The 72,089-nt window shown below is 38.2% G+C and overlaps 1 protein-coding gene and 1 pseudogene across 1 annotated transcript; both read left to right on the top strand.

The window, feature by feature from the left end:
* Window positions 1-20,402: 20,402 nt before the first annotated feature.
* Window positions 20,403-22,352, top strand: LOC120292587. The gene has a single exon (XM_039310854.1). The coding sequence runs from the start codon at window positions 20,403-20,405 to the stop codon at window positions 22,350-22,352; it is 1,950 nt and encodes a 649-aa protein (XP_039166788.1).
* A 15,415-nt stretch (window positions 22,353-37,767) lies between these two features.
* LOC104443006 lies at window positions 37,768-65,857 on the top strand (annotated as a pseudogene).
* The last annotated feature ends 6,232 nt before the right edge of the window (window positions 65,858-72,089 follow it).

Here is a 72,089-nt window from a genome sequence, read left to right as displayed (position 1 = left end):
AATTTATTGGTTAATCAAGTTGAGCTCAAACTCGTTGGGAAGTTATTTGAGTCAGAAATGAGCTTGAAAGATCAAAGCTTAATCAAGCTCAAGTTGAGTACTTCGAGCCTTGCATATCCACATCGATTCGAGCTCTAGACCTACATTGGCTCGACTCTGTTACTCCCTTATCATAGAGTATGGCTCGATTTATGCCTATCTCTTGTAAAGCAACTTTTTGAATTTCTCTTTTGAAGAAAAATCGTAATCAATGCACTTTGGAGATTTCAACTTTCAAAAGTTGCAATAAAAGAATAAGAAATTATAAATTCACTACAAAACCTATCTATATACTAAGTCAATAATTTGCATGAAATAACGAAACCGACATTGAGACTTATATTGCATTGTTTACTACATTGTGTCTGCAGTACATGCATGATGTGAACAGTGTACTACACTACAGTGAAGGCCACCTTGTATAGTGCCATCACCGGTATAGTGTTGTTACAGTGCCTTCCAAAGGGATAGTTACCAAAACAAAGTCATAAATATATCATGCGAATGCCGATTGAATCATAAACTTTTCAATCTTGCCATTTGAGTTACAAATCTTTTGATGATTTCGTAATGTAGTCAATTCGGCCAATTTGGACTAGCAATCGCTGATGTTGATGCTGGCTATCTTACGTAGGATAACCAGTGCTGACATGGACAATTTTTACTCTTTTTTGTTTATTATTTTTTCATAACTTTTTCTTCTTTTTTTCATAACTTCTTTTTTTCTTTCACAACACTAATACCGAGATATACTATCGCAATGTCACCACAAATTGACAATGAAATAGATCATATTTTCCATGTTCCATAATCTCGTGTTGGTAGAATCATGTATGCTATGATTTCATTGATTTGTACTCGTCCTGATTTTGCACATGCTATTAGTGTTGTGAGTCACCATATTGTAAACCCTAGAAAGTAGCATTTCAGAAGACCATTGATACCTTCATTCATAGCAATGAGCGAATACAAGTGAGTAAGCATGCTAACTCTTCCCAAATTTCCTTTGCACATTCACAAGTACAGATTCAATTGAATTTGCATCTAAAGCACAGTGTAGCAAATTCATAGCCTTAGCATTTGATTGGACTTGCTTAGTATCATTTGTATTCTACCCTTCTTCACATTTTGGCATCTTTACCCCATTTACATTCTTAGTTGGTGCATGCAGACCATTCCTATTAACATGCCGCAAATCATTATCTCGAGAATCAAAAAAGCTTCTCATCCTACCTTTCCATAATTTGTACTTTGTAGTTGTTGATACCTAAAAATTTTGGTTAAACATTCAGTGATAAATTGCATAGAAAATTAGGGATTAAAATTCTGCCTCTAAAAAGATAGTATAATTAAATTGCATAGCATATAGACATTAGGAGCATTTGCATTGATAGTGATAGAATTTATTGAAACGTATTTCCTTAAAGAGGAAGGAGGAGGAGGAGAAGGAGGAGGAGAAGCAGGGGCGAGCAGGGCCGGGCCGACCCGGCCCCTCCTTCCTTTCCTCCCCACCTGGGCCGGGCCCCTTCTTTCTCTTTCCCTTTCTCTACGGCCCAGCCCTTTCTTTTTTCCTCTCCTTCTTGGCGCAGGCCCCTCCCCACGTCTCTCTCTCTCTCTCTCTCCCGCGCGAACAGAAGCAACAAAGCAGAAGAAGGATCTGCAACGCGGGGGGCGGCAGCCCCGATTTCAGAAAGCTCCAGTCTCCCTGCAACGTCCTCAGGCGACGTCCAGCACTAGCCCCTGCCCGGCGTTGAAGAAGTCTCACCGCCATTTCCAGCAATTGTTGGTGTCGGTGGTCAGCAGCCTCAGTCTAGATCCAACGTCATCCATACACGTAAGAGAAAAAGGACTGTTCATCATTCTTGGGGTTCTCCGGTACCGCCCGAGATTGCTTGTCCTTGTTTACTGGTGTGGTTTAACTTCTTGGCGCTGTTGCTGCTCTCGTCCAGCGGTCTGGTTTGCTTTCTCGTTGATATTCTCGAGGCCTTATGGCCGGTGTTGATCTCTGGCTACTGTCCTTCTACGAACCCCATCGCTGCCACCCTCACCAGTCCCTACGCTTGCTGCCGGCTTGTCCATTGCGCGCCCCTACCTCACTTTGCACAGCCCGTCACTTCACGTCACTACCCATCACCAATGACTTGCCGCTGCCCCTCATTGTCTGGCGGTCGCGCTCATGGCCAACCCAGCAAAAACAGCCGTGGTCAGTCCTCCGCATTCTTAGCATCCCTGGAGCAGTATCCAGCACTCCCAGCAATCCCGGCAATCCCGGCAATCTCCGGCCCTCTTTGTGTCATTGCCGCTGCCTGAAGTTCCCAGTTCAGCACTACCGTCGTCTCTTTCCACCATAATCATTATCATATTTCCAGTTGTCGGCGTCCAGCACTCATAAGTAGAGTTCTTCATCCATGGCACGAGAGGTGCCAATCGGTGGCCCAAAAGAAGCAATTGGTCAGAAGGACAAGAAGACCAAAGTGAGCGTGATTGGACCAAGTGGAAGATTCAGCGTGCCGCCGGTTCCTTGGGATCTTGTGTAGCACGATCGACAAAGCGGGATTCAACGTAGAGAGTAGAGAACATTCCAACGTGAAGCGGGAAGCGACGGAACAAAAAACAAGAGAAGACTGACTCGGTGAAAGAGGGATCGGTCCAGCGGAGAGCACAAGTTCTCACCTGAACTACTTGCCGTGACGTTGTCCCTCACCGACGGTCACACCAAGAACTTGCAGCCATGACCCATTGACAACGCCTAGATCTATCAAATAGATGAAGTTTGGGTCGGGTCATAAATGGTTCGACCCAAATTGACTCATGAACCTTTTTACGACATATTTATCATTAATATAAATTTATTGACCCATACCCAATCCATATTGCTAAAATACTTCCATATTTAACTAAATATAGAAAAAATTATTTCTTATGATTTAAAAAAATATATTGTTAAAACACTCCCATACAATTACAAAATTAATGGATTAATTTTAAAATTGAGGCTTCATTTATTTCACAAAAAAAATGAGGTATTTCTAGAAATGATAATATTTTTTAGTGTTTAGTTGAAATTTGAAAATAAATTAAAAATATTTTCCAATTGGTATAGAAAATCTTATTTAATTTTCTGTGCACTCATTTTAAGTATTTTTATTTTTATTTATTTTTTAAAATGGAATTTTTTCAATATTTTTATTTTTCTTCTTCTTTTTCCTCCTTCACCCAATCACCGCCATGACAGACATGGCTAGAAACAGGCAAGCTCTAGCCTCATCACAGGGATGGTGATGCTTGAGCTCACCGGTTCTCGACAAGTTAAGCCTCGCTAGCGTTGGGCAAGGCTCCACCTGACCAAATTCAGAGAGGTCGAGTCTCACCTTGATGTCGGCGAGCTTGAGTCTTGCTAGATCGGTGAGGCTCGAGCCTTAGCCTCGCCTCATCAAGCAAGCTCTCAAGCCTCATCGATTTAGTGAGACTCAGGCTTGCCCTAGGCTAGCAAGCTTGGCTCACCAAATCTGGCAAGCTTGAGCTCACCTCAGGTTGACGTGGCATTGACCTTGCCCGATTGAGCTTGCTGGTGCGATTGGGTGGGGGCCACAAAGCCCTCACCAACCGGCGAGGGTTGGCTGTTGGACTTCTTAGGAAAAAAAGTAGAAGAAAGAAAGAAAGAAAATAAATAAAAAAATCGAAAATTAAAAAAATAAAAATGATTAAAACTATTCAAAGAGGATGATATATCCTTAATGGGTTATAAATGGGTTTAAAGACAAATCCATTTATAATCCATTTATCATTACACTTACATACAACCCAAATTCATTAACAACCCATTTATTAAAACTTAACTAACCTATATATGACCCATCTTATTGAATATTGGTTCAACCCATTTTGACACCTCTAATGATGCCCGCTTGCCCCAACCTCCTTGTTTTGCCCTGCCATCTCAATTTTGTAGGTTCTCCAGCAAGGCATCACCGGCAGTCACTCGCAAAACCATCACCACCGTGTCGTCACGGTCTAGCAACCATTGGCCGAGACACTACCAAGCACCACTGTGAGCCCCCTCGTCCACAATTCAACCCAATTCCATCCCAGATAACGTGCATCCATATTAGGTAACGATGTAATCCGAGCTGATTTGAATATCTAATTGCTAATTTAGGAATGATTTTGTTATCTAATTGTGATATTTAAGATTTTAGGGATTATCCAATTAGGGCGTTATTGATAATAGTCAATTTAATTACTAATTTGATCTATTAAGATTTCGGATAATTTTTAATTACTTTGACTTAATATTGGATATGTTTTGCCTAGAGATTGTGATAATATTTAATTTAACTACATTGGATTATTTTTAGATTATCATAATCTTTAATTTGAAATCTTTGTGGATTGTGCTTGCGTATTAGGTAAGTCTTTATCTTTAATATAGATAACTGTCATATTTTGAAAATATCAAAAACCCAAAAATTGCATTGCATATCATGTAGATTATAATCGATTTCTATATAAGATTGTGCGATAGGGTAATTTAGATATTTTCCTAATTGAATTAAAATTGCATTTTTAGATAATATCTACGTTAGATCAAGTATCTAGATAGAATTGCATGCTACAATGGGTTTATAATATAAGATAGGATTTAGGTTAGTTTATTCCCCAACTTAAATTAGATAACATTTCACTTTAGATAGATTTTTATTTTTATTACTTTTCAATTACAAATTCTAATTGAAAATCCCAAAAATATCATTTGCATGTCATATAAATTAGTTGCATTACACTCATGTCATATGCCATATCAGTTTAGGTCATGTCATTAACTCATGTCATATATGTACGTCGTTTAATGTTTGATTTTAGGTTAATTTAATTAAAATCACATGCCATGTTAAGGTAGTCGCCTGTTAAATTTTTCTGTCATTAGAATTAGGATATGTATATCCTCATTTTTCTACGTCATTACATTTAGAATCATTGCATTGCATGCATTGCATAAAATGTAGTTTCCATTGAACAAGAGAAAAACAAAAAATAGTTGGTTGGAATCGTGTGTTAATTAGAAATCACATAGAGTTTGAATATGCATTTTCTCAAATTAATCTTGCAGATGCATATGTTGCTTTGAGGTAAGTACTATTCCCTTTCCTTGTAATTTACTTACTATTTTAATTATTGGGTGTTTCATTAATGTTTACACACTCGTATGATCACATCACATATGAGTGAATATGTTAAAATGAATTCGATCTATCTACTCAATATTTTTTTTATAAGAAAAAGGGTAACGAAACAGCATTAGAGAAATTTATTATAACCAAATACTTGTACACACAATTTCTCGTTCGTAGAAGTAAAGTAATTCTCTCGTTACTTTATTGGGTTTCTAATTGGCCCACCGAAAAATAGATTAATGATGACTCCATTTAAGAACACTCATAATGTCAATTTGACTTAATATCGAATACCTAACGTTGCGCATAGAGTTTAGGAGAGCCCATGCCTAATCGAGTGCCTTAAGCATTTTAGGCAATGCCTTTAAACCTATGTCTTTTCCCCTTCGGACAAAAAATGTAAGTTGTGACAATAGTCCAAATTAAAGGAGGCCTAACAATCAATTGACCCTCACCTAGGGCAGTACTGACAAGTAGCCACGATCTTTAACACGAAAAATTCAATCATTCCCAAGCAAATCACACAAGAATCTTTCAAGGCTCTAATACAAAATGTCTGCCCAAAAACCACATAAAGAAGCACAATTGATAAGTATTCATAGAATGCGTGTCGTGTGTAAAAAAAGGGGGTAAGTACTAATAAAAGTCCTAAATATATTGTATCCGTGTCAATTCAGCCATAAACCTTTTAATTATATCAATTAAGTTTTAAACATTTTCACTCTTTGCCAATTGAATTCATTCAGCCAAATTTGGCTGGAAATCGCTAATATGGATGTTGACTTTTTTATGTGGCACGGCCAATGCAAACTTTTGAACACTTTTAATTTTTTAATTTTTCTTTTCTTTTCCTTTTTTCTTCTTCCAAACCCGGCGAGAGCCACTGACCAACCTTTGTTGGTCATAAGGAAGGGCTAGTCGACCCTCGCCTAGATTTGGCAATGGCTATGAAGCCCTCATTATTCACAAGGAAGCGTTGCAGCCCTCACTAGTTGACACCAATGGTTCACGAGAGTCGGCCGACCCTCGTTAGACTTGATAGAAAAAAAAAGGAAAAGAAAGAAAAAATATAATATATGAAAAATCAATTTATTAAAATTAAAATAGTATATAAAAAATTTGTCCATGTAAGGTCAACCGTCCTATGTGACACTACCAGAGTCCATGTTAGTAACATATGGGCAAAATCAATTAGAAAGACTACATTGGCAAATCATTAAAAAATCACAAGTGTAACAAATTTAGGACTTTTCCGGTAATTTTCTCAAGATAAAAGAGTTAAGCCATAGAAAAATATTTCTCCAATGGTGGTACGGTTCCAAATTGTTGCCTACTCCATTCTTTAAATCTTTTTTGGCGTTGTGTGCCCAATGCACTGGTTGAAAGCCGGATTACAACTATTGGAAGATTTGGAGACCAACTTTACGTACACTCTCAATGCTACAAAGATACTTTATCTCAACTATATCTCTCTAATACAATGTTTTTCACTCTAATAATTTATTGCAAAGTTATTACAAGAGGCTAGCGTCGTGCTTTGCTTCGGATGTGTGCATTGGACACTTTTACTAAAGTACGAGTGTCTTATTTGTGATAATTAAGCTCAATAAACGGCTATATTTTTCTACCATTATTCCTTCCGGGTGCCTGCTCAAGCTTCTTTGGTCATACGAACAATGGCTAGAATGGATTGATCTTTTCAGGAAAAATATTCGACTGCCCGAACTCTGGTTGCAGTGCTTCTATTACCTTCAGAATTGCAGACATCTACTTGTAACTAGGGGTGAGCAACAGTCCAATTCCCACCCAAGAATTGGATTGAACTAGTCAGTTTTACGTGATTCCCATCAGTATTATTCGGTTTGATTCCCAATAGTCGATGTGGGATCTCACATTTAGGCTCTATTTATCTTAAAAAGTAAAAGGCAACATGTTTCCTTCCTTATAGATAGAGATGGAATCTCAAGTTTGGCTTGATTTTGTTTTTTTTGTTTTTTTTTTTTTCACTTTTAGTCGTCCTCAAAAGATGTTTAACATCGATTTGCAAGGAAAAAGACATACTACCTATTTTGCTTTTAAACCATTAGAGAACAAAAGGTAGATAGTTGTGCTTAGTCCTTGTTCTTGAGAACTGGATCGGACTGATCGGTTCTAGAACAATTCTAAAATTTTGGAATCAGGAGCCATAGGTTTCCAGTTAAGCCAAGGACCGATCCACCCATAAACCGATCACCACTACCTATAATACTTGAAATAGATAAAAAAAAAATAGTATATCATAATTAAAATCTTCAAAACTAATTTGGCGTCAACAGAGCGTCACCCATGCCTCGATGTTTGTGAGGAAGAAGGTGAGGCATTGATCGTCCGCGGGTCTTAAGAATTGATGGTTCAAAAACTAATGAATAGCGCGGGGCAGAGATAGTCTTAGAAAGCCACGATTCGAAAATACTAGCAATCAAGCAAGAATAAGGCCTTGAAAATTTCATGACGTTTTCCTAAGATATGTCCCTCGAAATGAATATCATGAGGCATATCAAGTTGCTTGACTAGCATCGACTATGTTCATGTTAGGCTTAGAGCGGCAAGTAATTGAGAAATTCCTACCTTCTTGAAACCTATTGGGAGCGGAACATATTGTGGCCAATGATGATGAAATAGATTATGAAACTTTGGCGTGAATAATCTCATTCATTCCCATAATTTTCATCTCTTGGTGTCAGTGTTAGAGAGTAACAATACGTTTATTGTCTTAATAATATTGTTTGTTCAGCGTGTCACATTGTCACGGGTGTTCATCCTCAGCCACTAGGATATGTAAATAGGTTAATCTATTCCAAAAACATTCCAAGTTGAGAGGAATGGGATTTGCTTGCTTGTACTTTCAAAGAAATTATTTTTTTTTTGTCAGTCCTGCTTTATGCCTACTCTACACTCACTTTCAGACTTTTGCCATGCCTCTTGCAGGGCGTGGGAGTCGAAACCCACTCCTGAAATTTACTCATACCCACCCCATCCCCCTGAGAATGTGGGGATTTGAACCCCTCACCTCTCCCTTTCATGTTGGAAGGGTGGCCTAATCCTTTTATTTCACTTGAAAACAGCTTATCCACAAATTATTAAATGCTGGCCATCGCAAGCAAAAGTAATCTATGCTGAAACAGCATTTCAAGAGTAAAATTATTGAAGAATACGGATGTAGCAAGCGAAATGTCTTGCTAATTATTGAGAATAGTTTAAAACTTTTAATCTTGCATCTAGTTGATCGTATGGGATAATTCATGCACTAAAGTCCATAGCCTTCGTAGTTTGCATCCCTTTCCTCTGCCTTATTTTCAGGTGATTTTCTGAATTTGTTGTACACTCTCCGAATTAAGAAACAGTTGCAACGTGGATTGGCAAAACATGTCATTCGAGTGGACGAAATTTAAGCAAAAAAGATGCTTTTTGAAACATGCAAAATCAAATTGTTGAAGGTATAGCTTATATCATTGAATATATAGGCCAATTTTTTTTTTTATCTCTATGGGCAAAAATCTTGAATTGTTCCTAAATGATGGATATTATTTTTGCATTTGACACAATAAATTCTTCATTCTAAATTTATCGTCCTTATGGAAATAAATCTTGAATTATTTTTAAACGAAAGAAATTATTCACACGCTAATTACGATATATTATTCATTCTAGTTCCTTTTACATTTTAACCTATAATACACAAAAAATTAGATGGACCCTAACCCCTCGGGTCCCACAGGCCACAGGTTTTCTATTTTTCCTTTAATCGTTAGTAGGTCTTCCAAGCCCAGAATAGAAAAACTTCAAAATGAAAAGGCTTTTCCCGCACACTGTATTACAAAATGTTCAGATCTACAAACCCACCCATGAAACTATGAATAAAACGTAATTATTAATTTATTTTGATGCCTTTCCTAGAAAATGGTATCGTCACGTCTGGTTTTCAAACCGACGATTTTGAAGAGAGCAAAAGTATCTTTTGAATTTGTTATAAAAAGAAAAAAAAAAAAAGAAGAGCAACAGAAAAAAGGGCAGAAAAGAGGAACAGGATTCCATTGGTAGTACTTTCAGACAATTGATTCATTTCCCTTTTCAATAGAAATAACTTATTAAATTATGTGTCAAGTTGGAACTGAAGCCTCGATCTAATTAAAAGATGGATAGTATAAAAAGTGATGGTCCAGCAATTAAGAGTAGTATATTGAAAGAAACCCATAAAATTGTGTCGAGTTGAAACCAAAAACTTGATTTAGTTGCCAGATATATGGTGCAAAAAGTGGTGGTCCAGTAGTTCAAGATTAGGATTGTCACAGCAAACCATTAAATTATGTATGGTAATGGTGCAAAAAAGTAAGAGCTTATTAAATATCGTAGCTGAAACGCCGAGTAGGATTATCGAACTTGTTTATTATGCGTCGAGTTGGAACCGAGATATCACAGCCTCAAAGGCATGAGAGGCTCGACACCCTTGGCACGCATTGCTTTGGGGCTCCGACAGGCCTCGCCCGCAAAATGCGGGCGAGGGTACACAGTCCCAGATAACATCAATATGTCCCACCGCATTGATGCCGCTACCGGGGTTGCAAGCTCGCATTATAAAGTGGATTTATTCTGAGCTACGATTAAGTGTAAGACTTCTATGCACGGGATGGTGTTCAATGTTTCCCTTCATCACACTTCCCGTCTCTCTGCGCGCAATTCTGAACTCAGCGGACTTCCAATTTTTCATCAGCGTCCGCTAATCTTTTCGATAGAGAAGTGGCCGACCAATTGCAGAAAGCCAGATACCGAGCTGAAAATCTTCCTACGGAAACGTTTCAAGTCGAAAGGAACAGGATTCGCTTGCCAGCCCTTTCGGAGAATCGACTTATCCTTTTTTTCCACTAGAAACTGCTTGTTCGCAAATTATTAAATGTGGGCCGTCCTGATTGGAAGTAACCGTAGGCTGAAACAGCATTTCAAGAGTTGAATTTATTGACCAAACCAGATGTAGAAAGCGAAAATAAAAACCAAATAGTAGCATCGGAATCCTTGCTAATTATTGAGTATATAGTTTAGCATTTTGCATTTAGTTGATTGTATGATAGGATAATTCACACGCTAAAGTTGAAAGTTCATAGTCTTTGAAATTTGCAAATCTTTTTTTTTTGGCCTTTTATTTTCAGGTGATGTTCTGAAATTGGTGTCGACTCGCCGGGTTATGAAGCAATTGTAACATGTATAGGGACAATGCCCCTAAGGAAGGTTACCGGTGGATGCGGAGTCAACGAATTCAGTCAAATAGTGTAAGGAGTCTCTAAGGTTATAGAAGCGTCGTGTGGACAAAACTTAATAGCAAGTAAATAAAGCTGTTGTTTTGCACATGCAAAATCAATGCAACAGTATATCTCCAAAAATATTATCATCTCTTGGGGATGAATCTCGATTTGTTCTTATACGAGATTCATCCCCAATAGAGGAGGAGGAGGAGGAGAAGGAGGGTGCTGCTAAGGTTTTGAGAAGAAAACTAAAAGAATAAAAAGAGATTTGGCGTGTTGGAGAGAAGGGAAGTAACAAGAGGGAGGGAAGTGACAGGCACATGTGGGGAGGGAAAGAAAGTGAAAAAAATTGGGGTGGGGGGAAAGAGACGAGGGAAAAAAAGGGGGAGGGAAAGAAAAGTGAAAAAATTTGGGGGTGGGGGAAAGAGATGAGGAAAAAGAGGGAGGGGGTGTTGCGAGGGGACTTTTTATTTAATCGAAAAAATAATTAAATAAAATTAAAAATAATTTCGAAAAATAAAAGTATTAAATGTTGAATGCTTAGTGTAAATTCATTGCAGGTTCTTTTTTTTAATTAATTAATTATTTATAAATTTGAATCAAATTAATTAAAATATAAAAATATTTATTTTATATACAACGTGTCTCAATGTGTCCAAATTTCTATTTTTGAGAAATGACTTTGTCGACGTGTTATGTTGTGTGTCGGTGCTACTTAGATGCCTACTAGATGAATGAGCCTCCTCCTTCATTTTTTTTATATCATTTACTTCCTTGTGAGTACTACAACAATCTCACCTAGATGTTTTTTTTTTTTTTCGTAACCCGGGAACCCCGTAAGCCGACGCCGGCGAGCAAACCCTGGGAGCGACTATAGGACCCACCACCACAGTATTCCAAGTGAGAATACCTAACGACGCATCTGGGATTTGAACTTCTCCCCTTCATGAGGGGGAGAGAGCTCAAGGCAACTACGCCACTGCGGGCGATGGTCAATCTCACCTAGATGTTTCTAAGCTACACCTTCTGAAAATTCTCCTATAGAAACATTTCAAGTTGGAAGGAGGAAGATTGGCTTGCTAGGGGTGAGTATGGTTCGGTTTCACCCGTTAGTCCTAAGACCAACCCGCACAATGTTAGTTCTCAATTTTTGGGATCGAGGACCGACCTTATTGAGCTTAGGACTGAGGATCAAACCAACCCAATAAGTTCGGTTTGGTTCCAGGGTCAACTCAGGACCAATCAATAATTTCTTTTGTTTCATTTTTTGTACTCCTTGAAAAGGCAAATCTGCCATTTCAAATTACATATATATTCGACAATGCAGCATTGTGCAATCAAGCTATAAATATTAGTACGCATTCAACAAATTTAAGATAAAACAACAATAGAAATTTTACATCTGCTAAAAGTAAAAAACCATAAAAACGATTAAAACCACTCACAAAGATATGTGATAAAATGGAAAATTGAATGGCGAGCAGGGAAGTTATTTCTTTCGATTTTGGCAAATTGAAGACTAAAAGAACAAAAAAACAGGATAGAACGAGTATTGGAGGAAGATGCCGTGAGGAGCCATTTAATGCTATTTACGCCATTTTGGACCCCGTGAGAAGCCATTTAATGTTGTTTACCCCGTTTGACATAGGGTTTTCTCTTTAGAATATACAAAAAAAATTACAAATAATATATTAGATATATAATATATATTATATATATTATATATAATATATATTATATATATTATATATAATATATATAATATATTGGTTCGGGTTGGATCGACCCTCAACTCTCAAGATCGAGGACTAACCCACACAGTGTTGGTCAAGGAATTCCAATACCAAAGACCGACCAAGTCCCATTGGGAACTAGACCAGGACTGATAGGATTGGGTCCAATGTTGATCTAGGGTTAACCCTAGACCAATGCTCACCCCTATGGCTTGCTAGTACTTTCAGAGAATCGATTAATCCTTTTTTCACTTGAAAGTTATTGTTGCAAATTATTATATGCCAGCCATCGCTAGTGAAGTAATCTATGATGGAACAACATTTTTGAGAGTAGAATTAACGAAGAAATCGATACAGCAAGCGGAAAAAAAAAAATAGTAGCACTGAAATGTCTTGCTGATTGTTGAGTGTAGTTTTGAGCTTTGGATTTAGTTGATTGTATGATAAAATAATTCATACAGCCTTCGCAATTCGCATCCTTTTTTTTTCTGCCTTATTTCTAGGTGGTTTTTTGAAATTGTTGTCGACTCTTTGATTAAGAAGCAGTTGAATGTGTATTGGCACAGCATGCCACTCGTGTGACGAAACTTAAAAACAAGAAAAGATGCTTTTTGAAACATGCAACATCAAAATGACGAAGGTACAACTTATCCCATTGACTAATATGCAAAAGATATTATTATCCTTATTGGAATAAATCTCGAGTTATTCCCAAATGAAAGATGTTATTCCTGCGCTCGTTACACTATATTCTTTATTCTAGTTAAATCATCTTTATGGGAATAAACCTCAAATATTCCTAAACAAAAGAAATTATTCTTTCATTAATCACACTACATTCTTCATTCTTTTTCTTTTTTGCCCTTTTTACTTATAAAACAAAAAGCCCTAAGGTAAAGACAAAGGGAAAAAGAAAAAGAAAAAGGTTGCATCTACACACTAAAGTAAGGAAGACTCATGAAAAAAGGATAAAAAATGGTGGTACAGAGAATTCAGTCCATTGGGCCATGGTGAACCTGAGCGGCACCAGGCCATTATCCTTGCACTACTAGGAGCCGGAGGTTTTTGTTCGGGGTGTCAAATAGTTTGGTTTCGAATTTTCAAGAAATCCGAACCAAACCATTTGTGGTGTACATTAGCTTTGAAGCAAATCGCGACCCAAATCGGAGATGCGCTTTGGTTCGGTTTTTCAGTTTTCTTTTTTGTAATATTAAGAAGAAGTTTAGTGAAAATGAAAAAAAATTGGAATAAATCTCAAATTATTCCTAAACAAAAGAAATTATTCTCTCGTTAATCACACTACGTTCTTCGTAGTTAAATAATCTTTATGGGAATAAATCTCAAATTATTCCTAAAAAAGAAATTATTCTCTCGTTAATCACACTACGTTCTTCGTTCTTTTTCTTTTTGCCTTTTTTACTTATAAAAAAAAAACCCCTAAGGTAATGACAAAGGGAAAAAAGAAAAAGAAAAAGGTTGCGTCTACGCACTAAGGTAAGGAAGACTCACGAAAAAGGGAAAAAAATGGTGCTACAGAAAATTCAGTCCATTGGGTCATTACGAACCTGAGCGGCGCCAGGCCATTATTCTTGCACTACTAGGAGCCGGAGGTTTTTGTTAAGGATGTCAAATAGTTTGGTTTCGAATTTTCAAGAAATCCAAACCAAACCATTTTTGGTGTACATTGGCTTTGAAACAAATCACGACCCAAATTGGAGATGCACTTTGGTTCGGTTTTTCAGTTTTCTTTTTTGTAATATTAAGAAGAAGTTTAGTGAAAAGGAAAATAATTGGAATAAATCTCAAATTACTACTAAAAAAAGAAATTATTTTCTGGTTAATCACACTACGTTCTTCGTTCTTTTTCTTTATTCCTTTTTTACTTATAAAACAAAAACCCCTAAGGTAAAGATAAAGGGAAAATAGAAAAAGAAAGAGGTTGCGTCTACGTACTAAGGTAAGGAGGACTCACAAAAAGGATAAAAAATGATGGTACAGAGAATTCAGTCCATTGGGCCATGGCGAACCCGAGCGACGCCAGGCCATTATCCTTGCACTACTAGGAGCCGGAGGTTTTTGTTCGGGGTGTCAAATAGTTTGGTTTCAAATTTTCAAGAAATCCAAACCAAACCACTTTTTGTGTACATTAGCTTTGAAACAAATCGCGACCCAAATCGAAGATGCACTTTGGTTCGGTTTTAAGTTTTCTTTTTTGTAATATTAAGAAGAAGTTTAGTGAAGAGGAAAAATATTGGAATAAATCTCAAATTATTCCTAAACAAAAGAAATTATTCTCTCATTAATCACACTACGTTCTTCGTAGTTAAATAATCTTTATGGGAATAAATCTCAAATTATTCCTAAACAAAAGAAATTATTCTTTCGTTAATCACACTACGCTCTTCGTTCTTTTTCCTTTTGCATTTTTTACTTATAAAACAAAAAGCCCTAAGGTAAAGACAAAGGGAAAAAGAAAAAGAAAAAGAAAAAGGTTGCGTCTACGCACTAAGGTAAGGAAGACTCACTAAAAAAGGATCAAAAAATGGTGGTACAAAGAATTCAGTCCATTGGGCCATGGCGAACCCGACCGGCGAGAGGCCGTTATCCTTGCACTACTAGGAGCCGAAGGTTTTGTTAGGGTGTCAAATAGTTTGGTTTCAAATTTTCAAGAAATCCAAACCAAACCATTTTTGGTGTACATTAGCTTTGAAACAAATCGCGACCCAAATCGGAGATGCACTTTGTTTCGGTTTTTTCAGTTTTCTTTTTTTGTAATATTAAGAAGAAGTTTAGTGGAAAGGAAAAAATTGGAATAAATCTCAAATTATTCCTAAACAAAAGAAATTATTCTCTCGTTAATCACACTACGCTCTTCGTTCATTTTCTTTTTGCATCTTTTACTTATAAAACAAAAACCCCTAAGGTAAAGACAAAGGGAAAAAAAAGAAAAGAAAAGGGTTGCGTCTACACACTAAGGTAAGGAAGACTCACGAAAAAGGATCAAAAAATGGTGGTACAGAGAATTCAGTCCATTGGGCCATGGCGAACCTTAGCAGCCAGGCCATTATCCTTACACTACTAGGAGCTAGAGGTTTTTGTTAGGGGTGTGAAATAGTTTGGTTTCAAATTTTCAAGAAATCCAAACCAAACCATTTTTGGTGTACATTAGCTTTGAAACAAATCGCGACCCAAATCAGAGATGCACTTTGGTTTGGTTTTTTCAGTTTTCTTTTTTGTAATATTAAGAAGAAGTTTAGTGGAAAGGAAAAAAATTGGAATAAATCTCAAATTATTCCTAAACAAAAGAAATTATTCTCTCGTTAATCACACTAGCTCTTCGTTCATTTTCTTTTTGCATCTTTTACTTATAAAACAAAAACCCCTAAGGTAAAGCCAAAGGGAAAAAAGAAAAGAAAAGGGTTGCGTCTACACACTAAGGTAAGGAAGACTCACGAAAAAAGGATCAAAAAATGGTGGTACAGAGAATTCAGTCCATTGGGCCATGGCGAACCTTAGCAGCGCCAGGCCATTATCCTTACACTACTAGGAGCTAGAGGTTTTTGTTAGGGGTGTGAAATAGTTTGGTTTCAAATTTTCAAGAAATCCAAACCAAACCATTTTTGGTGTACATTAGCTTTGAAACAAATTGCGACCCAAATTGGAGATGCACTTTGGTTTGGTTTTTCAGTTTTCTTTTTTGTAATATTAATAAGAAGTTTAGTGGAAAGGAAAAAAATTGGAATAAATCTCAAATTATTCCTAAACAAAAGAAATTATTCTCTCGTTAATCACACTAAGTTCTTCGTTCATTTTCTTTTTTGCAATTTTTACTTATAAAACAAAAACTCCTAAGGTAAAGACAAAGGGAAAAAAGAAAAAGAAAAGGGTTGCGTCTATGCACTAAAGTAAGGAAGACTCACGAAAAAAAGGATCAAAAAATGGTGGTATAGAGAATTCAGTCCATTGGGCCATGGCGAACCTGAGCAACGCCAGGCCATTATCCTTGCACTACTGGGAGCTGGAAGTTTTTGTTAGGGGTGTGAAATAGTTTGGTTTCGAATTTTCAAGAAATACAAACCAAACCATTTTTGGTGTACATTAGCTTTGAAACAAATCGCGACCCAAATCGGAGATGCACTTTGGTTCGGTTTTTTAGTTTTCTTTTTTGTAATATTAAGAAGAAGTTTAGTGGAAAGGAAAAAAATTGGAATAAATCTCAAATTATTCCTAAACAAAAGAAATTATTCTCTTGTTTATCACACTACGTTCTTCGTAGTTAAATCATCTTTATGGGAATAAATCTCAAATTATTCCTAAAAAAAGAAATTATTCTCTCGTTAATCACACTATGTTCTTCGTTCTTTTTCTTTTTGCCTTTTTTACTTATAAAACAAAAACCCCTAAGGTAAAGAAAAAGGGAAAGAAAAAGGTTGTGTGCACTAAGGTAAGGAAGACTCATGAAAAAAAGGATAAAAAAAGTGGTAGTATAGAGAATTCAGTCCATTGGGCCATGGCAAACCTGAGTGGCGCCAGGCCATTATTCTTGCACTACTCGAAGCCGGAGGTTTTTGTTAGGGGTGTCAAATAGTTTGGTTTTGAATTTTCAAGTAATCCAAACCAAACCATTTTGGTGTACATTAGCTTTGAAACAAATTGCGACCCAAACTAAAGATGCGCTTTGGTTCGGTTTTTCAGTTTTCTTTTTTGTAATATTAAGAAGAAGTTTAGTGGAAAAGAAAAAAAAAATACGTAAATTATAATATTAAGAATTCGTTTTTATTAACTAAACTGAATCGAAATTATCCAGACTGGGAAAAAAAATTATTATCCAAACTGAACTAGAATTTTCGGTCCACTTTTTGATACCCTAGTTTTCGCAGCTCAGTGAAGCTAGCCTCACGCTAACCCCTGACCCTAGCCTTCGCTCAGCCTGTGCATTGAGCAATCGGGAGAAGATGAGAGCCACATGGGCCAATCCGCAAGAATTGAACCCATGTCCCACCACATCCATGCCCCACACCTGGGTTACAAGTCCGCACAACTAAACTCGGCGGATGGCATTGGCAGCTATGCCTCCAATAAAGTGTGTATCGCCCTGATGAATGCCCAATGTGGGACTTCTATGCACATTGCATTGTTCTCTTTGTCACACTTCATATTTCTCTACGTACAATTCAGAATTCAATGGATTTCGAATTTTCTTCAATGTCCACTGTTCTTTGGATCGAGAAGCGGCCAATCCACAGCAGAAAGCGAAATCTCAACTAAAATCATGATAAAAAGGCACCACAAAAGATGGACCGAGCATGCTTTTCTTAAAAGAACTTATTTATCAACCAAAGGAGAAGAATTTGGACATATCAATCAAAATGACAAGCGGATTCTTGAAGATATTAAAATCAAAGGATTGGCAGCTCTAATAATATAATGATCTTTTTATTTGTTATTTCTATTATTGTATTATTTTCTTATGAAGTATAACACTTTTTAACATCCTTATATAATGGACATCATCCCAATAAATTATACGGTGAGATCAACAATCAAACACTTTTGTTCTTTTTACGGTATCAGAGGAAGAGTCATAAGTTCAAAAAATTTCAGGTCCCTATTTACATCCCCAATTACATTTCCATGCCTTAGGCATAGGACAAAGTTGAGCTTACGCGTGAGTGAGAGTTTTAGAGTAGATAAATATTATACCACGTTTTCATTTATAGCTTAAGTTTTTTGAGTAGTTCATAGTGGTCTCATAAAATCTACCAGAATGATATCAAAAAAACCAATACGAAATTCAATTTGATAGTTTAAAAGTAAAGATAGTGAATGCATCTTAATTATATTTCCCCTAGTAAATGACTAGAGAAAAGCAAAAAGACAAATGGGAAAAAATTGATGTAAATACTCCGAAAATCATGTAAAAATATAAGAATTTTGAAAAAAAAAAAAGTCATGGATAAGAGATCGCTATTCTTTGTCTCTATTTGATTATTCCCAAATGAAAGGTATTATTCTTGTGTCTATTTCACTATAGTCTTTACGGGAATAATCTTGAATTGTTCCTAAAGGAAAGAATTATTCTCGCATTAATTACACCATATTCTTCATTCTAGTGCTTTTTTACCTTTTTACTTATAAACATAAATAGTTTAATGGACTCAAAAGCCCCTCCTTCTCGCATGGTCATGAATCAACCCTCAGGCTTGGAACGGGCGGGCCAGGTGAGAGCCACAACAAGCCCGACCTGCAAGAATTGAACCCATGTGCGACCACATTGATGCCCCAACCTGGGCTACAAGCCTTCACAACTGAGCTTGGGAAACGGCAGTGATAAATGTGCCTCTTTACAAGGTGTGTATTTTTTTGAAACATGCCCAATGTGGGACTTCTATGCACACGGTTGCTTGCATTGTTCCTCTTCGTCACACTTCATATCTCTCTATGCACGATTAAAAAATCAATGGATATTTTATTCAATGTCCACTATATTTTGGATTGAGAAGTGAGCAATCCATGGCAGAAAGCAAAATCCCAAGTAAAATCAAAATCGATAAGCATTGATCTCAAAGGCAGTGATTTATCAATTAAGGGAAAAGAAGATGAATATATCAATCAAAATCACAAGCAGACTTTTGAAGATACTAAAATAAAATAAAAAATTGAAAGGATCTTTTCTTTTATTATTTCCATTATTGCATTGTTTCCTTATGAAGCGCAACACTTTATAATAACTTTACATAGTGGGTATGATCTCAACAAATTGTACGTTTAGATTAACATTCAAACACTGCTGTTCTTTTATAGTATTAGAGAATGAGTCCTGAGTTCGAATCTTTTAAGATTCCTATTTACCTCCCAATTACATGTACACACTTTAGGCTTAAGCTAAAGTTAATTTGCATGTGAAGGGAAGTGTTAGAGTAATTAAATATTACCATGCTTTCATTTTAATGGCTGGAGTTTTTTTATATTTTCCCTACTAAATGAATAGAGAAAAGCAAGAAGAGAAATGGGAGAAGAGATTGCTGCATATCCTCCAAAAATCATGGAAAAGTGCAAGAATTTTGGAAAATAAAAATAAAAGGTCAACAAGAAGAGATCGCAAGAGAAAAGAGAGAAGAAGAAAACTCAAACTGGGCCGGATGCCACCTTCTCCAATCATTTAATAACCAAGTTTTTTTTTTTTTTTTTGCAGGCATTTGATAACCAAGTTGAGTGCTCTCTTTTTGACCTCTTTTTGCGAAATGTCTTGTTGAAGAAAGAATAGGGCAATATAGTCAAAATAAGTTCTTTTTTAGAGCTGGTGCCATAAAAATCATAAACCAGTGGCCCATGATATATTTAACCAAAATTAATTTTCCTGTCGTTAAAAATAATTCAAACCGATAAATATAGCACATTTATCTTAAAGTAATTTTCATTTAATGAAAAGCCTCAAATTAGTACCCTTAACCACAAGCTATCCCCCGTTAACAGTTTAGGATTTAACATGGAGGCTGAATTTAGGTGAGAGGCACTACTTTGAGAGCTTTTGTGAGACGAAACTTAGTTTGGTATATATGTCATTGGTTTGAGACTTTTGTAGAAGCAAAATTAATTTTGAATAAATATGTCATCGTACCAATTTAAGATTTTTAACAAAATTAACTTTATCGATTGCTACTTTAGTTACCGAGGTAAGTAAGGAATGCCCTTTTGCCCAAAGGACGGATGGAAAGACAATTCCTTACGTGGGTAGCAAGTATAAACCCCTTTGAACGATAATTGGACGTTGCTAACTAAATAAACGAACTCGTGTCGCGCGGGGGAAATCAAAATTAAAGCCTGGACCGACTCCGGACATCAGAGTTGATATCAATAAAGGCAGGTTTCCTCTTTGGTCTCCGCACACACAGTAAACGAACTCTCAAAGCTCTTAAACTTCTTGGCTCTCTCTAACACTCACCAAGAACACAATCTGTCTTTATTCACCAAAATAATAAAAATAAAAACATGGGGGACTTGCAAGGTAGCCAAATGGCGTCGGGGAACCAAACCATCACCGAGGCCAGCGCTGTCGTGAAGAGGCTCCAAACCCCGGAGGGCATGCTCGCGCTAATAGAGCTCTACGTGGCTCAGTCGCCTTCCTGCTCCTCTTCCTTGTGGCTTTCGGTTCATTGAGGCGTCGGAACAACAATCCGATGCTCAATGTTGTCCTGTGGGCCGCGTACACTCTCTCGGGCTACTTGATAACGTACACGCTCGGGCTAATGCGCGAATCCCCGTTCCACAACCCACTGTTCCCGCTGTGGGCGACTTTCTTGATGATCTTTCTTGGAAGCTCAAACTCTTTCTCTGCACATAGTCTTGAGGACAACGAGCAGTGGAAGAATTATGCTTGTCAACACGTGGTCACGTTCATAGGGTTACTAACATTGTGGACACTCTATCTGACCACCTTGCCGTCAAGGCTGGCGGTTTTCCTGCTCTATTTCGTCATCCTAGCGCTTAAGACCACAGAGAGAGCACTATCGCTCGTGTCAGTAAGCGCATTTGGCCGGGATCGAATGACAAAATGGGTCGCGGATCATATGTCAGTAAGCTCCAAGCATCGTTGCCTGGATCCCCGCGCCGATCCCGAAACTATGAAAGGATACAAATATGTGGTGAAAGTGAGTCGGACCGTACTCGAGAAAGTCTTTGGTGAAGTCGCAGCACCAAAGGCAAATTTTGAAACGGTCTCAGGAAATTATGAGGAGGAAGTCATCACCATAGAAAGGGTGTGGGAGTGCAAAGGGGCTCTTTTGAGCTCAAGCGGGGGAGACGGGGATGGCAAGTTCAAGGATATTTGTCTCTCTTACGCGTTCTACCTGCTTCTCCGTTTGAAATTTTTGAGCTACTCATTGCCGGAAGAAGCTCATCAGAAGGCGTGGCACTTGATTCGAGATGGAATTCTTCAGAAAGAAAATGGGTATGAGAGAGCATTTCGAATCGCTGAAGTCGAGCTTACCTTTTTTCACGATTTTTTCTACACCAATTACCCCATCATTTTCCAAGCGCGCCTTTGGCAGCTGAAAGTGGTGGAGCTTTTGTGTTTGATCACAGGCACCATGGTAACAGTTGTATTCCTGATGCCCAAAACCACAAAGCCCCAAGATGTTGTTGTCCAATTGGTGACATCCAGTGGGTGGAGGGTCGACGTTCTCGTGACTGCGGTCGTTCTCATGGTATTCATATGTGTTGAGCTTGTTCAGCTCTTTCTGATGGCTATCTCCGACTGGGCGAAAGTTGAATGGCTTTGCAACTACGTGCAAAAGCAGTCGTGGCAAGGGAGCAAGCGCATCGAGAAGCTGATAGGACTAATATGCGGGGTACATTTGAAGCCTTGGGAAAGGAAACTTCGCCAATACTCTTTTCTCGAATCGTACAATCAGGTCCCTTCCAGATTTCTCTACCATTTCTGCAAAATCAATTTCGTCGATGTCCATGGGAGAGGTCAAAAACAAAGCGCTCCCGTTAGATTGTCCGCTGATGTGAAGAAGGCTGTGTTTGATTCTCTGATGAAGAGCAACAGGAAATTGGCGAATGGACAAACTTCTTTGATGCTAAACAACATGTCGGATGAGCTATCTTGGGCGTGTAGGCTCGAGACACAAACTGAAGTTATAATGGTTTGGCATATAACTACGAGCTTTCTTGAGTATAAGCGGCCGTTGAATCACGATCCAAACTTCAACATAGCGACTAACTTGTCCAAATATCTTGCCTATTTGGTGGCATTCGCCCCGAGATTGTTACCTGATCACCTTTATGACACGGAGAACATCTTCAACCAAGTCATCCTTGAATCGCGGGAAGAGCTTAAGATGTGCAAGACATATGGAGAAAGAATCCACAGACTGAAGGACATCGGGGAAATACCAGAAGATACGGAAACACCAGAAAATATGGTTATACATCGGGGCGCCCGGTTGGGGGTTCAATTGCTGAAAGAGAACCAGCGGCGCATTTGGAAGATCCTGGCCGAGTTTTGGGCCGAACTAATATTGTATGTGGCTCCATCAGACAAAGCAAAAGCGCACGTCGAGCACTTAGCAAAGGGAGGGGAGTTTGTGACTCATTTGTGGGCTTTGGTCTCTCATGCCGAATAGAGCGAGAGCCTTCTTATAAGTGGCAAACTCTCAGACGAAGCCAAAGCTGGCCCCAGCGATGCATATGTGGTATAGCTAGGAAGCTCATTCACGGCAGCTACCTTCTCCACCCTCGTTAGTCCCCCATCTCTGTCCGCTCACACTATTTGCTCAGTCATCACATGCTTGCGGCAACCATGGCCATGGCCAGTTAGAGCTTTGTGCTTGCTGCGGCCAGGAACTTGGAGATTGAGCAACCATAGCCGCAAGAAGCTCAGAGCTTGAGGGGTCATTCCCCTCCCCCTCTCTCTCTTAGTTCTTCATTTCCTTTTCATTACTTTCCCTATCCGTCTCTCAATTTTTATTTTCACTTTCATTTATGTTGTCTGATGTAAGTTGAAGACTTATTTAAGACAAAAAAAAGTTCAAGATTGTTAGGGAATTAGACTTTCTATTTTCATCTATGTCGCATTTTGTACTTCTAACTTCATGCTTAAGTAGAAACATAAACCAGGTTTGGTTTTGATTGATCGAGCAGTGAGTAGGGCACCTAATCAACTAAGAATACACCAGCTCCTCCGCACTGTCGAGGTCACGCGTCAAATTTCATGATTTGATCCATATCTAGTACTGAATTAGAGGGTTCTTAGTATCCGCTTGGCTAATGAATATGCACTTAAAGTAATGGATTTATGGTTCCCAAAACTAGGAACCAGGGAGCCAATCCAATCCAATTTTGGTTTGATCTAATAGAACTGATCACTTTTTTTTTTCCCACTAAAGAGTGTCCATGCACAACGAGAGAGTGACAAATCTTAAAATATTGACGAAAGCGACGATGAATGAAGAGTCATTATGCTGTAACTTGTGGTTCCTCTAGACGAGATAGTGCATAGTTCACATTTTACTATTTTTTTTTTAAAAAAATTAAAAAAAAAAAGGATATGTTGTTGTTCCGGACCGGACCAATTAGGTACCGGTTCCAATTTTAGGAATCAAGAATCAAATCAATACTTTGAATAACTAGACCCAACCGACTAGTTCGATCCAAGATGGGCAACTCCCGATTTGGGCAATCTATTCAGCACACCCCTAATATGCACAACCATTTGTTCGAAAATTTTTAAGTTAGTAGATTTTCTTTTTGTTAGGATTTAAGGTAGTATATTGAGGCATGTTTAATGTTTACAACTTTTTGATTTTGTGAAATATATTTTTTTCTTTTGTAAAATTCTATCTGGGGTGAATGATTTCTCTTGGGTATGATTGACTCGTTTCGAGTATGATTTTAACCTTAGTTGGCCTCACCCAAGTTTTGACAGCAAAGGGTGGTTTCTTTGCAACTAAGTTTAGGACATCTGAAAAGAGAAACCGGGTTAATTGAAATTATGCATGCGCTCTAATTTACATAACAAAAATTAAAGGATGGTATCGACTTTTTTTATTGAGTGGCTAGGTAATTTCTATTTAAGGGTACTTTTGGAAAATATAGGCTTCATTTATTTTGTAAAAAATTTTTGAGAAAATATTTTCCTCACTTTTTGGAGTCTAGATCACTTAGGAAAATGAATTAATAGAAAATGTTTTCCTGATTAATAGAAAATTTATACTTAAATTCAGAAAAATAATTTTCTATTTAAAAATCAAAAATCTTTTTTTTTTTTCAAAATATGATTAAATATTGGCGTGAAGAGCGGAAACTATACGCTTAGGCAGGGGAACCCTAATGCTCATTCTAGGTCTCGGCATCTATGACGGGGTCCATTAAGGCTGAATCCTCAGCACTTATGCCTAAGTTCATCAAGACTAACCTCGAGATCCTAATATAAATGCTCAAGTTACAACACCCACGCCTAGTTCCATCAAGGGCGAGCTCAATGCCTTGACACTAGGATTGGGTCCACAAAGGTCGAGTGTAAGATCCTGGTACCCATGCTTGGATCCCCCACACCTAGACGTTGGGTCCACAAAGGCAGTGTACGAGTCCTCGGTGATTGAACCCAAGTCCATTGAGGTTGAGGCCTGGACCCTAGTGCCCATACTTAGGTCTTCGACACATGTGCTCTAATCCATCAAGGTTGGGCTTGCGCTTGTGCCTGGATCCCCACGTTTGAGCCCCATTCCAATGAGTCCAAGTCTTTAGATCCTAGTGTCTATACTTTGGTCCACAAAGGCTAGGCTCAAGATTTTTGTGCTTGTGCCTAGATCCCCCCTGCTCAAGCCTGTGTCCATCGAGGCCTAGGCTAGGGACATTGGTGAAAGTGATAATTATCACCTAGAGGGGGTGAATAGGTATAAAAATAAATTACGCTAATAAAAGTAGTAAAGGTTATTTTCTTCAAACAAAGTCTGATTGACACCAGACTTTTGATATAAATTCAGACTCAAATAAGATGTTTTGGAAATTAGCAGAACTCAGAAAAATATTGCAACAAAAAAATCAAAAGAGTTAAGGGAAGAGAAAATTAGACACAAGATTTATAGTGGTTCGACTCAAATCAAGCTTACGTCCATTCTCCCACGCTGACAGCCTTCTAGCTGAATTTCACTAAGGAATCAATAGAGAATTATAATGATTTGAGTACGATCACTTAGTGAAGAGTTTCTTTTTCTCTCACTAAGTCACTCCTTTTGTGTTTTTCTCTCTTGATTACAACTTGTAAGCATTATCGATGAAGAACAAGAGATTGGAAAGGCCTTAGAGTTGGAATTTTTAATTCTCACGCACTATCTTAAATGGATCAAATGACCTCCTTAAATACTCCTCTACGCATTTCTAACTGTTGGCACTTTCCAAATGAATTTCTTCCAATCAACCTGTTGGACAGAATCGATTAAGGAAATCTTGTAACTGTTTGAAGATTGATATGAAAATCCGATGATCCTAGTTGCACATACAATCAGAATCTAGGTTTCCATAAGTAGATACTTCACAAAAAGGAACTTGTCTTCGAAATTGATTTTATCAATCCGTGATTGATTTCATCAATATATTTAGAAAATGTAAGTGAGATTCTCCACCAGAAAGCCATATATTAAGGATAGATCTTACAAGTACTAAATCTTTGTTGAAAGATTAATAATTCTAGGTCTAATTATATCTCCATTCTTGTCTTGAGTTCAATCTGGATCTTCGTCAGAGTGGGAAAGATTTCTGAAGTAAAATAGACTTTGACATCATTCCACGATATAACACAGAGGTCTTGTATCCTTCAGAATAAGAGTAGGAATAAGTGAAGGAAAGTTTTGTCAACTTTAAAACCTGATAGGAGTTTTCTCAACAATCTTCCCATTTTTAAAAGGTGACAAAACTTTCATGTAGATTTAGTTATAATATGAAAATTATATCCTGCAAAACAACACTTTAGTAGCACATAAAAATTTATAAAGAGAATAGACAGTAATTGTAATAAATACACACAATAGTAGTCTGCATCAATAAAAACATCAGTCTTATTAGTTCTACAAAACAAACCAATAAAGGTTCCAACACAAATTCAAACACTACAAGTTTAAAACACAACCATAACCACAAATAAAAAATAAGATTCAAAATATTCAATCTGCATAGTCTCTCCCCCTTTTTGTCAGCAGCAAAAAGATAAAATCACGTAGGCATAAAAAGAGGTCAAGTTGAAAAACGATTAGGGTTGTTCGGAAACACGAACAAGTCGGAAATCCTCCAAGGACTGCATGGTCTCCTCAAGCTTATTTAGGCACTGATGATAAACATTCTCCACTTTCACCAAATTCTGTGAAGCTTGCTGATTCAAGGTCTGAACCTTAGTATCAAGAGATTGTACATTGCCTGTAAGGAGTTCTAAGGTAGTACCAAGAGCAACATGCAACTTCTGAATTTCAAGCTCCATTGCATATTGTTGTGCCTTAATCTTCGAGAGTTCTACTATCGAGGATAGTTTGATTCTGATTTTGTTTGGGTGCTAGCTTTAGCAAATTGTACTTGTGGAGTATCCAGAAGTGAAGGAACATCAATCTGAACGTGTGTAGTTATTTGCTCCCCTTGAACATTAGTTTCTTTTTGTAGACCTTCAGTGAGACTTTAGGGAAATGGAATGCAAAAATATCTTTAGCATCTGGAGGAGATCGACTGATGCCATCACTAATAGTAGGTTCAATAATGGGAGTTTTCTCACCTACTCCACTTGTTTTGGTGCCTTCAGTTTGAGAAGTAACTTCTTCCTCTTGAACCTTTTCTTTTCTAGCACGGGTTTGTTTATCAGTTCCCGTCTCCTCAACATCCGAGGAATCAATTTCCCTAGTATCTTCTCCATATGAGTCATCATCCTCAGTTTCTTTCACTTTAGTTTCTTCACCATCACTGCCTTCTTCCGGTTCTTTCTCGCTTTCATCTTCTTCTTCCTCCTCAGAATCAGTGAAACCTTGAAAATTACGCAAGGTAATAGCAGAGATTGTCTCATCATCATCTTCATCTTCATCTTCATCATCCTAGAGAAGAATATGTCTATTCCTTTTTGGTGTTTTCGAGAAAACACTCTTCCCTTTGCATTTCTTCTTAGCAGCAGATCTTGGCTTGACTTTGTTAATAGATTCTTTCTTTAGAAGATCTAGGGCTCCAGAGAGATCTTTCAATCGCATATTTGAAATCATTTTCAATCCAATCGCATATTTGACTGCCCGAACTCCCGTTGCAGTGCTTCTATTACCTTCAGAATTGCAGACATCTACTTGTAATTAGGGGTGAGCAATAGTCCAATTCCCACCCAACAACCAGATCGAATGGTCAGTTCTACTTGGTTCCAATCAGTATTATTTGGTCTGATTCTCATTAGTCGATGTGGGATCTCACATTTAGGCTCTATTTATCTTAAAAAGTAAAAAGGCAACATGTTTCCTTCCTTATAGATAGAGATGGAATCTCAAGTTGGGCCCGATTTTGTTTTTTTTTTTTTTTTTTTTTTCACTTTTAGTCATCCTCAAAAGACGTTCCACATTGATCTGTAGGGAAAAATACATCCTACCTATTTTTCTTTTAAACCATTAGAGAACAAAAGGTAGATAGTTGTGTTTAGTCATTGTTCTTGAGAACTAGACCAAACTGATCGGTTCTAGAACGGTTCCAAAATTTTGGAATTGGGAGCCATAGGTTCCCGGTTCAAGCCGAGGACCAATCTTCCCATAAACCGATCACCCTAGCTATAATACTTGAAACAAATAACGAATATAGTATATCATAATTAAGGGTGATTTTGGAATCTTCAAAACTAATTTGGCGTCAAAAAAGCGTCACCCATGCCTCGATGTTTGTGAGGAAGAAGGTGAGGCATTGATCGTCCGCGGGTCTTAAGAATTGATGGTTCAAAAAATAATGAATAGCGCGGGGGCAGAGGTAGTCTTAGAAAGCCACGGTTCAAAAATACTAACAATCAAGCAAGAGTAAAGCCTCGAACATTTCATGACGTTTTCCTAGGATATGTCCCTCGAAATGAATATCACGAGGCAAATTGAGTTGCTCGACTAGCATCGACTATGTTCACATTAGGCTTAAAGCGGCAAGTAATTGAGAAATTCCCACCTTCTCGGAACCTATTGGAACGGAACATGTTGTGGCCATCGAGGATGAAATAGATTATGAAACATTGGTGTGAATAATCTCATTCGTTCCCCTAATTTTCACCTCTTGGTGTTAGTGTTAGAGAGTAACAATACGTTTATTGTCTTAATAATATTGTTTGTTCAGCATGTCACATTGTCACGGGTGTTCATCCTGAGCCACTAGGATATGTAAATAGGTTAATCTATTCCAAAAACATTCCAAGTTGAGAGGAATGGGATATGCTTACTTGTACTTTCAGAGAATTGATTAATCCATTTTTTTTTTCACTCGAAAACAGCTTGTCCGCAAATTATTAAATGCTGGCCATCGCAAGCAAAAGTAATCTTTGCTGAAACAGCATTTCAAGAGTAAAATTATTGAAGAAAACGGATGTGGCAAGCGAAATGTCTTGCTAATTATTGAGAATAGTTTAAAATTTTTAATCTTGCATCTAGTTGATTGTATAGGATAATTCATACACTAAAGTCCATAGCCTTCGTAGTTTGCATCCCTTTCCTCTGCCTTATTTTCAGGTGATTTTCTGAATTTGTTGTACACTCTCCGAATTAAGAAACAGTTGCAACGTGGATTGGCAAAACATGTCATTCGAGTGGACGAAATTTAAGCAAAAAAGATGCTTTTTGAAACATGCAAAATCAAATTGTTGAAGGTATAGCTTATATCATTGAATATATAGGCCAATTTTTTTTTTTTTATCTCTATGGGCAAAAATCTTGAATTGTTCCTAAATGATGGATATTATTTTTGCATTTGACACAATAAATTCTTCATTCTAAATTTATCGTCCTTATGGAAATAAATCTTGAATTATTTCTAAACGAAAGAAATTATTCACACGCTAATTACGATATATTATTCATTCTAGTTCCTTTTACATTTTAACCTATAATACACAAAAAATTAGATGGACCCTAACCCCTCGGGTCCCACAGGCCACAGGTTTTCGATTTTTCCTTTAATCGTTAGTAGGTCTTCCAAGCCCAGAATAGAAAAACTTCAAAAATGAAAAGGCTTTTCCCGCACACTGTATTACAAAATGTTCAGATCTACAAACCCACCCATGAAACTATGAATAAAACGTAATTATTAATTTATTTTGATGCCTTTCCTAGAAAATGGTATCGTCACGTCTGGTTTTCAAATCGACGATTTTGAAGAGAGCAAAAGTATCTTTTGAATTTGTTATAAAAAGAAAAAAAAAGAAGAGGAACAGAAAAGAAAAAAAAAGGGCAGAAAAGAGGAACAGGATTCCATTGCTAGTACTTTCAGACAATTGATTTATTTCCCTTTTCAATAGAAATAACTTATTAAATTATGTGTCAAGTTGGAACTGAAGCCTCGATCTAATTAAAAGATGTATAGTATAAAAAGTGATGGTCCAACAATTAAGAGTAGTATATTGAAAGAAACCCGTAAAATTGTGTCAAGTTGAAACCAAAAACTTGATTTAGTTGCCAGATATATGGTGCAAAAAGTGGTTGTCTAGTAGTTTAAGATTAGGATTGTCACAGTAAACCATTAAATTATGTATGGTAATGGTGCAAAAAAGTAAGAGCTTATTAAATATTGTAGCTGAAACGCCGAGTAGGATTATCGAACTTGTTTAATTATGGGTCGAGTTGGAACCGAGATGTTACAGCCTCAAAGGCATGAGAGGCTCGACACCCTTGGCACGCAATCCTTTGGGGCTCCGACAGGCTCGCCCCGCAAAATGCGGGCGAGGGTACACAGTCCCAGATAACATCAATATGTCCCACCGCATTGATGCCGCTACCGGGGTTGCAAGCTCGCATTATAAAGTGGATTTATTCTGAGCTACGATTAAGTGTAAGACTTCTATGCACGGGATGGTGTTCAATGTTTCCCTTCATCACACTTCCCGTCTCTCCGCGCGCAATTCTGAACTCAACGGACTTCCAATTTTTCACCAGCGTCCGCTATTCTTTTCGATAGAGAAGTGGCCGACCAATGACAGGAAGCCAGATACCCAGCTGAAAATCTTCCTACAGAAACGTTTCAAGTCGAAAGGAACAGGATTCGCTTGCCAGCCCTTTCGGAGAATCGACTTATCCTTTTTTCCACTAGAAACTGCTTGTTCGCAAATTATTAAATGTGGGCCGTCCTGATTGGAAGTAACCGTAGGCTGAAAGAGCATTTCAAGAGTTGGATTTATTGACCAAACCAGATGTAGAAAGCGAAAATAAAAACCAAATAGTAGCAACGGAATCCTTGCTAATTATTGAGTATATAGTTTAGCATTTTGCATTTAGTTGATTGTATGATAGGATAAGTCACACGCTAAAGTTGAAAGTTCATAGCCTTTGAAATTCGCAAATCTTTTTTTTTTTTTTGGCCTTTTATTTTCAGGTGATGTTCTGAAATTGGTGTGGAATCGCTGGGTTATGAAGCAATTGTAACATGTATAGGGACAATGCCCCTAAGGAAAGTTACCGGTGGATGCGGAGTCAACGAATTCAGTCAAATAGTGTAAGGAGTCTAAGGTTATAGAAGCGTCGCGTGGACAAAACTTAACAGCAAGTAAATAAACCTGCTGTTTTGCACATGCAAAATCAATGCAACAGTATATCTCCAAAAATATTATCATCTCTTGGGGATGAATCTTGATTTGTTCCTATACGAAAGAAATTATTCTTCTCAACTTTATTATTGTATACTCTTTACTCTAGTTTAATCATCTCCGTGGGAATAAACCTTGAATTATTCCTAACTGAAAAGAAATTTTTCTTGTCATTATTACACTATATTTTTCATTCTTTTCTTACCTTCTCTATGGGAATAATTCTTGAACTATTCCTAAATGAAAAGAAAAAAATTCTCATGTTTTTACACTCTATCTCTTCATTCTAGTTCCTTTTTCGGCCTTTTCACTTATGAAATCCAAGGAATTAAGGCTGCGCATAACAATGTTTTTTGTTTGGGGAAGAGTTTTTTTTTTTTTCTTTCAGAAATAGTTCTTTTCTATTTCTATTCCAGGGAACAATTCTTGAGTAAAAGAATGCATTTGCTAATTACACAAAATTTCTACTCTCGGAATAGAAAAAAAATAAAAATGCGTTTGGTAATGCAACAGTTTTTTTTTTTTTGTATTTATTTGTTTTTTATTTTTGCTCACGGATCGCCAACCGCCAACCACCGGTTGTTGCCCTGCCCACCGCCGCCCGCCGCCACCGACTGTCACTGCCGACCATTGCTGCATAGCCCATCGGCTATCAACGACTGTCGACCGCCTTCGGCAGACTAGCGGCCGTAGGAGGTGGCGACCGATGGGTTGTGCGGCGGCGGTTGGTGGTTGGTGGCGGCCGGAGGCGAACATCCAGCGGGCGGTGGCGGGCGGCAAGTGACGACGGGCAATCGGCGGCGAGCAATGGTGGCCAGCAGTCGGCGGTGGCTCCAGGGCGGTTGGAGGTGGCCACAAAGAAGAGAAAGGAATAAAAAAAATAAAAAAAAAATTGGTTTATTTTTAGAAATTGTTTCCGGGAACAAGAAGTAATTTTTTTTTGTTTCTTGTTTCTGCTCCAAATCTATTCCCGAGCTAACTTTCTATTCCGGGGAATAGAAAAATAACTCGGCGTTACTAAATGGATTTATGTTCTTTTTTTGTTTTGAAGAATAAAAGAATAGAAATTCGAAGGAATAAAAACGTTATCATGCACTGCCTAAATGGACTCAAAAACCCCTCGCGTCCACCGCCTACAGTTTTTCCTTTCTTTTTTCCTATGATTGTTACCTGGTCTTTCGAACCAAAGATAGAAAAAGACCGAAAAAAAAAAAAAACGACAGGAAAATGTCCAAGAATCCCGAGGATTCGGTCCATTGGGCCATGATGGACCCGAGTGGCAGCGGCCCGTTATCCTTCCATTGCCGGGAGCGGAAGGCTTTCGCTGCTCCGTGAATCCAGCCTCACGCGCGGGATTCCTCGCATCGTTTCCCTTCATCACACCTCATGTCTCTCTCTGGCGCACGATTCTAAAACTCAATGCATTTTAATTTTTTTCGATGTCCGCTATTCTTTAGATCGATAATCGGTCGATCCATGGCAGAAAGCCTGATCCCGAGTCAAATCATGAAAAGAAAAAAAAAATCGCAAATGCTGGACCGAGCGCATTTTCTTTTATGGGAGCACGTCGTTCTCGGTTTCATTGTCCGTCTTCAAGTCTCTTGTCATGAAAAGATAAGTCCGTGAGGTGGTGCTTTTCTGTTTTCTTGGAAGGGAAGGCCATGAGCAACTCATCTCTTTCTAGTCTACGAGAAGCCGTACTGAAGAGACGGAAATTGGGCCTGAAGGAAGACCATAAGATGGAATCCTTTGAACAAAACTAATTAGTATTCCCTTCCAACAATAGATTGTTCCTGGATTATATATAGCATAAGCACACCAACGAATGAGGATTCTTGTGATACTGATCTACACCATTAAAATGTATATAGTCATTATGAAGAGCGGTTGAACGGACACTGGCTTCTACGTATAAATCAGTTGATTGAAGAATACTAAAACAGAGATCAAACCGACAGATTTTTTGTGGTCTGCTTTTTCAATAAATGATGCAACTGACATTTGGTCACGTTTTGAGTTTGTTTACCGGAGAGTTCCATTCACGAAATTACAACCGCAAGGTGAAGTTTTTAATCTTTAAACTCATTCTGCAGGTTTTCATTTAGTATGGATTATGTGAGATGCCAAACCGGGAAGCCATCAGATTTCCTCCTAAAGATGGGGAATGGGGATTTGATATTTCTGAGCTAGAAGCCATGCTACTAACGGGTACTATGGATCATGCAGTAGAAAGAGTGTATAAACAGTTGAAAATTTTTGGACAAACAGTATGCTTTTGCCTATAAATTATACAACTTGATGCTAATGCATCTGCTGGCAATATAATTACGACTTCACTTTGCGTTGATGCAAATTGGCTGCAGATACCACAATGGGAAGAGACAGCATTGGGCGCAAGCAAATTATTGTTGCCCTATTTGATAAATATCCTTCAGCAAACTCGCTGCTTGTCACACATGGTAAGATTATTGTATCTATATGATTATGAAGACAATCTCCAGAATGTCACGTCAAGCAAGCTCAGTTGAATTTTAAGTTCCAGAACTTTATTTCATCTGTTTTTTTAGCAAATAGGCACGCTTTTAAATTCAGCTTTATAGCATTATTTATTCAGAGTGCTTCCAGTGAGATGGTTGAGACCCATTGGTAGGTTTAACAGTGAAAATCTATAAGTGATAGACCATATTTATCTTGGGATATAATCAAGAAGCACAAAGATTGACCATCAGTTAAAGCACTTCAATGCAGCCTGCAAATTCCATGATATGCTTTTGCTCATTTGCTATTATTTCCGAAAGTTGCGCTTCTGTGGAGGGGAAGGAGTTGGAATGTCGGTCTCAGCATTCTTGAAGGATGCAACCGTGTATGAAGTATAGAGTATTGTGCATATTATAATCTCGGAAGACCAATCTTTCCGAAGGACGAGCCATTTACCGCGGGAAAGTTTGAGTTGCTCACAGATCCTGGCCAAACTGGCATAAGTTACTTGCCCTCTAGCTGGCTCCCTGATGGCCTATGAGTGAAATAGTCAATTGCCGTGCCATGATTGGAGGGAAATAGGATCCAAAACGATACCTCTTTTGAACCTGCAATTGTAGGATGAGAACTTTTAGTGGCACGATTCTCCGTTTTGTGGTTGTATTGCTTAGACAAAACTTCTTAGAATGACGTCTTTGTTTCTGATTGTTGTTAGTGTTGCTTATTTTACAACGGCAAAAGAGCTGCTTTTTCACAAGATTAATGAGCCTCCTTCATGTTTTTCTAGGTGATGCCTACTAGATGAATGAGCCTCCTCCTCCATTTTTTTATTATTTACTTCCTTGTGAGTCTACTACAACAACCTCACCTAGATGTTTCTGAACTACACCTGCTGAAAATTCTCCTGTAGAAACATTTCAAGTTGAAAGGAGCGGGATTGGCTTGTTAGGGGTGAGCATGGTTTGGGTTGGGCCGATCTATCCCTTCACCCTAAGACCAACCCGCATAATATTGGTTATCAATTTTTGAGACCGAGAACCGACCCTATTGAGTCTAGGACCGAGGACTAGACTAGCCCAATGGGTTCGGTCTAGTTCTAGGGTTAGCTCAAGACCAACCGATAATTTATTTTATTTTATTTTTTGTACTCCCTGAAAAAACAAATCTACCATTTTAATTATATATCCATTTGACAATGCAGCACTGTGCAACCAAACTATAGATACTATTATATATTCAACAACTTTAAGATAATGCAACGATAGAAATTTCACACCTACTAAAAGTAAGAAATCATAAAAACAATTAAGACCACTCATAGAGATATGTGATAAGATGGGAAGTTGAATAGGAAGCGAGAAAGTTATTTCTTTTGGTTTTGACAAATTGAAGACTAAGCAGACAAAAAAGACATAAAAGAATGAGTACAGGAGGAGGACGTCGTGAGAAATTGTTTAATATTGTTTATGCTGTTTTGAACCCCATGAGAAGCCATTTATTGCTGCTGACCCTGTTTGATTTAGGGTTTTCTCTTTAGAATATATAAAAAAAAAATTATAAATAATATATTAGATATATAATATATAAAATATATTTTAGATATATTATATATAATATACATAGTTAGGGTTGGTCTTGATTGAACCGACCCTAAACTCTCAGGATTGAGAATCAACCCGCATAGTGCTGGTTCAGGAATTTTAAGACCGAGGATCGACCCAGTTCCATTGGGAACCAAATTGAACTAATAGGGTTGGGTTGGTCTAGTATCGGTCTACGGTTAATTTTGGACCGTTGCTTACTCCTGTGGTTTACTAGTATTTTCAGAGAATCGATTAATCCTTTTTTCACTTGAAACTTATTGTTTGCAAATTATTAAATGCCGGCCATCGCAAGTGAAGTAATTTGTGATGGAACAACATTTTGAGAGTAGAATTATCAAAGAAATCGGATATAGCAAGCGGAAAAAAAAATAGTAACACTGAAATGTCTTGCTGATTGTTTAGTGTAGTTTTGAGCTTTGGATTTAGTTGATTGTATGATAAAAGTAATTCTTGTAGCGTTCGCAATTCGCATCCCTTTTTTTCTGCCTTATTTCTAGGTGGTTTTCTGAAATTGTTGTCGACTCTTCGATTAAGAAGCAATTGAACGTGTATTGGCACAGCATACCACTCGTGTGACGAAACTTAAAAGCAAGAAAAGATGCTTTTTGAAACATTCAACATCAAAATGACGAAGGTACAACTTATCCCATTGACTAATAGGCAAAATGTATTATTATCCCTATTGGAATGAATCTCAAGTTATTCCCAAATGAAAGATGTTATTTTTGCGTTTGTTACACTATGTTATTTATTCTACTTAAATCATCTTTATGGGAATAAATCTCGAATTATTCCTAAAAGAAAGAAATTATTCTCTCGTTAATCAGACCATGTTCTTCGTTCTTTTTCTTTTTGCCTTTTTTATTTGTAAAAAAAAAAAAAAAAAACCCTACGGTAAAGAAAAAGAGAAAAAAGAAAAAGAAAAAGGTTGTGTCTACGCACTAAGGTAAGGAAGGCTCATGAAAAAAGGATAAAAAAAAAAGTGGTGGTATAGAGATTCAATCCATTGGGCCACGGCAGACTTGAGCGGTGCCGGGCCATTATCCTTGCACTACTAGGAGCCGGAGGTTTTTGTTATGGGTGTCAAATAGTTTGGTTTTGAATTTTCAAGAAATCCAAACCAAATCATTTTTGGTGTACACTAGCTTTGAAACAAATTGCGACCCGAACCGGAGATGTGCTTTGGTTCGGTTTTTCAGTTTTCTTTTATGTAATATTAAGAAGAAGTTTAGTGACAAAGAAAAAAATTGTGTAAATTATAATATCAAGAAGAGGAATGATTTTTAGTTCGATTTTATTAACTAAACTGAATCGAAATTATCCAAACTGGCAAAAAAATTATTATCTAAACTGAACTAGAATTTTCTGTCCACTTTTCGCAGCTCAGTGAAGCTAAGCCTCCCGCTAACCCCTGACCCTAGCCTTCGCTCAGCTTGTGCATTGAGCAATCGGGAGAAGATGAGAGCCACATGGGCCAATCCGCAAGAATTGAACCCATGTCCCACCACATCCATGCCCCACACCTGGGTTACAAGTCCGCACAACTAAGCTCGGTTGGTCCAGCCTAAGGACCTTAAACAAAGGCCCCATAAAGTCCCCCATGGGTTAACGGGGGTTTGACCGCTGGGGTAATCCTCGCCACAACCCAAGATGAAAGTCTTGGGGGGATCCCCCTATGGATCCTGCTCTGCTTCCCTAGCCTCTCGATGAATGCTGGGCGAGTATCTGGGAAATGAAATAGGCCAGGCCGCGCAAATGGCATTGGCAGCTATGCCTCCAATAAAGTGTGTATCGCCCTGATAAATGCCCGATGTGGGACTTCTAAGCACATTGCATTGTTCTCTTTGTCACACTTCATATTTCTCTACGTATAATTCAGAACTCAATGGATTTCGAATTTTCTTCAATTCATAACTCGATCGAGAAGCGGCCAATCCACAGCAGAAAGCGAAATCTCGACTAAAATCATGATAAAAAAAAAAGCACTGCAAAAGATGGACCAAGCATGCTTTTCTTAAAAGAACTTATTTATCAACCAAAGGAGAAGAATTTGGACATATCAATCAAAATGACAAGCGGATTCTTGAAGATATTAAAATCAAAGGATTAGCAGCTCTTATAATATAACGATCTTTTTATTTGTTATGTCTATTATCGTATCATTTTCTTATGAAGTATAACACTTTGTAACATCCTTATATAATGGACATCATCCCAATAAATTATACGTTGAGATCAACAATCAAACACTTATGTTCTTTTTACGGTATCAGAGCAAGAATCATAAGTTCAAATATTTTCAGGTCTCTATTTACATCCCCATTTACATTTCCATGCCTTAGGCGTAGGACAAAGTCGAGCTTACGCGTAAGTGAGAGTTTTAGAGTAAATAAATATCATACCACGTTTTCATTTATAGCTTAAATTTTTAGAATAGTTCATAGTGGTCTCATAAAATCTAACTGAATGATATCGAAAAAATCAATACAATAATTCAATTTGATAGTTTAAAACTAAAGATAATGAATGCATCTTAATTATATTTCCCCTAGTAAATGAATAGAGAAAAGCAAAAAGACAAATGGGAGAAAATTGATGTAAATCCTCCGAAAATCATGTAAAATTATAAGAATTTTGAAAAGAAAAGAAAAAAAAAAACAAGTCATGAAGAAGAGATCGCTATTCTTTGTCCCTATTGGGAATAATTTTGATTATTCCCAAAGGAAAGGTATTATTGTTGCGTCTGTTTCACTATAGTCTTTATGGGAATAAATCTTGAATTGTTCCTAAAGGAAAGAATTATTCTCGCAGTAATTACACCATATTCTTCGTTCTAGTGCTTTTCACCTTTTTACTAATAAACATAAATAGTTTAATGGACTCAAAAGCCCCTCCTCCTCCTCACATGGTCATGAATCAACCCTCAGGCTTGGAACGGGCGGGCCAGGTGAGAGCCACAAGAAGCCCGACCTGCAAGAATTGAACCCATGTCCGACCACATTGATGTGGCACTGTATAAAAGATGTGTCCACGGGTCTTTCGTTATGTTATCTTTTAGGTCTATTTAGAATCTAAAAGACGTCGACAATTCAACGGAATCGATAGGAAATAAGTTCATAAAAATACATATCTATGTTCTTCGAATTTGTTTAAACGTAGAAAAAAATATGGGTCTTTCTAAAGCTTATTTTGTAGTGACCAGTCCCGCCATTTCAGACCTTTAACTTCTCCCGAGTGTGCTGAGACTGGACAGTGTTTTTCGGGTGGCGATTTGCAGAGAAGGGAGTCCAGCTGGGTGACCGTCGGTGTCGTCTTTCCTGCGACGGTACAGAATGGACGAGCTGGACGAGCCGCCCAGAGGTTCTTTGCCTTACAGGCGCCGGAATGATTTGGAGGCCGGAAGCCGGCGCTCCGAGGCAGACGAGCCCTTCGATGATCCTTTCGACATCACCGGCACTAAGCACGTCCCCTTGGATCGTCTCAGGCGTTGGAGGGTAATCTATTCTGTCCTATTCTGCTTTCTCCTTCTCTCTTTTTGTTTTCAAATGACAAGATACTCGGTGCCGAAGCCAACTCGATTCTGCACAAGTCCACCGGCATCCTCTCTTTCTTCAGTTATACTCCCGCTCTGATTTACAAGCTTTTCGTACTTTGTTTCCTTTTACCGAGGACATCTCTCTATATTATTTTGGACAAACTATGATTTTTTAAACCATGAAATAGAAGTTGGATGATCTTGAATTGCTTATGTGGTTGGTATATTATGTGGATTGTTGTGAATTCTTTTAATCCTTATTTACCTAATTATGTATGCTTGTAGCAAGCTGCGCTTGTGTTGAATGCCCGACGTCGATATAGATACACCCTTGACTTGAAGAAGGAAGAACAAGTGAAGATAACACTGCAGAAAATTAGAGCTCACGCTCAGAATATACGCGAGTGGATAATATCAGAGTTTTAATCTTTTGGAGCGACCTCTTATATGTACCTATCACATCTAACTGAGCTTTTCATTGCATCAGCAAGCAGTTCTTTTCAAAGCGCAAGGTAGGTAACGGTGCTTATTTCCCCTTCTTGTGCGTAAATGACACTAGGGGCAAGCTTTGATACATTCGGGGTGTCTTTGCTGACCTAAATATGTTTTTGAACAGGTACCACGCTCGTGCTCGTGCATGCCAAAGTGGGGAGTAAAATAATCCATTAGTATTACTAATGCACGGGTGTAGTTTCATATTGCAGCTCTCCTACAATTTAGCTACATATGGGACATTGATATTTGGGTTCCTTGCAGGGGTTTCTAGCTCCTCCCCTGTTTCTTTTCAGTATTGTTGGTGTGCTAGTTTGTTGACTTTTGTTTCTTTTGTATAAATTTTTCTTTCCATATCCTATTGATGCTCATGTCTTAATGTGTTCTTTCATTGTCGAAAAATTTATAGGTTTTATATTCCTGAGTTGCACCATGTCTTTGTGAATTTTTGGCATGATAATGTTCATGTACATGTAGTTTGTTCTGTGGTTTGACATGATCACACCATGCAGTGGGCAAATCCTAAATAAATTCTTCTTCTTTTTTTTTTTTGTTTACAAATATCAGAAGGGCCCACCCCAAGTGGTGGTATTGGGATCAGTCAAGAGCAACTGGCTTTGATGATCAGAGACCGTGATGTTTCTACTCTGGGGGAGTATGGAGGGGTAATTTTTTCGAAAGAGCACGCTTCTTGCTTTCTGTCGAGAAAAATGTGGTATCTTGCCTTGAAATTTAAGTTATATGAGTTGCATCTTGACAAGAACTAATGTATTTAGCAGCACTGCAGCCAAGGTTGGTGCTAGAAAATCAACAAATAACTTGTCTCCACTGTTCTAGTCAGAATTGTTAAAATTGTTTGAACATCTAAAAAGAGTTGGAAAAAAAAGTGATCTGTGAAATCTTTTTATATTCTGGATTTGCAATTGAATGATTAGGTCAAAGGACTAGCAGAGTTGTTGAAGACAGATTTGGTTAAGGGTATTCATGGAGATGATGCTGATTTATTGGCTCGAAAGAACACATATGGATCAAATACATATCCTCGGAGAAAAGGAAGGGGTTTTTGGGTAATCTCTTTGACATGTACCCTCATTCATTTTCTGATTCTTTTTTTGGTTTGAACGCATAGGTTTTGTTTGTTGATTAAGAGTGTAGACTAGCTGCTTTTCTCATCTAATTGTTAGTATTCTCATCAGTGCTTCATCTTTTGTCTCTTGTATCATGTAGATGTTCCTTTGGGAAGCCTGGCAAGATCCTTCTTTGATCATACTGATAATAGCTGCAGTGGTTTCTTTGGTACTTGGAATAAAGACCAATGTGAGACTGGCCTGCTGACATATGAGTGATGGCGACATGATATTGTGATTTATCTTAGTTTCTTTTTAGTTGGTTTAACTTGATTGCTATTTTCATATGTTCTCATTCCTTGCCCAAACTGACGGCAAAAAGTAATTGATATCAGAAGGAGGAGATGAAAGCTTTGCTGAAAGATTTTGAGAGGTTGCTTAGTGCATATAATGGTCTTTACCCAGTTTACTTTCCTGTGTATCCCAGCACAAAGATGCATTGGCTTAGGGATAAAATAAGGTCCTCTCGAGATGTACCACTTATTACTTTTAGGTCTAATAATTTTCTTATTTTTTGTCAAAACAAGTAAACAATCTATCTAAAAAGCAGTGCTTATGCCTTATCTGTCATGTGATTTCCTTTTTTCTTTCCTTTGAAGTGCAGGTTTTTTTTTTTTTGGGGCATGATATCGTGAGTCTTCAATAACTTTTTATTCAAAGCTTGATTATACAATCTATTCCATTTGCTTCTTTTAGGGCATTAAGGAAGGATGGATTCATGGTGGGGCTATTGCTTTTGCTGTAATTCTCATCATTGTTGTCACAGGTACGATTCAGCTTGATTACAAGACTCGTTTGCATTAAAATTTTGTTAACACATGCTTTAAGATTTTAAATATTTTATTCAGTACTTATTTACTTTGACAATTTTAGCTGTTCCATCATGGTGGTGCAGGAAACATTTTTGTTGATTTGTAAGATGATAGTACATCATGTTATCATGCTGCATATTTCCATCCGATTGATTAGATCCTGACTTATATGCTCAGGAGACAGGTTATACTGCTGTATGCTTTAGTTTCTTCTGATAAGGTTATGCTCAGGAGACAGGTTATATGCTGTATGCTTTAGTTTCTTCTGATAAGGTTGCAGACTAACTCAATAAGAGAAAGCAATTGATGTGTTGATTTGCGGTCTCTAACTTAATTTTTCCACTATGGATGCTGTTGACTGCTGTAATATGCAATGACTTGGAATTGTTCATCATGAGTTAGTATCTTAAATGGGGCTGTATTCTTGATTGCAGCAATAAGTGATTACAGGGTTGTTTTCTTGATTGCAGCAATAAGTGATTACAGACAGCACCTGCATTTTGTAAACTCAAATGAGGAAAAAAGAAATATACACTTGGGGGTGAGTGCTTTTTGTGAGAAGTATGTCTTACATTCTTCTCTTTCCTGTATGCATACTAATGAAGGTGTTGCATGTTTATAGGTTGTCAGAGGTGGCAGAAGAGTGGAAGTCTCAATATATGATGTCGTTGTTGGTGATGTTGTGCCCCTTAATATTGGTGATCAGGTAAGTAATGTAAACCAGTTCTGGATTTGGTACCCTGCCCTTATGGACACTGGATATGTTCTTATACATGTGATGTTTACTTTTCTCTCCAGGTTCCTGCGGATGGAGTCTTGATTTCTGGTCACTCCCTGGCAATTGACGAATCTAGCATGACTGGAGAGAGCACAATTGTAATGTGTCGTGGAGATTATGCTCTCACGGTGCAATGAATCTGTTCACAAGCTGGTTTTTCTTATTTCATTTTGATGTTTTGATCAGGTTCACAAGGATGCAAAGGATCCCTTTCTAATGTCTGGCTGCAAAGTTGCAGATGGTCACAGCACTATGCTTGTAAGATTTTTTCCATTCTTCATCTTTGCTTTCCTCAGCATACTTCTCAATGCTCTTATTTCGCTTTACAGAGAAGATTGATATAGCTCTTCTTGCAAGACATTGCTACTCTTCTTTGCTAATTGTGGGTTGGACAATCGATAGGCATGAGTTCTTGAGCTAATTTGGTAAAGGAGCACAACTCTTATATTTCAACCCTCTGTTTTGAAATAGAGGGTGGACCTTCAAATGATGATATACTTGTTCTTAGATAAGCAAATCCCTATATGTTTGTAATCTTTTAGTTACTTGAAGGAAAAGGGATGTAAAAAACTTGATGTGGAAAAGAAGACTCATTTTACTGATGAAAGAAAAGATTTTAAGAAAGTACTGGAAACATTTAAAAATATGGTTCATTCTTCTTGAAGCCAAGTGTCTGCTGCAAAATGGGGAGAACTAAGAGTGCATTCAGTACAATTTGATCAAATAAGAGACATCTCCTCCGTTGAAAATCCATGTCTCACCAACATGAGATGCGTCTTCCACTCTATTTTAATTACTTGCACATCTTTTGCTCAAGAAGTTCAAACCAGGGAGTTGAATATAAGCTCATTCTGTTAAATATTCTATGTGAGGAAAGCACAAAACTAAGAAAAATGAGTCTTTCATGGGGCTGATAATTATGTTCGTAATGAAGATATTAGCGTGATACTAAAATTGAAGCAGAAAGCTGTTGTTTTGGACGAAAAACCAGTAACGGTTTAGGTGTATATGACTGACTACCTAGAAAGAGCCCCAGTCCTTGCAAGCGAAGTCTAGTTTTTGGAGTTCAACTGCATCACCTCGAGCAAGAAGCGACATGTTTATGACTGGAATCCCAGTGGAATCATGAGAGATCAGAGAGTCGACTGGCCTGTACTTTGGCTCTTGAATGTATCTTACAGGAACACGATTAGAGTCATTCCTCACCAGTTTCACTGGGCACTGGCAAAGACTGCCCAAAACCCAACCCTTCATCTTCCTTTGCGTTCCTACCTTCCATGGTCAGATCCATGTTTATGAGTCTCCACTATTGATGCCCGAGAAAAGAAAAAAACTAGCCACTCTTGTTTTTGACAGAGAAGATCCTTGCAATTGAAAGTGGGGATCTCACTTCTTGTTTGACCTGCCGTCTTGTTTGGACACAAAAGAATCCAACCACTGGACATGGATTGCTGTTGAAAATTCTTGGCATACATTGAATATTTAATGGAGAAATAGCTTCACAATGAGTGGATGTGGAATCACTCTTTGGATATTCTTTTGCTTGCATGGAACCTGTTATACTTAACACAGTTGACCTTTTGGATTGCAGTATGATTGGTTGAGTTCCTTCAAGCTTATAGATGATATGTGAGTCAAATTTGAATTGAAATGAATGGCTACGTCCCTTTGAACATGAACTTATACCCTTCTGTTTTCCTGTCATGACTACCTTCTCTTTTCCCATTATCACTTGTTAAGTTACTTTAATTGAGTTTCCTTTATTATCGGAGTTTTATTTCCTTTTTACTTACATAAGGATATTATTGTTATATACAATTTATATTCAATATAAATACAATGGGGGTAGGGTTTCTGTGATTACAGAAAACTACAGCCCTCTCTTTCTTTCTTTTACATTCTCTTTCTCCTCCTTCACTCTTCCTTCTTTCTCTCTTTCTACCTGTGCGGGTTCTCTAATCAGTTTTGTGACATGGTATCAGAGCAGGTCTAACTATCTGATTACTTAATCATATTGCTGGTTTGAGAGTCCCCTAGTAACTCTACTTCTTCTCTGGTGCGTAGCCACCTAAAGCTGCAATTTTTATCTGTTTTCTCTTCAAGTCTCGATACATATGAGATCGAAGATATCGGATTCATCGGGTTCGGTTTATGAACATGGATTACAACACTTGCTGATCAGCGGATTCAAGAATCAGAGTATTCTATTGATTATGGTTGACTAGTCTTGCTGGTTTTCCATCAAACATATAATTATTTGAATCGAGATTTCTGGTCAGATATTTTCTTCTATACAGCAGTCTCTATTTATGAGTTTCCTTTGGTTAATTGATGGAGCCAATTACATCTGATTATACATTAGCGTTGCTGCTTTGTTACTTGCACTAAAGTTTCAGCCTCCTTGATTAGTGGTAGATATACTTATATTGAGATTATCATCATGAGTGATACTAAGGCTTCTACGAGATAGTGTCAACGTTCAAATTACCACTATTAAATTAAATGGATCCTCCAATTACTTGTTATGGGCCTAAGTCAGAAGGTCTATATTAATGCCAAAGGGAAACTTCATTATCTTACCATAGACCCTCCTGATGAAAATTCTAGAGACTATAATGGTTGGATGAGAGAGAATGATACACTTCTGGTGTGGTTATGGAATAGCATGGAACCATCCATCACTGCTAATGTCATGTTCCACACAACTGCTAAAGGAGTGTGGGATGATCTTATGGAGAGTTACTCACAAGACAAAAATATGTCTAGAGTTTATGAACTATATGATAAGATTTTTAATTTTAAACAGGGAGACAAGTCTCTTGGAGAATATTATAGTGCTTTGAAAGGTATGTGGGAAGAACTTAATCTTTATCAGCCCATCACTACTGATCTTGAGAGACTAAAGACACAACGAGCTGAATTTCAAGTGGCCAAATTTTTATCTGGCTTGAATGCTGACTTACAACCTGTGAAGAGTCAGCTTCTTGCTGGAGAGAGAGTTCCTTCTATGAATGAAGCATTTTGTCGAATTCAGCGCATTGTCCCTCCGTCTTCTACTTCATCTAAAGACAATTCAGCATTTGTGGCTGGTAGTGGTGGTCGTGGTCGTGGTGGATTTTCCAATAGAGGTCGTGGTTTCGGGGAAATCGTAGTCGTGGTGGTGGACGTAATGGACAAAGTTCTGATCGAGATAGCCGTCGTTGTATACACTGTGGCAAATTCGGTCATATTGTTGACACTTGTTGGGCCAAGCATGGCAAGCCTGAGTGGGCTCAACGATCAGTTATTGCAAATACTGCTATGTCTGAAGGGAGTGCTCGAAATGTGTCTTACAGCGACATGAACCCATCTCTCCCACCTGGGGGTAGTTCTTCTGAGTCTACGGCTCGAGATGATATGGTTGCACAACTCATCAAACGTGTCCAACAACTAGAGGCTTCCAATTTCTCATCCACTGCTACTCTTGCACGTACAGGTAACATAGCCTCTTTCTCTACTTTGTCTCCTAACGCCTCTTGGGTCATTGACTCGGGGGCTTCTAGTCATATGACGGGTAAGCAAGAACTATTTTCTTCCCACACTAATTCTAGTCCTTCATCCGAAGTTATTTTAGCTAATGGTTCATCGACTCAAGTGGTTGGATTAGGGACTGTTTCACTTACATCTTCCTTATCTTTGTCCTCTGTTTTACATGTTCCCCAACTTTCTTTAGATTTGTTATCTGTTAGTCAGTTAATTAAAGCTCTTAGTTCAGTTACATTTTACCCATCTCATTGAGTTTTTCAAGACCTTTAGACAAAGAAGATGATTGGTGGAGGGCATGAAAGTGGTGGACTCTACTATCTAAATGGTGTCTCCACTGCTGACGCCAATGGTCTAGCTGCTAGTTCTACTACCTCCTATTATGGCATTCTCGTTTAGGGCATTTATCTTTATTTAAGTTACAACAAATAATTCCCGAGTGTAAATCAATTTCTACTCTTGAGTGTGAGGCTTGTGAACTTGGGAAACATCATCGTAGTTCCTTTCCTAATCGTAATGATTCTCGTGCATCTACTTTACTTGAACTTGTTCATTCGGACATCTGGGGACTTTCCCGTATTGCTAGTAGAAATGGTTTTAAGTACTTTGTTACTTTTGTGGATGATTATTCTCGTTTAACATGGCTCTATATGCTTCATGACCGCTCTGAATTTTTACATGTTTTTCAATTATTTCATCATGAGGTTACTAATCGCTTTAATACATCCCTGAAAATTTTGCGAACAGATAATGCTCTAGAATATACACAGAAATCAATTTCTTTGTTTTGCTCTAATCTTGGCATTATACATCAAACAAGTTGTACTTATACCCCTCAACAGAATGGTGTGGCCGAGAGAAAATACCGTCACCTTCTAGAAGTTGCTCGTTCACTCTTATTTCATATGAATGTGCCAAAATCATTTTGGAGTGATGCTGTCCTTACCGCATGTTACCTCATAAATCGTATGCCTTCCACTTGTCCTCAATCATCAGTCACCAATCAGTGTTGCATTTCCCGACAAGCCGTTATTCTCTCTTACCCCGCGCGTCTTTGGGTGTGTCTGTTTTGTTCATAACCTACGTTCCAGTTCTGATAAACTATCTTTTCGTGCTACTAAATGTATTTTTCTCGAGTATTCACGTACACAGAAGGGATATCGGTGTTATGATCCTACAACTTATACTCAATATGTTAGTGCTGATGTTACTTTTTTCGAGGGCACACCATACTATTCTACTGAGGGTAAAGAGTTTTCAACTGACATTGTAGCTGATCCTCCTATCCCACAACAAATCCCCTTAGATTATGTTAGTCCGTCTCTAGTATCTCCTCCCTTGCGGGTGTATCGGCGGCGCGCAGCCTACGGCACCACCCTCCAGCTCTTCAATGCCCTCCAATCAATCTTCCTCCTTGTCTCCTGGTCCAGACGATCTTCCTATTGCCCTTCGCAAAGGTACTCGGTCTTGCACACAAAAATCCTCTTTGGCTTACCCTATCGAGCGTTATGTGTCTCTCTCACATCTTCCTTCTCCATTACATGACTTTGCTCTATCATTACAAACTCACACAATTCCTACTTCTACCACTGAGGCTTTGTCTCGTCTTGAGTGTAAGAAAGCTATGGATGTGGAAATGGAAGCTCTAGTCTCTCGCCAAACGTGGTCATTGGTTAATCTTCCCCTTGGGAAAGATGTGGTGAAGTGTCGTTGGGTGTACACTATCAAGTACAATCCGGATGGCTCAATCGAGCGTCTTAAAGCTCGACTCGTTGCTAAAGGTTTTACTCAAACTTATGGAGTGGATTATTTTGAGACTTTTTCCCCGTGGCACGTCTCAACTCGTTCGTGTTGTTATTTCTCTTGCTGTGAATTTCGATTGGCCATTATATCAATTAGATGCCAAAAATGCTTTTCTTTATGGTGATTTGTCTGAAGAAGTATATATGGAGCAACCTCCTGGGTATGTTGCTCGGGGAGAATCGTAGTAAAGTATGTCGGCTACATAAGGCAATTTATGGGTTGAAACAGTCTCCAAGAGCATGGTTTGAAAAATTCAGTTCGGTGATTTCCAAATGTGGTTTCCACCAATGTTATTCTGATCATTCTATTTTTGTTCGCAAGAAGGAATCAGGGGTAGTCATTCTTGTGGTATATGTGGATGATATAATTGTCTCTGGTAGTGATGTGACTGGCATTTTTGAGATTAAGTCCTTTCTTCAACAGCAATTTCAGATTAAGGACTTGGGAACTCTTAGATATTTTCTGGGAATTGAAGTTTTACGAAGTAAAAAAGGTATTAATTTGTCTCAGCGAAAGTATGTTCTTGATCTTTTGTCTGAGACAGGTACACTAGCTTCCAAGCCGCTTGATACTCCTATGGATCCAAATCAAAAGTTTGGAGTTGATGATGGAAAAGAAATTGAAGACAAGCATCAATATCGGCGTCTAGTTGGGAAACTAATTTATCTTACTTGTTACACGTCCCGATATTTCTTTTGCTGTTGGCGTGGTGAGTCGGTTTATGGAGTCACCCAAGAAAGTTCATTGGGATGCTGTATGTCGCATTCTTCGATATCTTAAAAGCTCTCCCGGTAAGGGACTCATTTATAAATCTAATGGTTCTTCTACTTTGGTTGGTTATTCTGATGCTGATTGGGCTGGGTCAACATATGATCGACGGTCTACAACTGGGTATTGCACTTTTATTGGTGGTAATTTGGTTACTTGGAGAAGTAAGAAACAAACTACCATTGCCAGGTCTAGTGCAGAGGCTGAATATCATGCTATGGCACATACTGTGGCTGAATTGTTGTGGTTGAAATCTTTTCTCCAGGAGCTTGGATTTTCTATTAATCAACCTATTGACATGATGTGTGATAATCAAGCAGCCATTTATATTGCTGGGAATCCTGTTTTTCAAGAGCGAACTAAGCATATAGAAGTTGACTGTCACTTTGTTCGTGATGCTGTGAAGCAGAAGTTGGTTGCTACTCCTTACGTTGCCTCTAGAGATCAATTTGCTGATATGTTTACCAAAGCATTATTTCGTCCTGCTTTTGTTGCTGGTTGTTCCAAGCTAGGCATGGGTGACCTATATGCTCCAGCTTGAGGGGGAGTGTTAAGTTACTTTAATTGAGTTTCCTTTATTATCAGAGTTTTATTTCCTTTTTTTACATAAGGATATTATTGTTATATACAATTTATATTCAATATAAATACAATGGGGGTAGGGTTTCTGTGATTACAGAAAACTACAGCCCTCTTTTCTTTCTTTTTACGTTCTCTTTCTCCTCCTTCACTCTTCCTTCTTTCTCTCTTTCTACTTGTGCTGGTTCTCTAATCAGTTTTGTGACATCACTATCTGCGTGTCTCTTAATGGATTTCAAGTCGCAGGGTTCTATATACGCTTTTGTCTCTGATATCAGAATGTTAGTTTGTCAATATTGCTGCTTCCTGAGATGGGCATTGCTCTGTTCCAAGTGCGTCTTTATTACAAAGCAAGGCTTGATTCCAGCTGTCTTCTGCCTCAATTCTAATTTTTGCCTCTCAGGTGACAAGTGTGGGGATTAATACCGAGTGGGGTTTGCTCATGGCCCGTGTTTCAGAAGATACTGTGGAAGAGACACCCCTGCAGGTTAGTTTCTTCAAACTCATTTTATCACTTCAACTTTTTGCTAGCCATACTGATTTCTTTGCTCTTATATTAGGTTCGGTTGAATGGGGTTACTACACGCATTGGTGTTATTGGACTGTCTGTAGCTGTTGCCGTTTTGGTTGTTCTTTTGGCACGGTAACTGTTGTTGTTACAAAAAACTGCAATTGTAGTTGATTAATCCCACAAATTAAAACTGTAATAGATCTAACGAACCCAAGCTTCGTGCAGATTTTTTACTGGTCATACCAAAAATCCGGATGGCACTGTTCAGTTTAAGGCTGGGCAGACTAGCGTTAGCAATGCTGTAGATGGAGCAATCAAAATAGTCATTGTAGCAGTAAGTGTTTATCTGATGGAATAGTTTTTGCAAATTAATATCAATTAGATCTTCAATAACTTTTAAACCTTCCAGGTTACCATCATGGCAGTTGCAGTACCTGAAGGGCTTCCTTTAGCTGTTACACTGACGTAAGTTTGTCCCCTATCATGAACAGACTTCTCAATACAACATTGACATTGGTGCTGTCCTTTCCACCTTACTGTTGCTTTTCATCACATTGAATTTTGTAAAACTTGATTCAGCTGGATAGTATATCATTTCCATAATCATCTGTGGTCTTTGAATGGATTTATGTGAAAATTTACAACATTCATTTGTTACTCATGTTTCACCTTTGATGCAATGAACAGACTTGCTTACTCAATGGGAAAAATGATAGCGGACAAAGCTTTGGTATATATATGATTTTCTCCTCCTGATGCCAACCTTCATTTGAATGTTTTATGGCAGTAAAAGGAATTTCAATCACCAATAGTAAAATTTCAGGTGCGAAGGCTTTCTGCATGTGAGACTATGGGATCTGCGACAACTATATGTTGTGATAAAACTGGAACCTTGACTTTAAATCAGGTACTTTTTGTTACAGGTCCCTTTTGTTGATCTAAGCATGCTGTTGAGAACTCCTAAATTGCCATTTATGTGAGTGCAAGTAGATTTGAGCTATTTAAGAGCTGTACTGCTGTTGTAGCAGTGAAACACATGCATACACAGATACCATACGTGGGTGTTATTGATAACATCATTCTTAGGTTAATAGTTTGACTATGAATGATACTAAAGGAGTTATGCTTTTGGACGTAAACTTTGGGATCCTTAATGAAGTGAAGAAAATGTACATCTTGTGACAGATGACTGTGGTTGAGGCCTATGCTTGTGGAAGAAAGGTCAATCCTCCAGACATCTACTTCTCTGATTTCTCTATTGATTGAAGGCATTGCTCAGAATTCAAATGGCAGTGTTTATGTGCCTGAGGTGAGGTTGCAGCATCAGTAATGGGTGTTTTATAACGGTTCAGTAATGGCTGTTTTATAACGGTGACCAATAATAACTTCCTGTGTTTGAACTTCTTTAGACTGGGGGAGATGTAGAAGTGTCCGGTTCACCAACTGAAAAGGCCATTCTACAGTGGGGGATCAAGGTTCATGCTTAAGTTTTCTATCGCTTTTCTATCTCTAGTTCATCTATTCATTTCGGGTGCAATATCATGTTAAACTAATCATGATGCCTCATTTGCAGCTGGGGATGGATTTTGAAGTCGTTCGGTCAAGGTCCTCTATAATTCATGTTTTCCCTTTCAATTCTGACAAAAAACGAGGGGGAGTTGCTGTAAAGCTTGTATATTTCTCAGTCTTTGGTTTTAGTTATCATGTGTGCCCCGCTGAAAAGGTTGTTTGCTTCAATAAACATAAACATGCACATGCACACACTACCTTGCTGTAATTATAATGGTTTGTGATCTTGTCATTCCGGTTGGCCAGAATAAAAAGATCTAGTCCCACAGACAGTATCAGTGTCTTACGAGCAACTCTTGAGTCTGTACTGAGTTGATTTAACAGTAACTGAAGTTTTTGGAAAATTGCTTGTGTACATGAAAATAACTCACAGACAGTGAGGAGACTGTCGTGTTTGCCCTTGTACAGCTTTACTATTAAGGTAGTATTAGTGCGGTGCTTTTTTTTTGTGCTTACCTTTCAAGTAGGTCTTAAGAACAATGAAGTTAAGACTTCCAAGGCACAGTAAAACAGTGGAATACCCACTTGGTTGAAAAGAAAAAGTTGGTATAAGTCTCGGCAGTTTGGGCAAGGTAACCAAGGTTTTTCAAACTTAAAATCACAATTTTACTTAGGGATGGCCTGGTTCGGGGTGTCTGAAGGACTATATTGTAGTTGAATATGGATTAGCAAGTTCTAGAAACTTACAGAGTACTTACCATTTCAAAGTAAATAATTATTGGTCTGCTGAGCTTAAATTGCCAAAGATCATTTCTGAAGTATACATCGAACAAATTTGTATGATATTGAGTCAACAAAATCATATACTACAATCATCTGATTTTGTCACATAGGTTGCAAATCCCATTAAGATGCCAACATGATAAGATCTGTATATCAGTCCTTAAGTTTTAGATCGAATGGTAGATGGATCCTAGTATCAGACTTGAGATTTTACTAGCCATTACGATGGGGCACAGCCATGCGTCCTTTCTATATGATAGTGTAAAGGCCATCAACAGTTGGGTTCCGAAGCATCTAGCTCTTTGGTGGTCTGAAGAAAAAAAGAATTTACTGCTTTAAGAGAAGTTTCTTTTGATCTTGGCTAGTAATTGGTTATGATCTGTACCCAAATTGTGCACTGTTATTGGTTGAATTGTGACAGTGTTATATTTCCTGCAGACTTATGCTACGAATGTAAAGTGATGCAATGTAAATCCATAGTTAATGGTTGTTTTTTGAACTTATCATGCACAGCCAAACTCAGAAGTTTGCATACACTGAAAAGGAGCTGCTGAAATAGTTCTGGCTGCTTGTACAAAGTACATGGATGCAAACGATCAAGTGGTAGAGATGGATGAAGATAAGGTTTGGGAAATAATTGATTATTGTTATCCATAGCAATTCGATTGCTGCTATTGTTTTTCTTGCTGTCATCGTTCTACAAATAAAACCAAGATGGAAGAAGAAGGACCATTAACGGACAAAGGGAGGTATCAAAGATTAGTTGGCAAACTGATCTATCTCTCGCATACTCGGCCAGACATTGGTTTCGCAGTAAGTATGGATCCTGGAAGAGGGCTCTACTTTAAGAAAATGGAGGAGAGAAACGTAGAGATATTCACTGATACAGATTGGGCTGGATCTCTCATGGACCAAAGGTCGACAACAGGGTATTGTACCTTCATGTGGGGCAACATGGTTACTTGGAGAAGCAAGAAGCAACCTATTGTTGCTAGGAGCAGCGCTGAAGTGGAGTTTAGAGCAATGTGTCAAGGAATATGTGAAGGCATATGGCTGAGAAGAACATTAAATGAACTAGTATTCACTAATACCAATCCTATGTCATTATTATGTGACAACGAAGCTGCTATTGAGATTGCCAAAAACCTGGTTCATCATGATAAAACAAAGCATGTGGAGATCGATCGACATTTCATCAAAGAAAAACTCGAGGAAGGAATCTTGAAGCTCTTGTATGTTCCAACCAATCATCAAACAACAGACATACTGACCAAGGTTTTATCCAGAAATAGTTTCGAGACTCTAAGGTGCAAGCTGGGTATGATAGACATTCATAACCCAGCTTGAGGGGGAGTGTTGAAAATCAAAATCGAATTTTCTGGTTATTTTGTTTCCAAATTTTCCAGACTTTCCAGATCTTCCAGATCTTCTAGATTTTCCAGATTTTATTTTTCCAGATTTTGTTTGTTAGTTTTTAGGAATTTGTTTACTACCTTTTCAGGGTGCTGTAGCAGCTATAAAAATGTTAGATGTCTCATGTAAATATTCATTTTCTGGAGAATAAAAACTCAGTAATTTCTCCTAAAATTCTTCACATAGTGTTAGATGTACGGTGATAAATTGTTTTCTTCATGTTTTCTTGCCTTATTACTTGTCCTTTACAGTGATGGAAGATCCTTACGTGAGTTTTTCTTGTTTTGCAGAAGATGGACTTTGAAAAGGCTATTAAAGATATGGCTGTTGGTAGTCTACGCTGTGTTGCCATTGCATATAGACTCTATGACATAAAGGACATTCCTCTAGATGAAGAACAGTTAACCGAATGGGCATTACCAGAGGATGAGCTTATTTTACTGGCTATTTTAGGAATGAAGGTAATTCTTGTCAAGCTGTGCACATAATTGTTGGAATGTATTAGGAAATCTTCTAGAATTTCTCCCTGATTATATTACGTGATTATATTACGTGATATTATGTGATTTGTTTTTTTATTCTGATTGCTGTAAATTAGATATTGATAGATATTAGAGGCAACTTAGGATCTTTATCTATATAGGTTTCTTACCTAATTTAGATTCTCTGTTCATGTATTTATACTCATTGTAATCACTCTTTGAGAAATAAGAAAACAGATTCTTTTCTTCATGGTATCAGAGCCCAAAGGTCCTTCATCTATTCACCTCGAGTAATTTTTTTTTTCTTTCGTTCGATCACTATGTCGGACGAATCATCAACCACCCAATCTAACCCTCCATCACTTCTTACAAAATCCACCGAAGCTCATCCCATTCAGATCACTTCCATAAAGCTGAATGGTGATAATTTTTTCGGTGGTCTCAATCCGTTCGAATGTATATACGGGGTAGAGGAAAAGTGGCTATCTGACTGAGATAATGCAGAACCAGCGACATGACCCCACTTGGGCTGTCCGGGATGCAGAGAATTCAGCGATTATGACGTGGCTGACCAACTCCATGGAAGAAGATATTGGTGCAAATTATCTGGGCTATTATACCGCAAAGGAACTCTGGGATGCGGTGTGAGATGTATTCAGATTTGGGTAATCAATCTCAAATCTACGAGTTAACCTTGAAGCTAGGGAAGATGCGACAAGGAGAGGAAACTGTCACAAAATACTTTCACTCCTTGAAACGTTTGTGGCAGGAATTGGATGTATTCAATGATCATGAGTGGATGTGTATTGAAGATGGTAATCGATACAGGAAAATTGTAGAAGCAGAACGTATTTATGCTTTCCTAGCAGGGCTTAGAGATGAGTTTGATGAAGTACGGGCAGAATACTTGGGAAGCAGCCTCTTCCACCTATTGGAGAGGTCTTCTCGAGGTTCGGAGAGAAGAAAGTAGACGGGGAATAATGCTGGGCAAGTCGGCTACCGGCGGAAAGGATGGATCATTGGAAGGTTCAGCATTAACTATATTTGAAGACAAGAAGGGCCATGTTCCTACAACAATAGTTTCCGAGGCAAATATAAGCAAGATCCCCATTAACTTGCGAAGATCGATGGGAAACCTCGTATTTGGTGTGATTTTTGCAACAAACCCCGTCATACACGGAGACCCGTTGGAGGATTCATGGCCGTCCCAGCTTCTACAACTAGTGAAGCAAGGAGACCAACTTCATTTAGCCGTGATAATAAGTCTTCTCAGCGTATGCCTCCTACAGCTAATGAGGCCACTGCATTCTCTTTCAGCAAAGAACAACTAAACCATCTTCTCGCAACTACTTCAGCCGGGTCCGTATCGGGTAATCCTACGCTTCGATTGCCCACCAAGGTAGAAATCTAAATGCCCTCTCTTGTTGTTCACAATCTGTACCTTGGATCATTGATTCAGGGGCATCCGATCATATGACTAATCTTCCATATTTGTTCAAATCCTATATTCCTTGTCCTGGCAACCAAAAAATTCGGATTGCCGATGGGAGTTTTTCATCTATTGCAGGCAAAGGATTAGTTCCACTTTCGAGTCTATTAAACTTCATAATGTACTACATGTTCCTAAGTTAGCCTCGCAGCCTCTTGTCTGTTAGTAAACTTTCTAAAGAGTCTAATTGCCGTGTTGTCTTTTTTGCTTCCCATTGTGAGTTTCAGGATCGGATCTCGGGAAGACGATTGGCAATGCTAGGATGAGGGATGGTCTTTACTATTTTGAAGAGTTTGTCTCTAATAAAAAGCTCAAAGCGTATGGAACTTTCAGTTCTTCCCCGTTCAAGAACAAATAATGGTTTGGCATCATAGATTAGGCCATCCTAGCTTTAGATATTTGAAACATTTGTTTTCTCATTTGTTCAAAGATGTGGATGTTTCTTCACTACATTGTGACAATTGTCTTTTTCTAAAAGTCATCGTACTCATTATAATCCAAAACAGTATCGTGCATCATCTCCTTTTTACTTAATCCATAGTGATGTTTGGGGTCCTTCACCCATGTCAACAAAAACCGGAAAACGATGGTTTGTTACTTTTATAGATGATCATACCCGTTTATGTTGGACATACTTGATGAGCGCCAAATCTGAAGTTGAGTCATTGTTCAAAAAATTTTATCAAATGGTTATGACTCAATTCCGTACTACTATTAGTATTCTTCGTACTGATAATGGTACTGAATATTATAACCAATTTTTGGGGAGTTTTTTGACAGAAAAAGGCATCATTCACCAGTCAACTTGCCGAACTACACCCCAACAGAATGGCATTGCTGAACGCAAAATCGCCATCTCCTTGAAGTATCGCGTGCCCTCTGTTTTTCAATGCATGTACCTAAATACTTATGGGGGAAGCTGTGCTAACAGCATCTTATCTAATTAATAGGTTGCCTACTCGGGTATTAAATTACACTACTCCCTTAAATTGTTTCAAAAAGTGTACCCCACAGCTCGTATTTTTCTGATATTCCTCTAAGGGTGTTTGGTTGCACTACATTTGTCCATCTCCCAATTCAAAGGTGTCGATCTAAATTAGATCCTCGGGCTGAAAAGTGTGTGTTTATAGGGTATGCACCTAATCAAAGAGGTTACAAGTGTTACAATCCACATACTGGTAAAACTCATATCACTATGGATGTAACATTTATCGAGTCACAACCGTTTTTTTCTAACAAATCTCTTCAGGGGGAGAATGGCGAAGTTAGTGAAGAGATTAACTCTCCTGTCCTTCCTAATCCTTTGTTTGAATCTTCGAAAACACCTCTGCCAAATCTTGATGTGTCAAAGATAGGGGAGAAAGTTCAAGATCACAATGTGATCAATAAGCCCGAGCTTCAGGTTTATACTAGAAGGAAAACTCTTCAAAATATTGCAGATCAGAACTTTGTCCCGGAGCCTCATCCGTCTACAACCCCGAGAGATGATCTCTTGCCTTCGTCATCGTGTGATCCTAGTAGTACTCTTTTTCCCTCCATTCCTATCTTAAATTCTGATACTAATGCTTCTAATCTTGATATGCCTATAGCTCTTAGAAAAGGAGTTAGATCATGTACTAAGCATCCTATATCAAAACATGTGTCATTCCAAAAGTTATCTCATCATCATAGAGCATTTGTGTCAAATCTGTCTCACATATCTATTCCTAGAAATATCCATGAAGCTTTGAAGGATCCAAAGTGGAAGATGGCTGTTGAGGATGAAATGCTTGCACTTAAGAAGAATGGCACATGGGAGTTGGTTGATACACCAGAAGAAAAAAGATCGTTGGCTGTAAATGGGTATTTACTGTAAAATGTAAACCCGATGGGAGTGTTGAGCGGTATAAAGCAAGGTTAGTGGCAAAGGGGTTCACTCGACTTATGGAGTAGACTATCAGAGACTTTTGCCCTGTTGCCAAGATAAATTCTGTTCGAATTTTACTATCTTTGGCTGCTACATTTGATTGGCCCTTACATCGCTTAGACGTGAAGAATGCATTCTTGAATGGTGACTTGGAGGAAGAAGTGTTTATGAGTTTACCACCAGGTTTTGCAGAAACTGAAGGCAAAGTTTGCAGATTAAAAAAGTCGTTGTATGGACTTAAACAATCTCCAAGAGCGTGGTTTGAACGATTCGGGAAGGTGGTTAAAAAAGATTTGGCTATCACCAAAGTCAAGGAGACCACACTCTATTCTATAAACACTCAAAGGAAGGTAAGCGTGCAATTCTAATCGTCTATGTTGATGATATAATATTAATCGGTGATGACAAAGTTGAGTTGAAAAGCTTGCAAGGGAAGTTGGCTGAGGAGTTTGAAGTTAAGGATTTGGGTGCCTTGAAATATTTTCTTGGAATAGAATTTGCGAGATCCAAAAAGGGCATTTTTATAAACCAACGCAAATATGTTCTTGATCTCGCTTAAAGAGACAGGTCTATTAGGATGTAAAGCAGCAGAGACCCCGTGGAACCAAATATGAAGCTTGAACTTGCCAAGGCTGAAGAAGTAATAGACCGAGAAAGGTATCAAAGGCTTGTTGGTCGACTTATTTACTTATCTCATACTCGACCTGATATATCGTTTGCTGTAAGTATGGTGAGTCAGTTCATGCACTCACCGGGGCAAGGCATTTTGAAGCGGTATATAGAATTTTACGCTACTTGAAGGGAAGTCCTGGTAAGGGTCTAATGTTTGAAAAACATGGACATCTGGAAATTGAAGTGTTCACCGATGCAGATTGGGCTGGAAGTACTATGGATAGGAGATCTACTTCAGGCTACTGCACGTTTGTTGGTGGTAATTTAGTCACTTGGAAGAGTAAAAAGCAGAGTGTGGTGGCAAGAAGTAGTGCTGAAGCTGAATTTCGATCAGTAGCACATGGTGTATGCGAAGTTATGTGGATTAAAGGTATCTTAGATGAACTACAAATTCCAAGTTCCATACCAATGAAAGTATATTGCGACAATAAGGCAGCAATCGCAATTGCTCATAATCCCGTGTTACATGAACGGACAAAGCATGTGGAAGTTGATAAACACTTCATCAAAGAAAAACTTGATAGCGGACTAATTTGTATGCCGTATATTTCAAGTGATGATCAGACTGCTGACATTCTGACCAAGGGATTACATAGAAGGCAATTCATTCGTTTAGTGAACAAGCTGTCTATGGAAGACATCTTCAGGCCAGCTTGAGGGGGAGTGTTGGAATGTATTAGGAAATCTTCTAGAATTTCTCCTGATTATATTACGTGATTATATTACGTGATATTATGTGATTTGTTTTTTTATTCTGATTGCTGTAAATTAGATATTGATAGATATTAGAGGCAACTTAGGATCTTTATCTATATAGGTTTCTTACCTAATTTAGATTCTCTGTTCATGTATTTATACTCATTGTAATCACTCTTTGAGAAATAAGAAAACAGATTCTTTTCTTCAATAATATTAAGTGAAAAGGACAACATTGATTTTTTTTGTTCTTATTTCTGGTTGTGAAATGTTCCCTGCAAGATGATGTGACTCTAGGAATGCTTAAGATTGTTGGAGGTTTTCTGACATTCAGAGAAAACTTCTTTGGAAAATCTTGTGCTTTTCCATGACTTTGAAGAGTTCTTGTCGGGGACCTAAGGAAATTTGATGCTTTTGTTATTTCATTGACACCGGCTTGTTGATCCAATTTTTTAAATAATGTTTTGCCGGAATCCATAGAACTCTGTCTTGGTACAAGTAGCAGGCAAGTGAACTGAAAATATTTTCTCACTTTTGGCCAGATGCGCTGTTAATCATTTGCTATACTTACTCTTAGTATGTATACAGTTTAAATGTAGAAATGATGAATTCTCTTGCATGCTCATACCATGCAGGATCCTTGTCGTCCTGGAGTTAAAGAGGCAGTGAAACTATGCCAAAGTGCTGGAGTTAAGGTACGTTAATGTTTTTTTGTCATTTTTTCAATAATTTATTTGGGGATATGATCCTTCATCCTTCCTCTTCTTCTTTATTTTCAACTACTTCAGGAACTCAAAATTTGAGTTTCTCATCATTTGCATCCTTTTAGGTGGTCATATTGGATGTTTCTGTTGTTTCGATGCTTTTCTTTGGAAAATGGATTGAGTAAAATTCATCCTTGTACAATGAAGTTGATATGAAGGCTAAGACGTTGGGATTCTGTTTATCAATTGTGATTGCGAAGTGCATTGTCATTTAGTCATTTCATTTTAGGGTGCTTTGAAGGTTTCTTTCATATGATGCTAATCATCAATGTTGGACTCCAAATAGTAATTTTCTCCAGCATGACAGATTGAGGATTGGTACTTATCTAGATGTGACCTCAGTATGTAATGCATCTTATCTGGTGATAGGTACGAATGGTTACTGGGGACAATCTCCAAACTGCCAAAGCAATTGCTTTGGAATGCGGGATATTATTAGGTCCCGAAGCAGATGCTACTGGGCCAAACCTTATTGAAGGAAAAGATTTTCGCTCCTTAATTGGTAAAAGATTTTCGCTCCTTAATTGGTAAAAGATTTTCGCTCCTTAATTGGTGTGGAAAGAGAAGAAACTGCCGAGAAGATATCAGTACGGCATTGCTTCTCTTTTTTGTAATCAATCACGTCTTCTGTTTGAAGTTGTGCTAGTAATCTTGCGGTTATTTGCAACAGGTTATGGGAAGATCATCTCCTAATGACAAACTTCTGCTTGTTCAAGCATTGAGAAAGCGAGGACATGTTGTAGCTGTAACTGGGGATGGCGCTAATGATGCTCCTACTCTACTCGAGGTTGACACCATTTTTCTTGGGGGTTCCTTTAATGTCCTGCTGATGTTATGCCCTTTTTCATTGATTTATGACATTTGCCATTCTAGCATCCCATAGATTCAGCAGATACACCAGACCAATATGTCTTGAAATCTTTTTACATAACTGGTTTATAGTCTTCAAGTCCCTAGATGTCTCAGAGTATCTTGCTGCACTATTAAGCATTGTGGTCTGAAGGTAAATTTGGTTGTAGTCTAAAAGTCCTTTTGTGTCTAGAAGTTGGCTTGTTCTTGTATATATTATAAGGGGGATAGATTGCAAGTTGTTTAGAATTGTAGGATCTTAGCTTGCCATCCTTCTAGAAAAATTTCATTGTCATGAATGGTTGTCGAGCGTTCTTTTCTTTGGTCTGCTCGTACAAGTGCACTTATGTTGTGCCTTAACTTTGAACTCTTTTCATATAATGATATTGTTGCTTGGATGTCTATTTGATCTTGGAGTTCAGGCAGATGTTGGCATCACAATGGGTATTCAAGGGACAGAAGTTGCAAAAGAGAGTTTGGACATTATAATTTTGGATGACAATTTTGCTTCTATTGTTAAGGTTGGTAAATCAACGATGGTCTATTATGGTATGCTGCCTGAATTTAATTAAAAGAGGAACTCAGCATGTTCATGACAGAGTTAATTATTTGATTTAACTTCTTTGAAGAGAGGTGTCAACTGATGGCAATTGATTATAGTGGAGCTTGAGTACGTTACTTATGTGGAGAGCTCTGGAGAGATACGTACTAATTTGACTGGTTTAGATTGGTATTGTGCATCTGTACTTGACTTGGGTAGCTAGTCTAGATTCTTCAGACATAATCCACAATACTAAAATTTCGCCTGTGCATATGGAAATTTTTCGGATTTGTAAAACTGCTATGGAATTGGGTCTTGGAAAATCTTTTCCTTACTTAATGCTTAGTTGAATATTCAATCCCACATTGTCAACTTAATTATTTCAATTATTGTGGTTAATGATTTTGAGTCTGGGGTTGATTAATCCTTAAATAGTGCAGTGATGGTCGACATTACCTGTGGAATGTAGGTTGCCAGGTGGGGAAGATCTGTGTATGCAAATATTCAGAAATTTATCCAGTTTCAGCTTACAAGTAATGTTGCAGCTCTTATTATAGACAGTGTTGCTGCTGTTTTCTCAGGTGAAGTTCCGCTGAATGCAGTGCAGGTACCCTCTCTCTCTCTCTCTCTCTCTCTCTCTCTCTGTGGTGTAGACCTCCACATGACATTTGCTTTCTCTAGTTCTGAACTTTTCTCTTTGCTTGCAGCTTCTCTGGGTTAATCTTATCACGAACACCTTTGGAGCATTAGCACTGGCTACCGAGCCTCCAACTGACCAACTCATGCAAAGGTGTCCAGTCGGTAGGAGGTAAGAGTTACTGTTTGTCACCGGGTGCAATTTGATTTTGATCACAAGCTTGGAGATCATGTTCTTTATGGTCAACTCAGATTCCCTGTTTCTTTAGATCTGTATTGCAATTTCTTCACTTGCTGGAACCTGTAGTTTATCCTTACTCCTTGACTATGCACTGACTGAATGATTTTCTCAATTGCAGTGAAGCTCCTATTACAAATACCATGTGGAGGAATATACGGATACAGGTATGGCCACTAACACTTTACACGACAGGCTTTTTGCTAGCTTTTTGCTCCTAACAGTGCAGAGTTTGGATCTTTAGGCTGCCTATCAAGTAGGTGTCCTGCTTCTCCTCCATTTCCGAGGTACAAGCTTACTGCATTTGGAGCATGATACCAGCGATCATGCTAACAGAGTGAAGAATACGCTGATTTTCAACGCTTTCGTCTTTTGCCAAGTAAGTTTGGTGCCTTACGGTCAAAGAAGACACAGCGATCGATGGTTCTGAGCTGCTATTGTTGAGATTACTTATGCGTTTACTTTATCGGAGTTGTGTGGGTTGGATCTCTAGTTAAGACATTTGGCACTTGAATTATTTCATCAGCTGAGAAGACTTATGACACGCAAACCATGCTTCAACATCGATTTTTTGTGGGTGGCGCTATTTCCACTCCCATACGATTAAATCCATCCAATTTCTACCAAAAAGACAATACCTCTATCATTTAATCGGAATTTAAATGTGTGATCCCAAATGTATATTAAAGGCGCTATGTTTTTTCTTTTATCGTTAGATATTACTTCCATAAAAATTTGTTTTGTCGAAAAGAGAAATTTCCCATAAATCTAGTTCTTTTTCACATGCTCGATTATATTTATGAATAAATTGTTAAGTAGATGAAAAATTTAATTAAATCAAAACATTGCACAAAGTAAGATTTTTTTTTTTTTTTAAAATGCCAGTGAAATATCATTAATTTGGATTGACGAAAGTTAATATCATTTTTGAATTGTTCACAAAAAAATCAAGATACCTCATTGTGCATATGTTTTTATTGTTTTGCTATATATTCATCTAACATCTTATATGCTCTGTATAAAAGTATCTTGCCAGTATAATAATAATAATAAATGATAAATTCTTTGATATCGTAAAGAAAGAGATTATATTAGACTAATGAAATTAATAAGAAGTTCACCAAGAAAATGAGATTTTGAGATAGTAGGGACAAAAAATAGATAAATTGTTCTAAGATCAATAATGAAGAAGGGGCTTTTTAGTTTTATACCATATTAAAGAATATGTTTGTGTTTTTACTACTAGTAGATGACTTTACACAGAGTATGTAAAGCATTATAAGAATATTTGAGAACGCACATTTCTTTAATACGCTAAAAAACAAAATATGTGAAATGCTTAATTACGGAACTCTTATATTAAAAAAGCAAGAGTGGGGCCATCACTTTAAGCTACAATTGAAAGATTTCGGGACAGTTTTGTCTTTTTAATGTAAATGAGGGTAGATGTAGTCATTTAGGGGTGGAAATAGCCCCGCCTGTTTTTTTTTTTTTTTTTTTTTTTTTTTCTAGTGTGAGGAAAGAAATTGATCTTAGGATCCGTTCGTTTCGTAGAAAATGAGCTATTTCCGGATAATATTTTCTCAGAAGTCATTTTCCAAGAAAATGGCAATATTTTCTGGTGTTCGGCTAAAACCTGAAAATGTTTCGGAAAATATTTTTTTATGTTCGGTAAGGAAAATATTTTCTAAGACTTCACCACGGGCATGTATCACTTATCAATCTATAAATCCATCAAATATGAATTTCCCTTTAAATCCAAGCAAACTTGCTTCATATCTTTTTTTTTCCTTATTATCATCAAACGCTCATCTACTTTAAAAAATGTTCGTATGGATTTTAAAAAGAAACAAAAGAGAAAAGAAGCAAAGCATGTACAACTCTAATGAGAATCTTCCAGTTGAGTGGCTTGTTCTCCCCTGTGTCTTTTGTGTTCTAATAAACAAAAGAAAAAAGAAGAAAAGCATGTAAAGTTCTTTACTTGAGTAATGTACAATTGCATAATAGAGTAAATAAAGAAAAGAATAAGCAAGAGTGCAAAGCACGAGCATGAGATCGACAAGCTCAAGGTTCATTTGGCAACGGCCAACGACTAGCCAAGAAAAAAGAAAATGGGAAACAAAGAAAAGGAAAAGAAAAGAAAATAGAAAAGAAAAAGGAAATTAAAAATAATTTGAATTAAAAAAGAAGAATAAAATTAAAAAATAATTCGAATGAAAAAAAGAAAAGAAGAAGAAGAAATATGAAAATGAAGTGAGGATTTGTAGAGGTATGAGATAAAAGAGATCAAGTGAGGAAAATATTTTCCCTTAATTTAGAAGACTTTTTTCCTTTTATGAAAAACATTTTCCCCAAGGAATTCATTTTCCGTGAAACGAACGCCGGAAAATCTGGAAAACGTTTTCCTGAAAATTATTTTCTGTAAAACGAACAGAGCCCTAATTGCTTGCAAGTAGGTTTCTTGGTGGCATGCTTGTTGTTTGAAGAAAACTTCTCCTTAGAGAGAGATCCCTACAATGTGCTATCTAGCACATTTTCTACTTATATGTGGAAGCCAACCATTCCAAACCTTTAAATTCTAGAGGGTGAGCGTAGGTTTTTTTTTTTAATCTGGTTTTATCCTATATCAATTGTACCAGCCACTGACTGCCTTATGCAGATTGCGAAATTCTACTCCCTTACTTGCATGTCTCCATCCCATCCCCAAGGAGGTGGAGAGTCTACCTCCCCCTTTCAAGTAAGAAGGGTGGCTATTATGGCAAACTCTAGTCATTGGAGGATGAGCACTCGGAAAGCCTATATATCACTCCAAGCCTAGATTCCCTCCTATTTGTTTCTATACAATTAAATAGCTAATACCTTGACTGCATCTGAAGTGCCCTTATTAATCCAAATGTTGCACTCATCCTGATTCGTTGAGTCTGTGCATCAGCTTGAGAAGCACATTGATACGGATTTTATTTCTATCTAGGCATGCTTGTATTCATGATGCTATTACCAAGTAGATTCAGAATTCTCTCATTTTCTTCTTTTAACCCGTAATTTTGACAAGCATGTGAACATTGAATCTTCAGATAGTCAATGAATTTAATGCCCGGGATCCAGATGATTTTAATGTGTTCAATGGAATCACGAAGAATCGTGTCTTCATGGGGATAGTAGGTCTGACTCTTATACTTCAGGTGAGAATCTTCCAGCATTTTTCTTGACTGAGTTAAAGATATCGTGTAAAAATGTCTCATGATCCTTTATCTTGCCTTCTCTTTAGGTCATTATCATAGAGTTTCTTGGGAAGTTTACTTCAACAGTGAGACTTAATTGGAAGCAGTGGATCATATCCATTAGTATTGCTTTTGTCAGGTCTGTAGGTTGTGTATCTCTCACGATAGTGTTGGGACTGGAGAGTTTCTTATAACGTTCTAATTCTTATTACCGTTTTATTTTATTTTAAGTTTTTTGGTGCATTGAATAATAAAACATTATGGAAAGAGCAGTAACGCCAGTAACCAAGTTGCTTTTTATTAAATTCGTCAACTCTTTACTAATGGTCTTTCCTTTATGGTTTTCCCGGCTTTGAAAACAGTTGGCCTCTGGATGTATTGCAAAGCTAAGAACCGTCCCTCAAACTCCGATTCATGTGTATTTTGCAAGAAGATTCTGTGGACGAAGTCATGGAAGTAAGAGTTCTTTGCTTCTTTCTGGGCGCACTAAGTTCCCAAGACTTTCAGTTTGCCTTGCCGCTAATTTTCCTTTTCTTCCTGCAGGTCAACTGAGTGAATCTTGAATAAGCTGAGACGATGTGTGTCTAGTTTACAGGACGACATGATAGGCTGACAGTACACTTATAATGTAGATGGTTTGACGCGTAGTTCTGACATGATTGGCTCACTACCCTGGGGACTTCTTTTTCATAAAGAATTTGTTTCTCGTCTGTTTTGCTGATATTACTCTCTGTGAGTACAAGATTTGGATTAAAAGTCGAATGCGGTGAAATGTAGGTTGCAATGTGTTTGCAGTTTAACAAAGGCTGCTGACTAAAAAGGCTCGAGTTATCATGCTTTTCTATAGGAGACAACGGATTGTTCAAGAAGGTTGCATTTAATATGTAAAAATTATCCAATTTCTTTATCATCAGCACCGTAGTGTATGCGGAGCACTCCTTTACCTCGAGAAGACCCCTTTGGGCTGACTTAGTTCAGTCTAGTCTCCAAGTTGTGGACTCGCCCTGGATTATTGCAGGAGATTTCAATGCCATTCGGTCTTCTTCCGATAGAGCAGATACATCCAACTATTGGATCCCGGCATTTAATGACTTTGGCGATTGTCTTAATCAGTCTCGAGATATGTGGGAACAGATTTACATGGTCGCTTCCTCGGGTCCTTCTCGCAAACTAAGGAAAATTGACAGGTGTTGACTAACTCCACCTGGAACTCTATTTCTCCTTCTACGAGGCATCGTTTCTCCCTCCCCGGAGTCTCGATCATTCTCCTATGATGGTTAGGATTTTGCCTATTCCCAACACCCGTAAGCCCTTTAAATTCTTCAATTTTTGGATGACCCATCCCTCATTCTTTGATCTTGTGACTCGTGTGGGACTCCCCCTTCTCTGGAATGCCGATGTACATTCTGTTGCAAGAGGGCTCTTAAATGTAGGCTTAAGCTCCTAAATAAAGAGGCTTATGCGGACATTTCAGCTAAAACAAATGAGGCTAGGAGATTGCTCTCCTAACCCAAGAGGCCATTCAACTTGGACCCTCACAAACTGGATTTGGCAAATGTGGAAAAGGAACACCTTCGGGTTTTCTCCGAGTTGCGCCTCCAAGAGGAATCATTTTTTAGGCAGAAATCTAGGGTTCGTTGGCTTAAAGAAGGAGATCTAAACACTAAATATTTTCACCACTCATCAAGAGAAGCCACCTCCGAAACAGAATTCTATCAATCTACAATGGGGACACTCTAGTTTCGATCTGTTGAGGTTCATCACCTCTTTGTCTCTCATTTCCAAGCTCTCTTGGCGGCTTCCCCCCTTCCTATGTGCCTACAATTGAGGAGATAAAGGAAAATCTAAACCATACTCTTGATGATAACCAGATTCGGACTCTCTCTCAGCCTGTCTCAGATAAAGAAATCCAAGATACCCTTTTTTCTCTTGCAAATGGTAAAGCTCCGGGCCCGGATGGGTTTAATGTAGACTTCTTCAAGCGGTCTTGGGAAATTGTTGGCCCTTCGGTCTTATTAGCGGTTCGTGACTTCTTTGCCTCTGGTCATCTTCTTAAGGAGATTAATTCAACCATCCTGACCTTAGTCCCGAAGGTCCCCAATGCTTCGTCTGTCAATGACTTCCGACCCATTGCTTGCTGCTGATATAGCTAGTATGAGTACCTAGAGGGGGGGTGAATAGGTGCCTAAACAATTTATCGATATACGGAAGCGATTCTTAACATATGATAGAAAGTAAATTCTCTCTTAATTAACAAAATGAAATACGATTGAGGTAGAGAGAGTGAGGAAGAAAAATTGAACACATGATTTATAGTGGTTCGGCTTATTCCAAGTCTACGTCCACTCTTCCGCACGTGACCCACCTACTGGATTTCAGTATGATCAAAAGAGAAGTTACTGACACAGCAAAATTCCTAAACTTATTGTATTTTCGTCAATTTAATCCTAAGTCTTTTTAATTTTACCAATTAAGTTTTCAACATTTTCATATTTGGTACCTCAGTTCATCTAGAAAATTGCTCCTCTGAAGTAGAGTTTTGAAGATACTAAAATAAAATCCCGAGTAAAATCAAAATCGACAAGCATTGGTTTTAAAGGCAGTGATTTATCAATTAAGGGAAAAGAAGATGAATATATCAATCAAAATCACGAGCAGACTTTTGAAGATACTAAAATAAAATAAAAAATTGAAAGGATCTTTTCTTTTATTATTTCCATTATTGCATTCTTTCCTTATGAAGCGCAACACTTTATAATAACTTTATGTAGTGGGCATAATCTCAACAAATTGTGCGTTGAGATTAACATTCAAACACTGCTGTTCTTTTATAGTATCAAAGAATGAGTCCTGAGTTCAAATCTTTCAAGATTCTTATTTACCTTCCAATTACATTTATGCACTTTAGGCTTAAGCTAAAGTTAACTTTGCATGTGAAGGGAAGTGTTAGAGTAATTAAATATTACCACGCTTTCATTTAATGGCTGGATTTTTTTATATTTTCCCTAGTAAATGAATAGAGAAAAGCAAGAAGAGAAATGGGAGAAGAGATTGCTGTATATCCTCCAAAAATCATGGAAAAGTGCAAGAATTTTGAAAAAAAAAAAGGTCAACAAGAAGAGATCGCAAGAGAAAAGAGAGAAGAAGAAAACTCAAACTCGGCCGGATGCCACCTTCAATCATTTAATAACCAAGTTTTTTTTTTTGTCGGTCCTACTCTAATCCTATTCTAACACACACTTTCAGACTTTTGCCATGTCTCCTTGCAGGGCGTAGGAGTCGAAACCCACTCCTGAAATGAAATTGTCCCCACCCCAATCCCTCCTGAGAAGGTGGAGATTTGAACCCCCAACCTTTCCCTTCCAAGGTGGAAGAGTGGTCACTGGGGCGAACCCCTGGTGGTTATTTAATAACCAAGTTGACTGCTCTCTTTTTGACCTTTTTTTGTGAAATGTCTTCTCGAAGAAAGAATAGGGCAATATAGTCAAAAGAAGTTCTTTTTCTAGGGCTGGTGCCATAAAAAATCATAAACCAGTGGCCCATGATATATTTAACCAAAATTAATTTTCCTCTCGTTAAAAATAATTCAAACTGATAGATGTAGCACATTTATCTTAAAGTAATTTTCATTTGATGAAAAGTCTCAAATTAGTACCCTTAACCACAATCTATCCCCGTTAATAGTTTAGGATTTAACGTGGAGGGTGAATTTAGGTGAGAGTCACTACTTTGAGAGCTTTTGTGAGACGAAACTTAGTTTGGTATATATGTCATTGGTTCGAGACTTTTGTAAAAGAAAATTTAATTTTAAATAAATATGTCACCGTACCAATTTAAGATTTTTAACAAAATTAACTTTATTGATTGATACTTTAGTTACCGAGGTAAGTAAGTAATGCCCTTTTGCCCAAAGGACGGATGGAAAGACAATTCCTTACGTGGGTAGCAAGTATAAACCCCTTTGAACGATAATTGGACGTCGCTAACTAAATAAACGTACTCGTATCGCGCGGGGGAAATCAAAATTAAAGCCTGGACCGACTCCGGACATCAGAGTTGATATCGATAAAGGCAGGTTTCCTCTTTGGTCTTCGCACACACAGGAAACGAACTCTCAAAGCTCTTAAACTTCCTGGTTCTCTCTAACACTCACCAAGAACACAATCTGTCTTTATTCACCAAAAGAATAAAAAATAAAAACATGAGGGACTTGCAAGGTAGCCAAATGGCGTCGGGGAACCAAACCATAACCGAGGCCAGCGTTGTCGTGAAGAGGCTCCAAACCCCGGAGGGCATGCTCGCGCTAATAGAGCTCTACGTGGGCTCAGTCGCCTTCCTGCTCCTCTTCCTTGTGGCTTTCGGCTCATTGAGGCGTCGGAACAACAATCCGATGCTCAATGTTGTCCTGTGGGCCGCGTACACTCTCTCGGGCTACTTGATAACGTACACGCTCGGGCTAATTCGCGAATCCCCGTTCCACAACCCGCTGTTCCCGCTGTGGGCGACTTTCTTGATGATCTTTCTTGGAAGCTCAAACTCTTTCTCTGCACATAGTCTTGAGGACAACGAGCAGTGGAAGAATTATGCTTGTCAACTCGTGGTCACGTTCATAGGGTTACTAACATTGTGGACACTCTATCTGACCACCTTGCCGTCAAGGCTGGCGGTTTTCCTGCTCTATTTCGTCATCCTAGCGCTTAAGACCACAGAGAGAGCACTATCGCTCGTGTCAGTAAGCGCATTTGGCCGGGATCGAATGACAAAATGGGTCGCGGATCATATGTCAGTAAGCTCCAAGCATCGTTGCCTGGATCCCTGCGCCGATCCCGAAACTATGAAAGGGTACAAATATGTGGTGAAAGTGAGTCGGACCGTACTCGAGAAAGTCTTTGGTGAAGTCGCAGCACCAAAGGCAAATTTTGAAAGGGTCTCAGGAAACTCTGAGGAGGAAGTCATCACCATAGAAAGGGTGTGGGAGTGCAAAGGGGCTCTTTTGAGCTCAAGCGGGGGAGACCGGGATGGCAAGTTCAAGGATATTTGTCTCTCTTACGCGTTCTACCTGCTTCTCCGTTTGAAATTTTTGAGCTACTCGTTGCCGGAAGAAGCTCATCAGAAGGCGTGGCACTTGATTCGAGATGGAATTCTTCAGAAAGAAAATGGGTATGAGAGAGCATTTCGAATCGCTGAAGTCGAGCTTACCTTTTTCACGATTTTTCTACACCAATTACCCCATCATTTTCCAAGCGCGCCTTTGGCAGCTGAAAGTTGTGGAGCTTTTGTGTTTGATCACAGGCACCATGGTAACAGTTGTATTCCTGATGCCCAAAACCACAAAGCCCCAAGATGTTGTTGTCCAATTGGTGACGTCCAGTGGGTGGAGGGTCGACGTTCTCGTGACTGCGGTCGTTCTCATGGTATTCATATGTGTTAAGCTTGTTCAGCTCTTTCTGATGGCTATCTCCGACTGGGCGAAAGTTGAATGGCTTTGCAACTACGTGCAAAAGCAGTCATGGCAAGGGAGCAAGCGCATCGAGAAGCTGATAGGACTAATATGCGGGGTACATTTGAAGCCTTGGGAAAGGAAACTTCGCCAATACTCTTTTCTCGAATCGTACAATCACGTCCCTTCCAGATTTCTCTACCATTTCTGCAAAATCAATTTCGTCGATGTCCATGGGAGAGGTCAAAAACAAAGCGCTCCCATTAGATTGTCCGGTGATGTGAAGAAGGCTGTGTTTGATTCTCTATGAAGAGCAACGGGAAATTGGCGAATGGACAAACTTCTTTGATGCTAAACAACATGTCAGATGAGCTATCTTGGGCGTGTAGGCTCGAGACACAAACTGAAGTTATAATGGTTTGGCATACAGCTACAAGCTTTCTTGAGTATTGTTAAAATTTAAATGTGCGCGGAAGCATGGTTTTGGTATTAGTTATAGTTTTTGGTTAGTGATGTGTGCAAGTGTATGGTATAGTTTGTAGAAGATGGACAAGGGACAATGATGATAGTTTTTTTTATTAGTGATGTGTGCAAGTGTATGGTATATTTTGTAGAGGATGGACAAGGGACAATATAGGATAATTGAAGGATAAAGAACATGGGATATGGGAAATAGTTTCATTAGTTGGATAAAATAATTTTACAATAGTTGAAGGAAGTGTTGGTGGAGGAGCTTCAAGATATGGAGTATTATCTCATGCTTCTCTCACCCTCTTACACTTTTACATTTGTTGTTTTGCTATGCCCCTTTCCTATTTATAGAGACTAAATACAACATTCTAGAATAATTTGGAATGTTGTCCACTTAGGCTTATTCTAGGAAATTCTAGATTGTAGTTCTTCTAGAGACTTCTCTTACATGTTGGACATTTTCCTCTTTCTTCCAGAAACTTCATCTAGGGAATTCTAGAAGTTTAGCAACTCTAGGAAATCCTAGAAAATAGATCACCATTTCCAACACTCCCCCTTATCCATTTTCGAGATACTTCGGACATTGTATCATAAAGTTGCCGACATACCTTGAAATCTCTCTTCTAATTTGTCCCATGCCTTTTGTGTTGTATTCGTTCCAGGTTTTGACTTCACGGTCTCTTACACCTAGTGCACGCACACGCACTTTCAAAATTTTTAATATGGTATAAGAGCCAGGCATATCGGATGGTTATGGGCGTTTGTCCTCACCATCCTCAACTAAAAAGGCTAGAGCCCAAGCGAGAGCCAACAAAGCCAGAGCCAGAGCCAGAGCTAGAGCCTACGAGAGCCAGAGCTAGAGCCCGATCTAACAACTACAACTAAGAGCATTTTTATGCCCCGAGACATATGGGACACATCATTAAAGAAAAGACATGGACATTTGAAGGCAAGTGCAAGTGGTTCGACAAAAGGATACAAGGGATCGTGGAACGAAGACAACACAAAAGGCATGGGACAAATTAGAAGAGAGATTTCAAGGTATGTCGGCAACTTTATGATACAATGTCCGAAGTATCTCGAAAATGGATCAAGGGGGAGTGTTGGAAATGGTGATCTATTTTCTAGGATTTCTTAGAGTTGCTAAACTTCTAGAATTCCCTAGATGAAGTTTCTGGAAGAAAGAGGAAAATGTCCAACATGTAAGAGAAGTCTCTAGAAGAACTACAATCTAGAATTTCCTAGAATAAGCCTAAGTGGACAACATTCCAAATTATTCTAGAATGTTGTATTTAGTCTCTATAAATAGGAAAGAGGGGGCATAGCAAAACAACAAATGTAAACGTGTAAGAGGGTGAGAGGAGCATGAGATAATACTCCATATCTTGAAGCTCGTCCACCAACACTTCCTTCAACTATCGTAAAATTATTTTATCCAACTAATGAAACTATTTCCCATATCCCATGTTCTTTATCCTTCAATTATCCTATATTGTCCCTTGTCCATCATCTACAAAATATACCATACACTTGCACACATCACTAATAAAAAACTATCATCATTGTCCCTTGTCCATCCTCTACAAACTATACCATACACTTGCACACATCACTAACCAAAAACTATAACTAATACCAAAACCATGCTTCCGCGCACATTTAAATTTTAACATGGTATCAGAGCTAGGCATATCGGATGGTTATGGGCGTTTGTCCTCACCATCCTCAACTAAAAAGGCTAGAGCTCGAGTAAGAGCCAACAGAGCCAGAGCCGGAGCCAGAGCCAGAACCAAAGCCGGAGCCAGAGCCAGAGCCTACGAGAGCCAGAGCTAGAGCCCGATCTAACAACTACAACTAAGAGCATTTTGATGCCCCGAGACATATGGGACATCATTAAAGAAAAGACATGCGCATTCGAAGACGGAATAATGTAGGCTTCATCTAGGAAATTCTGGAACGAAGACAACACAAAAGGCATGGGACAAATTAGAAGAGAGATTTCAAGGTATGTCGGCAACTTTATGATACAATGTCCGAAGTATCTCGAAAATGGATCAAGGGGAGTGTTGGAAATGGTGATCTATTTTCTAGGATTTCCTAGAGTTGCTAAACTTCTAGAATTCCCTAGATGAAGTTTCTGGAAGAAAGAGGAAAATGTCCAACATTTAAGAGAAGTCTCTAGAAGAACTACAATCTAGAATTTCCTAGAATAAGCCTAAGTGGACAACATTCCAAATTATTCTAGAATGTTGTATTTAGTCTCTATAAATAGGAAAGAGGGGCATAGCAAAACAACAAATGTAAAAGTGTAAGAGGGTGAGAGGAGCATGAGATAATACTCCATATCTTGAAGCTCCTCCACCAATACTTCCTTCAACTATTGTAAAATTATTTTATTCAACTAATGAAACTATTTCTCATATCCCATGTTCTTTATCCTTCAATTATCCTATATTGTCCCTTGT

This window comes from Eucalyptus grandis, chromosome 4 (assembly GCF_016545825.1).
Source record: "Eucalyptus grandis isolate ANBG69807.140 chromosome 4, ASM1654582v1, whole genome shotgun sequence".
In the NCBI taxonomy this organism is placed as follows: domain Eukaryota; kingdom Viridiplantae; phylum Streptophyta; class Magnoliopsida; order Myrtales; family Myrtaceae; genus Eucalyptus; species Eucalyptus grandis.
This window is presented reverse-complemented; position numbering and strand designations above follow the sequence as displayed.

Excerpts from the sequence above, each read along its gene's own strand:
- LOC120292587 (XM_039310854.1), top strand. The coding sequence starts at position 20,403 with ATGCTCAATGTTGTCCTGTGGGCCGCGTACACTCTCTCGGGCTACTTG.